Raw genomic sequence first — 69,491 nt, forward strand, 5'->3', positions numbered from 1 at the left:
AGCTACGCAGGGGTCTACCTCTCTCCCTGGACTTGCAGTATAGGCCCCAAGGTGCCCCTTGGCCCTCCACCTAAGGGCTTCTGACCCCTGCAAGCCACCCAGGGGTCCACCTCTCTCCCTGCACTTGCAGTAGAGGCCCCTGGGTGCGCCCTGGCCTTCTATCTAGGGGCATCTGACCCCAGCAAGCTACCCAGGGGTCTACCTCTTTCCCTGGACATAAAGTATAGGCCTTAGGGTGTCCCCTTGCCCTCCACCTAGTGGCCTCTGACCCCAGCATGCTACCCAGGGGTCCACCTCTCTCCCTGGACTTGCAGCACAGGCCCCAGGGTGAGCCCTTGCCCTCCACATAGGGGCCCCTGACCCCAGCAAGCTACCCAGGGGTCCACCTGTCTCCCTGGACTTGCAGTAGAGAGCCCAGCGTGTCCCCTGGAGCTCCACCTAGGGGCTTAAGACCCCTGCAAGCTACCCAGGTGTCCACCTCTCTCCCTGGACTTGCAATGGAGGCCCCAGGGTGCTCCCTTGCCCTCCACCTAGGAGCCTCTGACCCCAGCAAGCTACCCAGGGGTCCACCTCTCTCCCTGGACTTGCAGTATAGGCCCCAGGGTGCCCCTGGCCCTACACATAGGGGCCTCTGACCCCAGCAAGCTACCCATGGGTCCACCTCTCTCCCTGGACTTGCAGTATAGGCCCCAGCGTGCCCCGAGGCCCTCCACCTAAGGGCCTCTGACCCCTGCAAGCTACCCAGGGGTCCACCTCTCTCCCTGGACTTGCAGTAGAGGCCCCAGGGTGCCCCCTTGCCCTCCACCTAGCGGCCTCCGACCCCAGCAAGCCACCCAGTGGTCCACCTCTCTCCCTGGACTTGCAGTATAGGCCCCAGGATGCCCCCTGGCCTTCTACCTATGTGCCTCTGACCTCAGCAAGCTACCCAGGGGTCTACCTCTCTCCCTGGACTTGCAGTATAGGCCCCAGGGTGCCCCATGGCCCTCCACCTAAGGGCCTCTGACCCCTGCAAGCTACCCAGGGGTCAACCTCTCTCCCTGGACTTGCAGTAGAGGCCCCAGGGTGCCCCATGGCCCTCCACCTAGGGGCCTCTGGCCCCAGCAAGCCACCCAGGGGTCCAACTCTCTACCTGGACTTGCAGTAGAGGCCCCAGGGTACCCCCTGGCCTTCTTCCTTGGGTCCTCTGACCCCAGCAAGCTACCCAGGGGTCTACCTCTTTCTCTGGACATAAAGTATAGGCCTTAGGGTGCCCCCTGGCCCTCCACCTAGTGGCCTCTGACCCCAGCATGCTACCGAGGGGTCCACCTCTCTCTCTGAACTGGCCCTCCACCTAGGGGCCTCTAACCCCTGCAAGCTACCTAGGGGTCCACCTCTCTCCCTGGACTTGCAGTATAGGCCCCAGGGTGCCCCATGGCCCTCCACCTAAGGGCCTCCGACCCCTGCAAGCTACCCAGGGGTCAACCTCTCTCCCTGGACTTGCAGTATAGGCCCCAGGGTGCCCCATGGCCCTCCACCTAAGGGCTTCTGACCCCTGCAAACTACCCAGGGGTCCACCTCTCTCCCTGGACTTGCAGTAGAGGCCCCAGGGTGCCCCCTGGCCTTCTACCTAGGGGCCTCTGACCCCAGTGAGCTACGCAGGGGTCTACCTCTCTCCCTAGACTTGCAGTATAGGCCCCAAGGTGCCCCATGGCCCTCCACCTAAGGGCTTCTGACCCCTGCAAGCCACCCAGGGGTCCACCTCTCTCCCTGCACTTGCAGTAGAGTTCCCAGGGTGCACCCTGGCCTTCTACCTAGGGGCATCTGACCCCAGCAAGCTACCCAGGGGTCTACCTCTTTCCCTGGACATAAAGTATAGGCCTTAGGGTGCCCCCTTGCCCTCCACCTAGTGGCCTCTGACCCCAGCATGCTACCCAGGGGTCCACCTCTCTCCCTGGACTTGCAGCAAAGGCCCCAGGGTGAGCCCTTGCCCTCCACATAGGGGCCCCTGACCCCAGCAAGCTACCCAGGGGTACACCTGTCTCCCTGGACTTGCAGTAGAAAGCCCAGGGTGCCCCCTGGAGCTCCACCTAGGGGCCTAAGACCCCTGCAAGCTACCCAGGTGTTCACCTCTCTCCCTGGACTTGCAGTGGAGGCCCCAGGGTGCTCCCTTGCCCTCCACCTAGGGGTCTCTGACCCCAGCAAGCTACCCAGGGGTCCACCTCTCTCCCTGGACATAAAGTATAAGCCTTAGGGTGTCCCCTTGCCCTCCACCTAGTGGCCTCTGACCCCAGCATGCTACCCAGGGGTCCACCTCTCTCCCTGGACTTGCAGCACAGGCCCCAGGGTGAGCCCTTGCCCTCCACATAGGGGCCCCTGACCCCAGCAAGCTACCCAGGGGTCCACCTGTCTCCCTGGACTTGCAGTAGAGAGCCCAGGGTGCCCCCTGGAGCTCCACCTAGGGGCTTAAGACCCCTGCAAGCTACCCAGGTGTCCACCTCTCTCCCTGGACTTGCAGTAGAGGCCCCAGGGTGCCCCCTTGCCCTCCACCTAGGGGCCTCTGACCCCAGCAAGCCAACAAGGGGTCCACCTCTCTCCCTGGACTTGCAGTAGAGGCCCCAGGGTGCCCCCTGGCCTTCTACCTAGGGGCCTCTGACCCCAGCAAGCTACCCAGGGGTCTACCTCTCTCCCTGGACTTGCAGTAGAGGCCCCAGGGTGCCCCCTGGCCTTCTACCTAGGAGCCTCTGACCCCAGCAAGCTACCCAGGGGTCTACCTCTTTCCCTGGACATAAAGTAGAGGCCTTAGGGTGCCCCCTGGCCCTCCACCTAGTGGCCTCTGACCCCAGCATGCTACCCAGGGGTCCACCTCTCTCCCTGGACTTGCAGCACAAGCCCCAGGGTGCCCCCTGGCCCTCCACATAGGGGCCTCTGACCCCTGCAAGCTACCCAGGGGTCTACCTCTCTCCCTGGACTTGCAGTAGAGGCCCCAGGGTGCCCCCTGGCCTTTTACCTAGGGACCTCTGACCCCAGCAAGCTACCCAGGGGTCTACCTCTTTCCCTGGACATAAAGTATAGGCCTTAGGGTGCCCCCTGGCCCTCCACCTAGTGGCCTCTGACCCCAGCATGCTACCCAGGGGTCCACCTCTCTCCCTGGACTGGCAGCACAATCCCCAGGGTGAGCCCTGGCCCTCCACGTAGGGGCCCCTGACCCCAGCAAGCTACCCAGGGGTCCACCTGTCTCCCTGGACTTGCAGTAGAGAGCCCATGGTGCCCCCTGTCCCTCCACCTAGGGGCCTCTGACCCCAGCAAGTTACCCAGGGGTCCACCTCTCTCCATGGACTTCCAGGATAGGCCCCAGTGTGCCCCCTGGCCCTACACCTAGGGGCCTCTGACCCCAGCAAGCTACCCAGTGGTCCACCTCTCACCCTGGACTTGCAGTATAGGCCCTAGGGTGCCCCCTGGAGCTGCACCTAGGGGCCTAAGACTCCTGCAAACTACCCAGGTGTCCACCTCTCTCCCTGGACTTGCAATGGAGGCCCCAGGGTGCTCCCTTGCCCTCCACCTAGGGGCCTCTGACCCCAGCAAGCTACTCAGGGGTCCACCTCTCTCCCTGGACTTGCAGTATAGGCACTAGGGTGCCCCCTGGAGCTTCACCTAGGGGCCTAAGACCCCTGCAAGCTACCCAAGTGTCCACCTCTCTCCCTGGACTTGCAATGGAGGGCCCAGGGTGCTCCCTTGCCCTCCACCTAGGGGCCTCTGAACCCAGCAAGCTACCCAGGGGTCCACCTCTCTCCCTGGACTTGCAGTATAGGCCCCAAAGTGCCCCTTGGCCTTCCACCTAGGGGCCTCTGACCCCAGCAAGCTACCCAGGGGTCCACCTGTCTCCCTGGACTTGCAGTAGAGAGCCCAGGGTGCCCCCTGTCCCTCCACCTAGGGGCCTCTGACCCCAGCAAGCCACCCAGGTGTCAACCTATCTCCTTGGACTTACAGTAGAGGCCCCAGGGTGCCCCCTGGTCTTCTACCTAAGGGCCTTTGATCCCAGCAAGCTACCCAGGGTTCTATCTCTCACCCTGGACTTGCAGTATAGGCCCTAGGGTGCCCCCTGGAGCTCCACATAGGGGCCTAAGACCCCAGCAAGCTACCCAGGGGTCAACCTCTCTCCCTGGACTTGCAGTAGAGGCCCCAGGGTGCCCCCTTGCCCTCCACATAGGGGCCTCTGACCCCAGCATGCTACCCAGGGGTCCACCTCTGTCCTTGGACTTGCAGTAGAGGCCCCAGGGTGCCCCCTTGCCCTCCACCTAGGGTCCTCTGACGCCAGCAAGCAAACAAGGGGTCAACCTTTCTCCCTGGACTTGCAGTAGAGGCCCCAGGGTGCCCCCTGGCCTTCTACCTAGGGCCCTCTGACCCCAGCAAGCTACCCACGGGTCCACCTCTCTCCCTGGACTTGCAGGATAGCCCCCAGGGTACCCCCTGGAGCTCCACCTAGGGGCCTAAGACCCCAGCAAGCTACCCAGGGGTCCATCTCTCTCCCTGGTCATGCACTATAGGTCCCAGGGTGCCCCCTTGCCCTCCACCCAGGGGCATCTGACCCCAGCAAGCTACCCAGGGGTCCATCTCTCTCCCTGGACTTGCAGTATAGGCTCCAGGGTGCCTTTTGCCCCTCCACCTAGGGGCCTAAGACCCCAGAAAGCTACCCAGGGGTCCGCATCTCTCCCTGGACTTGCAGTAGAGGCCCCAAGGTGCCCACAGGCCCTCCACCTAGGGGCCTCTGACGCCTGCAAGTTACCCAGGGCTCCACAACTCTCCCTGGACTTGCAGTAGAGGCCCTAAGGTGCCCCCTGGCCCTCCACCTAGGGGCCTCTGACCCCTGCAAGCTACCCAGGGGTCCACCTCTCTCCCTGGACTTGCAGTATAGGTCCCAGGGTGCCCCCTTGCTCTCCACCCAGGGGCCTCTGACCCCAGCAAGCTACCCAGGGGTCCACCGCTCTCCCCGGACTTGCAGTATAGGCCCAAAGGTGCCCCCTGGCCCTCCAACTAGGGGCCTCTGACCCCTGCAAGCTACCCAGGGGTCCACCTTTCTACCTGGACTTGCAGTATAGGCTCCAGGGTGGCTTCTGCCCCTCCACCTAGGGGCCTAAGACCCCAGCAAGCTACCCAGGGGTCCACATCTCTCCCTGGACTTGCAGTAGAGGCCCCAGGGTGCCCACAGGCCCTCCACCTAGGGGCCTATGACCCCTGCAAGCTACCCAGGGGGCCACCTCTCTCCTTGGACTTGCAGTAGAGGCCCCAGGGTGCCCCCTGGCCCTCCACCTAGGGGCCTCTGACCCCTGCAAGTTACCCAGGGCTACACAACTCTCCCTGGACTTGCATTAGAGGCCCCAGGGTGCCCCCTGGCCCTCCACCTAGGGGCATCTGACCCCAACAAGTTACTCAGGGGTCCACAACTCTCCCTGGACTTGCAGTAGAGGCCCTAAGGTGCCCCCTGGCCCTCCACCTAGGGGCCTCTGACCCCTGCAAGCTACCCAGGGGTCCACCTCTCTCCCTGGACTTGCAGTATAGGCTCCAGGGTGCCTTTTGCCCCTCCACCTAGGGGCCTAAGACCCCAGAAAGCTACCCAGGGGTCCGCATCTCTCCCTGGACTTGCAGTAGAGGCCCCAAGGTGCCCACAGGCCCTCCACCTAGGGGCCTCTGACGCCTGCAAGTTACCCAGGGCTCCACAACTCTCCCTGGACTTGCAGTAGAGGCCCTAAGGTGCCCCCTGGCCCTCCACCTAGGGGCCTCTGACCCCTGCAAGCTACCCAGGGGTCCACCTCTCTCCCTGGACTTGCAGTATAGGTCCCAGGGTGCCCCCTTGCTCTCCACCCAGGGGCCTCTGACCCCAGCAAGCTACCCAGGGGTCCACCGCTCTCCCCGGACTTGCAGTATACGCCCAAAGGTGCCCCCTGGCCCTCCAACTAGGGGCCTCTGACCCCTGCAAGCTACCCAGGGGTCCACCTTTCTACCTGGACTTGCAGTATAGGCTCCAGGGTGGCTTCTGCCCCTCCACCTAGGGGCCTAAGACCCCAGCAAGCTACCCAGGGGTCCACATCTCTCCCTGGACTTGCAGTAGAGGCCCCAGGGTGCCCACAGGCCCTCCACCTAGGGGCCTATGACCCCTGCAAGCTACCCAGGGGGCCACCTCTCTCCTTGGACTTGCAGTAGAGGCCCCAGGGTGCCCCCTGGCCCTCCACCTAGGGGCCTCTGACCCCTGCAAGTTACCCAGGGCTACACAACTCTCCCTGGACTTGCATTAGAGGCCCCAGGGTGCCCCCTGGCCCTCCACCTAGGGGCATCTGACCCCAACAAGTTACTCAGGGGTCCACCTTTCTCTCTGGACTTGCAGTATTGGCCCTAGGGTTCACCCTGGCCCTCCACCTAGGGGCCTCTGACCTCAGCAGGCTACCCACGGGTCCACCTCTCTCCCTGGACTTGCAGGATAGGCCCCAGGGTGCCCCCTGGCCCTACACCTAGGGGCCTCTGACCCCAGCAAGCTACCCAGGGGTCCACCTCTCTCCCTGGACTTGCAGTATAGGCCCCAGGGTGCCCCCTGGCCCTCGACCTAGGGGCCGCTGACCCCATCAAGCTACCAAGGGGTCCAACTCTCTCCCTGGACTTGCAGTATAGGCCCCAGGGTGCCCCATGGCCCTCCATCTAAGGGCCTCTGACCCCAGCAAGCTACCCAGGGGTCCACCTCTGTCCCTGGACTTACAGTAGAGGCCCCAGGGTGCCCCCTTGCCCTCCACCTAGAGGCCTCTGACCCCAGCAAGCCACCCAGGGGTCCACCTCTCTCCCTGGACTTGCAGTAGAGGCCCCAGGGTGCCCCCTGGCCCTCTACCTAGGGGCCTCTGACCCTAGCAAGCTACCCAGGGGTCTACCTCTCTCCCTGGACTTTCAGTAGAGGCCCCATGGTGCCCCCTTGCCCTCCACCTAGGGGCCTCTGACCCCAGCAAGACACCCAGGGGTCCACCTCTCTTCCTGGACTTGCAGTAGAGGCCCCAGGGTAGCCCCTGGCCTTCTACCTAGGGGCCTCTGACCCCAGCAAGCTGCCCAGGGGTCTACCTCTTTCCCTGGACATAAAGTATAGGCCTTAGGGTGCCCCCTGGCCCTCCACATAGTGGCCTCTGACCCCAGCATGCTACCCAGGGGTCCACCTCTCTCCCTGGACTTGCAGTAGAGGCCACAGGGTGCCCCCTGGCCCTACACCTAGGGGCCTCTGACCCCAGCAAGCTACCCAGGGGTCCACTTGTATCCCTGGACTTGCAGTATAGGCCTCAGGGTGCCCCATGGCCCTCCACCTAGGGGCCTAAGACCCCTGCAAGCTACCCAGGTGTCCACCTCTCTCCCTGGACTTGCAGTGGAGGCCCCAGGGTGCTCCCTTGCCCTCCACCTAGGGGCCTCTGACCCCAGCAAGCTACCCAGGGGTCCACCTCTCTCCCTGGACTTGCAGTATAGGCCCCAGGGTGCCCCTGGCCCTACACATAGGGGCCTCTGACCCCAGCAAGCTACCCATGGGTCCACCTCTCTCCCTGGACTTGCAGTATAGGCCCCAGTATGCCCCCTGGCCTTCTACCTATGGGCCTCTGACCTCAGCAAGCTACCCAGGGGTCTACCTCTCTCCCTGGACTTGCAGGATAGCCCCCAGGGTACCCCCTGGAGCTCCACCTAGGGGCCTAAGACCCCAGCAAGCTACCCAGGGGTCCATCTCTCTCCCTGGTCATGCACTATAGGTCCCAGGGTGCCCCCTTGCCCTCCACCCAGGGGCATCTGACCCCAGCAAGCTACCCAGGGGTCCATCTCTCTCCCTGGACTTGCAGTATAGGCTCCAGGGTGCCTTTTGCCCCTCCACCTAGGGGCCTAAGACCCCAGCAAGCTACCCAGGGGTCCGCATCTCTCCCTGGACTTGCAGTAGAGGCCCCAAGGTGCCCACAGGCCCTCCACCTAGGGGCCTCTGACGCCTGCAAGTTACCCAAGGCTCCACAACTCTCCCTGGACTTGCAGTAGAGGCCCTAGGGTGCCCCCTGGCCCTCCACCTAGGGGCCTCTGACCCCTGCAAGCTACCCAGGGGTCCACCTTTCTTCCTGGACTTGCAGTATAGGTCCCAGGGTGCCCCCTTGCCCTCCACCCAGGGGCCTCTGAACCCAGCAAGCTACCCAGGGGTCCACCGCTCTCCCCGGACTTGCAGTATAGGCCCAAAGGTGCCCCCTGGCCCTCCAACTAGGGGCCTCTGACCCCTGCAAGCTACCCAGGGGTCCACCTTTCTACCTGGACTTGCAGTATAGGCTCCAGGGTGGCTTCTGCCCCTCCACCTAGGGGCCTAAGACCCCAGCAAGCTACCCAGGGGTCCACATCTCTCCCTGGACTTGCAGTAGAGGCCCCAGGGTGCCCACAGGCCCTCCACCTAGAGGCCTATGACCCCTGCAAGCTACCCAGGGGACCACCTCTCTCCTTGGACTTGCAGTAAAGGCCCCAGGGTGCCCCCTGGCCCTCCACCTAGGGGCCTCTGACCCCTGCAAGTTACCCAGGGCTCCACAACTCTCCCCTTACTTGCAGTAGAGGCCCCAGGGTGCCCCCTGGCCCTCCACCTAGGGGCATCTGACCCCAACAAGTTACTCAGGGGTCCACCTTTCTCTCTGGACTTGCAGTATTGGCCCTAGGGTGCACCCTGGCCCTCCACCTAGGGGCCTCTGACCCCAGCAGGCTACCCACGGGTCCACCTCTCTCCCTGGACTTGCAGGATAGGCCCCAGGGTGCCCCCTGGCCCTACACCTAAGGGCCTCTGACCCCAGCAAGCTACTCAGGGGTCCACCTCTCTCCCTGGACTTGCAGTATAGGCCCCAGGGTGCCCCCTGGCCCTCGACCTAGGGGCCGCTGACCCCATCAAGCTACCTAGGGGTCCACCTCTCTCCCTGGACTTGCAGTATAGGCCCCAGGGTGCCCCATGGCCCTCCATCTAAGGGCCTCTGACCCCAGCAAGCCACCCAGGGGTCCACCTCTCTCCCTGGACTTGCAGTAGAGGCCCCAGCGTGCCCCCTGGCCCTCTACCTAGGGGCCTCTGACCCTAGCAAGCTACCCAGGGGTCTACCTCTCTCCCTGGACTTTCAGTAGAGGCCCCATGGTGCCCCCTTGCCCTCCACCTAGGGGCCTCTGACCCCAGCAAGACACCCAGGGGTCCACCTCTCTTCCTGGACTTGCAGTAGAGGCCCCAGGGTAGCCCCTGGCCTTCTACCTAGGGGCCTCTGACCCCAGCAAGCTACCCATGGGTCTACCTCTTTCCCTGGACATAAAGTATAGGCCTTAGGGTGCCCCCTGGCCCTCCACCTAGTGGCCTCTGACCCCAGCATGCTACCCAGGGGTCCACCTCTCTCCCTGGACTTGCAGTAGAGGCCACAGGGTGCCCCCTGGCCCTCCACCCAGGGGCCTCTGACCCCTGCAAGTTACCCAGGGCTTCACAACCTTCCCCGGACTTGCAGTAGAGGCCCCAGGGTGCCCCCTGGCCCTCCACCTAGGGGCCTCTGACCTCAGCAAGTTACTCAGGGGTCCACCTCTCTCCCTGGACTTTCAGTATAGGCCCTAGGGTGCCCCCTAGCCCTCCACCTAGGGGCCTCTGACCCCAGCAGGCTACCGACGGGTCCACTTCTCTCCCTGGACTTGCAGGATAGGCCCCAGGGTGCCCCCTGGCCCTACACCTAGGGGCCTCTGACCCCAGCAAGCTACCCAGGGGTCCACTTGTATCCCTGGACTTGCAGTATAGGCCCCAGGGTGCCCCCTGGCCTTCTACCTAGGGGCCTCTGATCCCAGCAAGCTACGCAGGGGTCTACCTCTCTCCCTGGACTTGCAGTATAGGCCCCAAGGTGCCCCTTGGCCCTCCACCTAAGGGCTTCTGACCCCTGCAAGCCACCCAGGGGTCCACCTCTCTCCCTGCACTTGCAGTAGAGGCCCCAGGGTGCACCCTGGCCTTCTACCTAGGGGCATCTGACCCCAGCAAGCTACCCAGGGGTCTACCTCTTTCCCTGGACATAAAGTATAGGCCTTAGGGTGTCCCCTTGCCCTCCACCTAGTGGCCTCTGACCCCAGCATGCTACCCAGGGGTCCACCTCTCTCCCTGGACTTGCAGCACAGGCCCCAGGGTGAGCCCTTGCCCTCCACATAGGGGCCCCTGACCCCAGCAAGCTACCCAGGGGTCCACCTGTCTCCCTGGACTTGCAGTAGAGAGCCCAGGGTGTCCCCTGGAGCTCCACCTAGGGGCTTAAGACCCCTGCAAGCTACCCAGGTGTCCACCTCTCTCCCTGGACTTGCAGTGGAGGCCCCAGGGTGCTCCCTTGCCCTCCACCTAGGAGCCTCTGACCCCAGCAAGCTACCCAGGGGTCCACCTCTCTCCCTGGACTTGCAGTATAGGCCCCAGGGTGCCCCTGGCCCTACACATAGGGGCCTCTGACCCCAGCAAGCTACCCATGGGTCCACCTCTCTCCCTGGACTTGCAGTATAGGCCCCAGCGTGCCCCATGGCCCTCCACCTAAGGGCCTCTGACCCCTGCAAGCTACCCAGGGGTCCACCTCTCTCCCTGGACTTGCAGTAGAGGCCCCAGGGTGCCCCCTTGCCCTCCACCTAGCGGCCTCCGACCCCAGCAAGCCACCCAGTGGTCCACCTCTCTCCCTGGACTTGCAGTATAGGCCCCAGGATGCCCCCTGGCCTTCTACCTATGGGCCTCTGACCTCAGCAAGCTACCCAGGGGTCTACCTCTCTCCCTGGACTTGCAGTATAGGCCCCAGGGTGCCCCATGGCCCTCCACCTAAGGGCCTCTGACCCCTGCAAGCTACCCAGGGGTCAACCTCTCTCCCTGGACTTGCAGTAGAGGCCCCAGGGTGCCCCCTTGCCCTCCACCTAGGGGCCTCTGGCCCCAGCAAGCCACCCAGGGGTCCACCTCTCTACCTGGACTTGCAGTAGAGGCCCCAGGGTACCCCCTGGCCTTCTTCCTTGGGTCCTCTGACCCCAGCAAGCTACCCAGGGGTCTACCTCTTTCTCTGGACATAAAGTATAGGCCTTAGGGTGCCCCCTGGCCCTCCACCTAGTGGCCTCTGACCCCAGCATGCTACCGAGGGGTCCACCTCTCTCTCTGAACTGGCCCTCCACCTAGGGGCCTCTAACCCCTGCAAGCTACCTAGGGGTCCACCTCTCTCCCTGGACTTGCAGTATAGGCCCCAGGGTGCCCCATGGCCCTCCACCTAAGGGCCTCCGACCCCTGCAAGCTACCCAGGGGTCAACCTCTCTCCCTGGACTTGCAGTATAGGCCCCAGGGTGCCCCATGGCCCTCCACCTAAGGGCTTCTGACCCCAGCAAACTACCCAGGGGTCAACCTCTCTCCCTGGACTTGCAGTAGAGGCCCCAGGGTGCTCCCTGGCCTTCTACCTAGGGGCCTCTGACCCCAGTGAGCTACGCAGGGGTCTACCTCTCTCCCTAGACTTGCAGTATAGGCCCCAAGGTGCCCCATGGCCCTCCACCTAAGGGCTTCTGACCCCTGCAAGCCACCCAGGGGTCCACCTCTCTCCCTGCACTTGCAGTAGAGTTCCCAGGGTGCACCCTGGCCTTCTACCTAGGGGCATCTGACCCCAGCAAGCTACCCAGGGGTCTACCTCTTTCCCTGGACATAAAGTATAGGCCTTAGGGTGCCCCCTTGCCCTCCACCTAGTGGCCTCTGACCCCAGCATGCTACCCAGGGGTCCACCTCTCTCCCTGGACTTGCAGCAAAGGCCCCAGGGTGAGCCCTTGCCCTCCACATAGGGGCCCCTGACCCCAGCAAGCTACCCAGGGGTACACCTGTCTCCCTGGACTTGCAGTAGAAAGCCCAGGGTGCCCCCTGGAGCTCCACCTAGGGGCCTAAGACCCCTGCAAGCTACCCAGGTGTCCACCTCTCTCCCTGGACTTGCAGTGGAGGCCCCAGGGTGCTCCCTTGCCCTCCACCTAGGGGTCTCTGACCCCAGCAAGCTACCCAGGGGTCCACCTCTCTCCCTGGACATAAAGAATAGGCCTTAGGGTGTCCCCTTCCCCTCCACCTAGTGGCCTCTGACCCCAGCATGCTACCCAGGGGTCCACCTCTCTCCCTGGACTTGCAGCACAGGCCCCAGGGTGAGCCCTTGCCCTCCACATAGGGGCCCCTGACCCCAGCAAGCTACCCAGGGGTCCACCTGTCTCCCTGGACTTGCAGTAGAGAGCCCAGGGTGCCCCCTGGAGCTCCACCTAGGGGCCTAAGACCCCTGCAAGCTACCCAGGTGTCCACCTCTCTCCCTGGACTTGCAGTGGAGGCCCCAGGGTGCTCCCTTGCCCTCCACCTAGGGGCCTCTGACCCCAGCAAGCTACCCAGGGGTCCACCTCTCTCCCTGGACTTGCAGTATAGGCCCCAGGGTGGCCCAGGCCCTACACATAGGGGCCTCTGACCCCAGCAAGCTACCCATGGGTCCACCTCTCTCCCTGGACTTGCAGTATAGGCCCCAGCGTGCCCCATGGCCCTCCACCTAAGGGCCTCTGACCCCTGCAAGCTACCCAGGGGTCCACCTCTCTCCCTGGACTTGCAGTAGAGGCCCCAGGTTGCCCCCTTGCCCTCCACCTAGCGGCCTCCGACCCCAGCAAGCCACCCAGTGGTCCACCTCTCTCCCTGGACTTGCAGTATAGGCCCCAGGATGCCCCCTGGCCTTCTACCTATGGGCCTCTGACCTCAGCAAGCTACCCAGGGGTCTACCTCTCTCCCTGGACTTGCAGTATAGGCCCCAGGGTGCCCCATGGCCCTCCACCTAAGGGCCTCTGACCCCTGCAAGCTACCCAGGGGTCAACCTCTCTCCCTGGACTTGCAGTAGAGGCGCCAGGGTGCCCCCTTGCCCTCCACCTAGGGGCCTCTGATCCCAGCAAGCCACCCAGGGGTCCACCTCTCTACCTGGACTTGCAGTAGAGGCCCCAGGGTACCCCCTGGCCTTCTTCCTTGGGTCCTCTGACCCCAGCAAGCTACCCAGGGGTCTACCTCTTTCTCTGGACATAAAGTATAGGCCTTAGGGTGCCCCCTGGCCCTCCACCTAGTGGCCTCTGACCCCAGCATGCTACCCAGGGGTCCACCTCTCTCTCTGGACTGGCCCTCCACCTAGGGGCCTCTAACCCCTGCAAGCTACCAAGGGGTCCACCTCTCTCCCTGGACTTGCAGTATAGGCCCCAGGGTGCCCCATGGCCCTCCACCTAAGGGCCTCTGACCCCTGCAAGCTACCCAGGGGTCAACCTCTCTCCCTGGACTTGCAGTATAGGCCCCAGGGTGCCCCATGGCCCTCCATCTAAGGGCCTCTGACCCCTGCAAACTACCCAGGGGTCCACCTCTCTCCCTGGACTTGCAGTAGAGGCCCCAGGGTGCCCCCTGGCCTTCTACCTAGGGGCGTCTGACCCCAGCAAGCTACGCAGGGGTCTACCTCTCTCCCTGGACTTGCAGTATAGGCCCCAAGGTGCCCCATGGCCCTCCACCTAAGGGCTTCTGACCCCTGCAAGCCACCCAGGGGTCCACCTCTCTCCCTGCACTTGCAGTAGAGTTCCCAGGGTGCACCCTGGCCTTCTACCTAGGGGCATCTGACCCCAGCAAGCTATCCAGGGGTCTACCTCTTTCCCTGGACATAAAGTATAGGCCTTAGGGTGCCCCCTTGCCCTCCACCTAGTGGCCTCTGACCCCAGCATGCTACCCATGGGTCCACCTCTCTCCCTGGACTTGCAGCACAGGCCCCAGGGTGAGCCCTTGCCCTCCACATAGGGGCCCCTGACCCCAGCAAGCTACCCAGGGGTCCACCTGTCTCCCTGGACTTGCAGTAGAGAGCCCAGGGTGTCCCCTGGAGCTCCACCTAGGGGCCTAAGACCCCTGCAAGCTACCCAGGGGTCCACCTCTCTCCCTGGACTTGCAATATCTGCCCCAGGGTGCCCCTGGCCCTACACATAGGGGCCTCTGACCCCAGCAAGCTACCCATGGGTCCACCTCTCTCCCTGGACTTGCAGTATAGGCCCCAGCGTGCCCCATGGCCCTCCACCTAAGGGCCTCTGACCCCTGCAAGCTACCCAGGGGTCCACCTCTCTCCCTGGACTTGCAGTAGAGGCCCCAGGGTCCCCCTTGCCCTCCACCTAGCGGCCTCCGACCCCAGCAAGCCACCCAGGGGTCCACCTCTCTCCCTGGACTTGCAGTATAGGCCCCAGGATGCCCCCTGGCCTTCTACCTATGGGCCTCTGACCCCAGCAAGCTACCCAGGGGTCTACCTCTCTCCCTGGACTTGCAGTATAGGCCCCAGGGTGACCCATGGCCCTCCACCTAAGGGCCTCTGACCCCTGCAAGCTACCCAGGGGTCAACCTCTCTCCCTGGACTTGCAGTAGAGGCCCCAGGGTGCCCCCTTGCCCTCCACCTAGGGGCCTCTGACCCCAGCAAGCCACCCAGGGGTCCACCTCTCTACCTGGACTTGCAGTAGAGGCCCCAGGGTACCCCCTGGCCTTCTTCCTTGGGTCCTCTGACCCCAGCAAGCTACCCAGGGGTCTACCTCTTTCTCTGGACATAAAGTATAGGCCTTAGGGTGCCCCCTGGCCCTACACCTAGTGGCCTCTGACCCCAGCATGCTACCCAGGGGTCCACCTCTCTCTCTGGACTGGCCCTCCACCTAGGGGCCTCTAACCCCTGCAAGCTACCAAGGGGTCCACCTCTCTCCCTGGACTTGCAGTATAGGCCCTAGGGTGCCCCCTGGAGCTCCACCTAGGGGCCTCTGACCCCAGCAAGGCACCCAGGGGTCCACCTCTCTCCCTGGATTTGCAGTAATGGCCCCAGGGTGCTCCCTTGCCCTACACCTAGGGGCCTCTGACCCCAGCAAGCTACCCAGGGGTCCACCTCTCTCCCTGGACATGCAGGATAGGCCCCAGGGTGCCCCCTGGCCCTACACCTAGGGGCCTCTGACCCCAGCAAGCTACCCAGGGGTCCACTTGTATCCCTGGACTTGCAGTAGAGGCCCCAGGGTGCCCCCTGGCCCTCTACCTAGGGGCCTCTGACCCTATCAAGCTACCAAGGGGTCCACCTCTCTCCCTGGACTTGCAGTATAGGCCTCAGGGTGCCCCATGGCCCTCAACCTAAGGGCCTCTGACCCCTGCAAGCTACCCAGGGGTCCACCTCTCTCCCTGGACTTGCAGCACAGGCCCCAGGGTGAGCCCTGGCCCTCCATATATGGGCCCCTGACCCCAGCAAGCTACCCAGGGGTCCTCCTGTCTCCCTGGACTTGCAGTAGAGAGCCCAGGGTGCCCCCTGGAGCTCCACCTAGGGGCCTAAGACCCCTGCAAGCTACCCAGGTGTCCACCTCTCTCCCTGGACTTGCAATGGAGGGCCACAGGGTGCTCCCTTGCCCTCCACCTAGGTGCCTCTGACCCCAGCAAGCTACCCAGGGGTCCACATCTCTCCCTGGACTTGCAGTATAGGCCCCAGGGTGCCCCTTGGCCCTCCACCCAGGGGCCTCTGACCCCAGCAAGCTACCCACAGGTCCACCTCTCTCCCTGGACTTGCAGGATAGCCCCCAGGGTGCCCCCTGGAGCTTCACCTAGGGGCCTAGGTTACCCAGCAAGCTACCCAGGGGTCCACCCCTCTCTCTGGTCATGCAGTATAGGTCCCAGGGTGCCCCCTTGCCCTCCACCCAGGGGCCTCTGACCCCAGCAAGCTACCCAGGGGTCCATCTCTCTCCCTGGACTTGCAGTATAGGCTCCAGGGTGCCTTTTGCCCCTCCACCTAGGGGCCTAAGACCCCAGCAAGCTACACAGGGGTCCGCATCTCTCCCTGGACTTGCAGTAGAGGCCCCAAGGTGCCCCCTGGCCCTCCACCTAGGGGCCTCTGACGCCTGCAAGTTACCCAGGGCTCCACAACTCTCCCTGGACTTGCAGTAGAGGCCCCAGGGTGCCCCCTGGCCCTCCACCTAGGAGCCTCTGACCCCTGCAAGCTACCCAGGGGTCCACCGCTCTCCCCGGACTTGCAGTATAGGCCCAAAGGTGCCCCCTGGCCCTCCAACTAGGGGCCTCTGACCCCTGCAAGCTACCCAGGGGTCCACCTTTCTATCTGGACTTGCAGTATAGGCTCCAGGGTGACTTCTGCCCCTCCACCTAGGGGCCTAAGACCCCAGCAAGCTACCCAAAGGTCCACATCTCTCCCTGGACTTGCAGTAGAGGCCCCAGGGTGCCCACAGGCCCTCCACCTAGGGGCCTCTGACCCCTGCAAGTTACCCAGGGCTCCACCTCTCACCTTGGACTTGCGGTAGAGGCCCCAGGGTGCCCCCTGGCCCTCCACCTATTGGCGTCTGACCCCAACAAGTTACTCAGGGGTCCACCTTTCTCCCTGGACTTGCAGTATTGGCCCTAGGGTGCACCCTGGCCCTACACCTAGGGGCCTCTGACCCCAGCAAGCTACCCAGGGGTCCACCTCTCTCCCTGGACTTTCAGTATAGGCCCCAGGGTGCCCCCTGGCCCTCTACCTAGGGGCCTTTGACCTCATCAAGCTACCAAGGGGTCCACCTCTCTCCCTGGACTTGCAATATAGGCCCCAGGGTGCCCCATGGCCCTCCAACTAAGGGCCTCTGACCACTGCAAGCTACCCAGGGGTCCACCTCTCTCCCTGGACTTGCAGTAGAGGCCCCAGGGTGCCCCCTTGCCCTCCACCTAGAGGCCTCTGACCCCAGCAAGCCACCCAGGGGTCCACCTCTCTCCCTGGACTTGCAGTAGAGGCCCCAGGGTGCCCCCTGGCCCTCTACCTAGGGGCTTCTGACCCCAGCAAGCTACCCAGGGGTTTACCTCTCTCCCTGGACTTGCAGTATAGGCCCCAGGGTGCCCCATGGCCCTCCACCTAAGGGCCTCTGACCCCTGCAAGCTACCCAGGGGTCCACCTCTCTCCCTGGACTTGCAGTAGAGGCCCCAGGGTACCCCCTGGCCTTCTACCTAGGGGCCTCTGACCCCAGCAAGCTACCCAGGGGTCTACCTCTTTCCCTAGACATAAAGTATAGGCCTTAGGGTGCCCCCTGGCCCTCCACCTAGTGGCCTATTACCCCAGCATGCTACCCAGGGGTCCACCTCTCTCCCTGGACTTGCAGTAGAGGCCCCAGGGTGCCCCCTGGCCCTCCACCTAAGGGCCTCTGACCCCTGCAAGTTACCCATGGCTCCACAACTCTCCCTGGAATTGCAGTAGAGGCCCCAGATTGCCCCCTGGCCCTCCACCTAGGGGCCTCTGACCTCAGCAAGTTACTCAGGGGTCCACCTCTCTCCCTGGACTTGCAGTATAGGCCCTAGGGTGCCCCCTGGCCCTCCACCTAGGGGCCTCTGACCCCAGCAAGCTACCCAGGGGTCTACCTCTTTCCGTGGATATAAAGTATAGGCCTTAGGGTGCCCCCTGGCCCTCCACCTAGTGGCCTCTGACCCGAGCATGCTACCCAGGGTTCCACCTCTCTCCCTGCACTTGCAATAGAGGCCCCAGGGTGCCCCTTGTCCCTCCACCTAGGGGCCTCTGACCCCTGCAAGCTACCCTGGGGTCCAACTTTCTCCCTGGACTTGCAGTATAGGCCCCAGGGTGCCCCTTGCCCCTCCACCTAGGGGCCTAAGACCCCAGCAAGCTACCCAGGGGTCAACCTCTCTCCCTGGACTTGCAGTAGAGGCCCCAGGGTGCCCACAGGCCCTCCACCTAGGGGCCTCTGACCCCTGCAAGCTACCCAGGGGACCACCTCTCTCCCTGGACTTGCAGTAGAGGCCCCAAGGTGCCCACTGGCCTTCTACCTAGGGGCCTCTGACCCCAGCAAGCTACCCAGGGGTCTACCTCTTTCCCTGGACATAAAGTATAGGCCTTAGGGTGCCCCCTGTCCCTCCACCTAGTGGCCTCTGACACCAGCATGCTACCGAGGGGTCCACCTCTCTCCCTGGACTTTCAGCAAAAGCCCCAGGGTGAGCCCTGGCCCTCCACATAGGGGCCCCTGACCCCAGCAAGCTACCCAGGGGTCCACCTGTCTCCCTGGACTTGCAATATAGGCCCTAGGGCGCCCCCTGGAGCTATATCTAAGGGCCTAAGACCCCAGCAAGCTACCCAGGGGTCCACCCCTCTCCCTGGACATGCAGTTGAGGCCCAAGGGTGCCCCTTGGTCCTCCACCTAGGGGCCTCTGACCCCAGCATGCTACCCAGGGGTCCACCTCTCTCCTTGGACTAGATGTAGAGGCCCCAGGGTGCCCCTTTCCCTCCCCCTAGGGGCATCTGACCCCAGCAATCCACCCAGGGGTCCACCTCTCTCCCTGGACTTGCAGTAGAGGCCCCAGGGTGCCCCCTGGCCTTCTACCTAGGGGCCACTGACCCCAGCAGGCTACCCATGGGTCCACCTCTCTCCCTGGACTTGCAGGATAGGCCCCAGGGTGCCCCCTGGCCCTACACCTAGGGGCCTTTGACCCCAGCAAGCCACCCAGGGGTCAACCTCTCTCCCTGGACTTGCAGTAGAGGCCCCAGGTTGCCCCCTGGCCTTCTACCTAGGGGCCTCTGACCCCAGCAAGCTACCCAGGGGTCTACCTCTCTCCCTGGACTTGGAGTATAGGCCCCAGAGTGCCCCATGGCCCTCCACCTAAGGGCCATTGACCCCTGCAAGCTACCCAGTGGTCCACCTCTCTCCCTGGACTTGCAGTAGAGGCCCCAGGGTGCCCCCTTGCCCTCCACCTAGGGGCCTCCGACCCCTGCAAGCTACCCAGGGGACCACCTCTCTCCCTGGACTTGCAGTAGAGGCCCCAGGGTGCCCACTGGCCTTCTACCTAGGGGCCTCTGACCCCAGCAAGCTTCCTAGGGGTCTACCTCTTTCCCTGGACATAAAGTATAGGCCTTAGGGTGCCCCCTGTCCCTCCACCTAGTGGCCTCTGACCCCAGCATGCTACCCAGGGGTCCACCTCTCTCCCTGGACTTTCAGCACAAGCCCCAGGGTGGGCTCTGGCCCTCCACATAGGGGCCCCTGACCCCAGCAAGCTACCCAGGGGTCCACCTGTCTCCCTGGACTTGCAGTAGAGAGCCCAGGGTGCCCCTTGTCCCTCCACCTAGGGGCCTCCGACCCCAGCAAGTTACCCAGGGGTCCACCTCTCTCCCTGGACTTGCAGTATAGTCCCTAGGGTGCCCCCTGGAGCTCCACCTAGGGGCCTAAGACCCCTGCAAGCTACCCAGGTGTCCACCTCTCTCCCTGGACTTGCAATGGAGGCCCCAGGCTGCTCCCTTGCCCTCCACCTAGGGGCCTCTGACCCCAACAAGCTACCCAGGGGTCCTTCTCTCTCCCTGGACTTGCAGTATAGGAACCAGGGTGCCCCTTGGCCCTCCACCTAGGGGCCTCTGACCCCAGCAAGCTACCCAAGGGTCTACCTGTCTCCCTGGACTTGCAGTAGAGAGCCCAGGGTGCCCCCTGTCCCTCCACCTAGGGGCCTCTGACCCCAGCAAGCTACCCAGGGGTCCACCTCTTTCCCTGGACTTGCAGTAGAGGCCCCAAGGTGCCCCCTTGCCCTCCACCTAGGGGCCTCTGACCCCCCCAAGCCACCCAGGGGTTCACCTCTCTCCTTGGACTTGCAGTAGAGGCCCCAGGGTGCCCCCTGGCCTTCTACCTAGGGGCCTCTGACCCCAGCAAGCTACCCAGGGGTCTACCTCTTTAACTGGACATAAAGTATAGGCCTTAGGGTGCCCCTGGCCCTCCACCTAGTGGCCTCTGACCCCAGCATGCTATCCAGGGGTCCAACTCTCTCCCTGGACTTGCAGCACAAGCCCCAGGGTGCCCCCTTGCCCTACACCTAGGGGCCTCTGACCCCAACAAGCCACCCAGGGGTCCACCTCTCTCCCTGGACTTGCAGTAGAGGCCACAGGGTGCCCCCTGGCCTTCTACATAGGGGCCTCTGACCCCAGCAAGCTACCCAGGGGTCTACCTCTCTCCCTGTACTTGCAGTGTAGGCCCCAGCGTGCCCCATGGCCCTCCACCTAAGGGCCTCTGACCCCTGCAAGCTACCCAGGGGTCCACCTCTCTCCCTGAACTTGCAGTAGAGGCCCCAGGGTGCCCCCTTGCCCTAAACCTAGGGGCCTCTGACCCCTGCAAGCTACCCAGGGGTCCACCTCTCTCCCTGGACTTGCAGTAGAGGCCCCAGGGTGCCCCCTGGCCTTCTACCTAGGGGCCTCTGACCCCAGCAAGCTACCCAGGGGTCTACCTCTTTTCCTGGACATAAAGTATAGGCCTTAGGGTGCCCCCTGTCCCTCGACCTAGTGGCCTCTGACCCCAGCATGCTACCCAGGGGTCCACCTCTCTCCCTGGACTTTCAGCACAAGCCCCTGGGTGAGCCCCGGCCCTCCACATAGGGGCCCCTGTCCCCAGCAAGCTACCCAGGGGTCCACCTGTCTCCCTGGACTTGCAGTAGAAAGCCCAAGGTGCCCCCTCTCCCTCCACCTAGGGGCCTCTGACCCCAGCAAGTTACCCAAGGGTCCACCTCTCTCCCTTGACTTGCAGTATAGTCCCTAGGGTGCCCCCTGGAGCTCCACCTAGGGGCCTACGACCCCTGCAAGCTACCCAGGTGTCCAGCTCTCTCCCTGGACTTGCAATGGAGGCCCCAGGGTGCTCCCTTGCCCTCCACCTAGGGGCCTCTAACCCCAGCAAGGCTACCCAGGGGTCCACCTCTCTCCCTGGACTTGCAGTATAGGCACCAGGGTGCCCCCTGTCCCTCCACCTAGGGGCCTCTGACCCCAGCAAGCTACCCAGGGGTCTACCTCTTTCCCTGGACATAAAGTATAGGTCTTAGGGTGCCCCCTGGCCCTCCACCTAGTGGCCTCTGACCCCAGCATGCTACCCAGGGGTCCACCTCTCTCCCTGGACTTGCAGCACAAGCCCCAGGGTGAGCCCTGGCCCTCCACATAGGGGCCCCTGACCCCAGCAAGCTACCCAGGGGTCCACCTGTCTCCCTGGACTTGCAGTAGAGAGCCCATGGTGCCCCCTCTCCCTCCACCTAGGGCCCTCTGACCCCAGCAAGTTACCCAGGGGTCCACCTCTCTCCCTGGACTTGAAGGATAGGCCCCAGGGTGCCCCCTGGCCCTACACCTAGGGGCCTCTGAACCCAGCAAGCTACCCAGTGGTCCACCTCTCACCCCGGACTTGCAGTATAGGCCCTAGGGTGCCCCCTGGAGCTCCACCTAGGGGCCTAAGACTCCTGCAAGCTACCCAGGTGTCCACCTCTCTCCCTGGACTTGCAATGGAGGCCCCAGGGTGCTCCCTTGCCCTCCACCTAGGGGCCTCTGTCCCCAGCAAGCTACTCAGGGGTCCACCTCTCACCCTGGACTTGCAGTATAGGCCCTAGGGTGCCCCCAGGAGCTCCACCTAGGGGCCTAAGACCCCAGCAAGCTACCCAGGTGTCCACTTCTCTCCCTGGACTTGCAGTATAGGCCCCAAGGTGCCCCCTGGCCCTCCACCTAGGGGCCTCTGACCCCAGCAAGCTACCCAGGGGTCCTTCTCTCTCCCTGGACTTGCAGTATAGGCCCCAGGGTGCCCCTTGGCCCTCCACCTAGGGGCCTCTGACCCCAGCAAGCTACCCAAGGGTCTACCTGTCTCCCTGGACTTGCAGTAGAGAGCCCAGGGTGCCCCCTGTCCCTCCACCTAGGGGCCTCTGACCCCAGCAAGCTACCCAGGGGTCCACCTCTTTCCCTGGACTTGCAGTAGAGGCCCCAAGGTGCCCCCTTGCCCTCCAACTATGGGCTTCTGACCCCCCCAAGCCACACAGGGGTTCACCTCTCTCCCTGGACTTGCAGTAGAGGCCCCAGGGTGCCCCCTGGCCTTCTACCTAGGGGCCTCTGACCCCAGCAAGCTACCCAGGGGTCTACCTCTGTAACTGGACATAAAGTATAGGCCTTAGGGTGCCCCTGGCCCTCCACCTAGTGGCCTCTGACCCCAGCATGCTACCCAGGGGTCCAACTCTCTCCCTGGACTTGCAGCACAAGCCCCAGGGTGAGCTCTGGCCCTCCACATAGGGGCATTTGACCCCTACAAGCTACCCAGGGGTCCACCTCTCTCCCTGGACTTGCAATAGAGGACCCAGGGTGCCCCCTGGTCCTCCACCTAGGTGCCTCTGACCCCAGCATGCTACCCAGGGGTCCACCTCTCTCCTTGGACTAGCAGTAGAGGCCCCAGGGTGCCCCCTTGCCCTCCACCTAGGGGCCTCTGACCCCAGCAATCCATCCAGGGGTCCACCTCTCTCCCTGTACTTGCAGTAGAGGCCCCAGGGTGCCCCCTGGCCTTCTACCTAGGGGCCTCTGACCCCAGCAGGTTACCCATGGGTACACCTCTCTCCCTGGACTTGCAGGATAGGCCCCAGGGTGCCCCCTTGCCCTACACCTAGGGGCCTCTGACCCCAGCAAGCCACCCAGGGGTCCACCTCTCTCCCTGGACTTGCAATGGAGGCCCCAGGGTGCTCCCTTGCCCTCCACCTAGGGGCCTCTAACCCCAGCAAGGCTACCCAGGGGTCCACCTCTCTCCCTGGACTTGCAGTATAGGCACCAGGGTGCCCCCTGTCCCTCCACCTAGGGGCCTCTGACCCCAGCAAGCTACCCAGGGGTCCACCTCTCTCCCTGGACTTGCAGGATAGAGCCCAGGGTGCACCCTGGCCCTCCACCTAGATGCCTCTGACCCCAGCAAGCTACCCAGGGGTCCACCTCTCTCCTTGGACTAGCAGTAGAGGCCCCAGGGTGCCCCCTTGCCCTCCACCTAGGGGCCTCTGACCCCAGCAATCCATCCAGGTGTCCACCTCTCTCCCTGTACTTGCAGTAGAGGCCCCAGGGTGCCCCCTGGCCTTCTACCTAGGGGCCTCTGACCCCAGCAGGTTACCCATGGGTACACCTTTCTCCCTGGACTTGCAGGATAGGCCCCAGGGTGCCCCCTTGCCCTACACCTAGGGGCCTCTGACCCCAGCAAGCCACCCAGGGGTCCACCTCTCTCCCTGGACTTGCAGTAGAGGCCACAGGGTGCCCCCTGGCCTTCTACCTAGGGGCCTCTGACCCCAGCAAGCTACCCAGGGGTCTACCTCTCTCCCTGTACTTGCAGTGTAGGCCCCAGCGTGCCCCATGGCCCTCCACCTAAGGGCCTCTGACCCCTGCAAGCTACCCAGGGGTCCACCTCTCTCCCTGAACTTGCAGTAGAGGCCCCAGGGTGCCCCCTTACCCTCCACCTAGGGGCCTCTGACCCCTGCAAGCTACCCAGGGGTCCACCTCTCTCCCTGGACTTGCAGTAGAGGCCCCAGGGTGCCCCCTGGCCTTCTACCTAGGGGCCTCTGACCCCAGCAAGCTACCCAGGGGTCTACCTCTTTTCCTGGACATAAAGTATAGGCCTTAGGGTGCCCCCTGTCCCTCCACCTAGTGGCCTCTGACCCCAGCATGCTACCCAGGGGTCCACCTCTCTCCCTGGACTTTCAGCACAAGCCCCTGGGTGAGCCCCGGCCCTCCACATAGGGGCCCCTGACCCCAGCAAGCTACCCAGGGGTCCACCTGTCTCCCTGGACTTGCAGTAGAGAGCCCAGGGTGCCCCCTGTCCCTCCACCTAGGGGCCTCTGACCCCAGCAAGTTACCCAAGGGTCCACCTCTCTCCCTGGACTTGCAGTATAGTCCCTTGGGTGCCCCCTGGAGCTCCACCTAGGGGCCTAAGACCCCTGCAAGCTACCCAGGTGTCCACCTCTCTCACTGGACTTGCAATGGAGGCCCCAGGGTGCTCCCTTGCCCTACACCTAGGGGCCCCTGACCCCAGCAAGCTACCCAGGGGTCCACCTGTCTCCCTGGACTTGCAGTAGAGAGCCCAGGGTGCCCCCTGTCCCTCCACCTAGGGGCCTCTGACCCCAGCAAGCCACCCAAGGGTCCACCTCTCTCCCTGGACTTGCAGTATAGTCCCTAGGGTGCCCCCTGGAGCTCCACCTAGGGGCCTAAGACCCCTGCAAGCTACCCAGGTGTCCACCTCTTTCCCTGGACATAAAGTGTAGGTCTTAGGGTGCCCCCTGGCCCTCCACCTAGTGGCCTCTGACCCCAGCATGCTACCCAGGGGTCCACCTCTCTCCCTGGACTTGCAGCACAAGCCCCAGGGTGAGCCCTGGCCCTCCACATAGGGGCCCCTGACCCCAGCAAGCTACCCAGGGGTCCACCTGTCTCCCTGGACTTGCAGTAGAGAGCTCATGGTGCCCCCTCTCCCTCCACCTAGGGGCCTCTGACCCCAGCAAGTTACCCAGGGGTCCACCTCTCTCCCTGGACTTGCAGGATAGGCCCCAGGGTGCCCCCTGGCCCTACACCTAGGGGCCTCTGAACCCAGCAAGCTACCCAGTGGTCCACCTCTCACCTTGGACTTGCAGTATAGGCCCTAGGGTGCCCCCTGGAGCTCCACCTAGGGGCCTAAGACTCCTGCAAGCTACCCAGGTGTCCACCTCTCTCCCTGGACTTGCAATGGAGGCCCCAGGGTGCTCCCTTGCCCTCCACCTAGGGGCCTCTGTCCCCAGCAAGCTACTCAGGGGTCCACCTCTCACCCTGGACTTGCAGTATAGGCCCTAGGGTGCCCCCAGGAGCTCCACCTAGGGGCCTAAGACCCCAGCAAGCTACCCAGGTGTCCACTTCTCTTCCTGGACTTGCAGTATAGGCCCCGGGGTGCCCCCTGGCCCTCCACCTAGGGGCCTCTGACCCCAGCAAGTTACTCAGGAGTCCACCTCTCTCCCTGGACTTGCAGTAGAGGCCCCAGGGTGCCCCCTGGCCCTACAACTTGGGGCCTAAGACGCCAGCAAGCTACCTAGGGGTCGACCTCTCTCCCAGGACATGTAGTAGATGCCCCAGGGTGCCCCCTGGCCTTCTAACTAGGGGCCTCTGACCCCAGCAAGACACCCAGGGGTCCACCTCTCTCCCTGGACTTGCAGTAGAGGCCCCAGGGTGCGCCAAGGCCTTCTATCTTGGGGCCTCTTACCCCAGCAAGCTACCCAGGGGTCTACCTCTCAATTTGGACTTGCAGTATAGGCCCCAGGGTGCCCCTTGGCCCTCCACCTAGGGGCCTCTGACCCCAGCAGGCTACCCAGGGGTCCACCTCTCTCCCTGTACTTGCAGGATAGGCCCCAGGGTGCCCCCTGGCCCTACACCTAGGGGCCTATGACCCCAGCTAGCTACCCAGTGGTCTACCTCTCTCCCTGGCCTTGCAGTATAGGCCCTAGGGTGCCCCTGGAGCTCCTCCTAGGGGCCTTAGACCCCAGCAAGCTACCCAGGTGTCCACCTCTCTCCCTGGACTTGCAGTAGAGGCCCAAGGGTGCCCTCTTGCCCTCCAACTAGGGGCTTCTGACCCCAGCAAGGCTACCCAGGGGTCCACCTCTCTCCCTGGACTTGCAGTATAGGCTCCAGGGTGCCTTCTGCCCCTCCACCTAAGGGCCTAAGACCCCAGCAAGCTACCCAGGGGTCCACCTCTCTCCCTGGACATGCAGTATAGGTCCCAGGGTGCCCCTTGGCCCTCCACCTAGGGGCCTCTGACCCCTGTAAGCTACCCAGTGGTCCACTTCTCTCCCTGGACTTGCAATATAGGTCCCAGGGTGCCCCCTGCCCCTCCACCTAGGGGCCTAAGACCCAAGCAAGCTACCCAGGGGTCTACTTCTCTCCCTGGACTTGCAGTAGAGGCCCCAGGGTGCCCCCTGGCCCTCCACCTAGGGGCATCTGACCCCTGCAAGTTACCCAGGGGTCCACCTCTCTCCCTATACTTGCAGGATAGGCCCCAGGGTACCCCTGGCCCTACACCTAGGGGCCTCTGACCCCTGCCAGCTACCCATTGGTCCACCTCTCACCCTGGACTTGCAGTATAGGCCCTAGGGTGCCCCCTGGAGCTCCATCTAGGGGCCTCTAACCCCTGCAAGCTACCCAGGGGTCCAACTCTCTTCCTGGGACTTGCAGTAGAGGCCCCAGGGTGCCCCCTTGCCCTCTACCTAGCGGCCTCCGACCCCATTAAGCCACCCAGGGGTCCACCTCTTTCCCTGGGCTTGCAGTAGAGGCCCCAGGGTGCCCCCTGGCCTTTTACCTAGGGGCCTCTGACCCCAGCAAGCTACCCAGGGGTCTACCTCTCTCCCTGGACTTGCAGTATAGGCCCCAGGGTGCCCCATGGCCCTCCACCTAAGGGCCTCTGACCCCTGCAAGCTAACCCAGGGGTCCACCTCTCTCCCTGGACTTGCAGTAGAGGCCCCAGGGTGCCCCCTTGCCCTCCACCTAGGGGCCTCTGACCCCAGCAAGCCACCCAGGGGTTCACCTCTCTCCCTGGACTTGCAGTAGAGGCCCCAGGGTACCCCCTGGCCTTCTACCTAGGGGCCTCTGACCCCAGCAAGCTACCCAGGGGTCTACCTCTCTCCCTGGACATAAAGTATAGGCCTTTGGGTGCCCCCTGGCCCTCCACCTAGTTGCCTCTGACCCCAGCATGCTACCCAGGGGTCCACATCTCTCCCTGGTACTTGCAGTAGAGGCCCCAGGGTGCCCCCTGGCCATCCACCTAGGGGCCTCTGACCCCTGCAAGTTACCCAGGGCTCCACAACTCTCCCTGGACTTGCAGTAGAGGCCCCAGGGTGCCCCCTGGCCCTCCACCTAAGGGCCTCTGACCCCTGCAAGCTACCAAGGGGTCCACCTCTCTCCCTGGACTTGCAGTGTAGGCCCCAGGGTGCCCCCTGGCCCTCCACCTACAGGCCTCTGACACCTGCAAGCTACCCAGGGGTCCAGCTCTCTCCCTGGACTTGCAGTAGAGGCCCCAGGGTGCCCCCTTGCCCTCCACCTAGGGGCCTCTGACCCCAGCAAGTTACTCAGTGCTCCACCTCTCTCCCTGTACTTGCAGTATAGGCCCCAGGGTGCCCCCTGGTCTTCTACCTAGGAGCCTCTGACCCCAGTAAGCTACCCAGGGGTCCACCTTTCTCCCTGGACTTGTAGTATAGGCCCCAGGGTGCCCCTTGGCCCTCCAAATAGGGGCCTCTGACCCCAGCAAGCTACCCAGAGGTCCACCTGTCTCCCTGGACTTGCATTAAAGAGCCCAGGGTGCCCCCTGTACCTCCACCTAGGGTCCTCTGACCCCAGCAAGTTACTCCGGGGTCCACCTCCCACCCTGGACTTGCAGTGTAGGCCCTAGGGTGCCCCCTGGAGCTCCACATAGGGGCCTAAGACCCCAGCAAGCTACCCAGGGGTCCACCTCTCTCCCTGGACATGCAGTATAGGTCCCAGGGTGTCCCCTTGTTCTCCACCCAGGGGCCTCTGACCCCAGCAAGCTACCCAGGGGTCCATTTCTCTCCCTGGACTTGCAGTAGAGGTCCCAGGGTGCCCCATTGCCCTCCACCCAGGGGCCTCTGACCCCAGCAAGCTACCCAGGGGTCCACCTCTCTCCCTGGACTTGCAGTAGAGGCCCCAGGGTGCCCCCTGGCCTTCTACCTAGGGGCCTCTGACCCCAGCAAGCTACAAAGGGGTCTACCTCTTTCCCTGGACATAAAGTATAGGCCTTAGGGTGCCCCCTGGCCCTCCACCTAGTGGCCTCTGACCCCAGCATGCTACCCAAGGGTCCACCTCTCTCCCTGGACTAGTAGCATAGGCCTCTTGGTGAGTCCTGGCACTCCACCTAGGGGCCTCTAACCCCTGCAAGCTACCAAGGGGTCCACCTCTCTCCCTGGACTTGCAGTAGAGGCCCCTGGGTGCCACCTGTCCCTCCACCTAGGGGCCTCTGACCCCAGCAATCCACCCATGGGTCCAACTCTCTACCTGGACTTGCAGTAGAGGCCCCAGGGTGCCCCCTGGCCTTCTACCTAGGGGCCTCTGACCCCAGCAGGCTACCCATGGGTCTACCTCTCTCCCTGGACTTGCAGGATAGGCCCCAGGGTGCCCCTTTTTACCCTACACCTAGGGGCCTCTGACCCCAGCAAGCCACCCAGAGGTCCACCTCTCTCCCTGGACTTGCAGTAGAGGCCACAGGGTGCCCCCTGGCCTTCTACCTAGGGGCCTCTGACCCCGGCAAGCTACCCAGGGGTCTACCTCTCTCCCTGGACTTGCAGTGTAGGCCCCAGAGTGCCCCATGGCCCTCCACCTAAGGGCCTCTGACCCCTGCAAGCTACCCAGGGGTCCACCTATCTCCCTGGACTTGCAGTAGAGGCCCCAGGCTAACCTCTTGTCCTCCACCTAGGGGCCTCTGACCCCAGCAAGTTACCCAGGGGTCCACCTCTCTCCCTGGACTTGCAGTAGAGGCCCCAGGGTGCCCCCTTGCCCTCCACCTAGGGGCCTCTGACCCCAGCAAGCCAACCAGGGGTCAACCTCTCTCCCTGGACTTGCAGTAGAGGCCCCTGGGTGCCCCCTGTCCCTCCACCTAAGGGCCTCTGACCCCAGCAAGTAACCCAGGGGTCCAACTGTCTCACTGACTTGCAGTAGAGAGCCCAGGGTGCCCCCTGTCCATCCATCTAGGGGCCTCTGACCCCAGCAAGTTACCCAGGGTTCACCTCTCACCCTGGACTTGCAGTATAGGCCCTAGGGTGCCCCCTGGAGCTCCATCTAAGGGCCTAAGACCACAGCAAGCTACCCAGGCGTCCACATCTCTCCATGGACATGCAGTAGAGGCCCCAGGGTGCCTCCTTTCCTCCACCTAGGGGCCTTTGACCCCTAGGAGCTACCCAGGGGTCCACCTCTCTCCCTGGACTTGCAGTAGAGAGCCCAGGGTGCCCCCTGGTTCTCCACCTAGGGGCCTCTGACCCCAGCATGCTACCCAGGGGTCCACCTCTCTCCTTGGACTTGCAGGATAGGCCCCAGGGTGCCCCCTTGCCTTACACCTAGGGGCCTCTGACCCCAGCAAGCCACCCAGGGGTCCACGTCTCTCCTTGGACTTGCAGTAGAGGCCCCAGGGTGACCCTGGCCTTCTACCTAGGGGCCTCTGACCCCGGCAAGCTACCCAGGGGTCTACCTCTCTCCCTGGACTTGCAGTGTAGGCCCCAGCGTGCCCCATGGTCCTCCACCTAAGGGACTCTGACCCCAGCAAGCTACCCAGGTGTCCACCTCTCTCCCTGGACTTGCAGTAGAGGCCCAAGGGTGCCCCCTTGCCCTCCACCTAGGGGCCTCTGACCCCAGCAAGCTACCCAGGGGTCCACCTCTCTCCCTGGACTTGCAGTATAGGCTCCAGGGTGCCTTCTGCCCCTCCACCTAAGGGCCTAAGACCCAGGCAAGCTACCCAGGGCTCCACATCTCTCCCTGGACTTGCAGTAGAGGCCCAAGGGTGCCCACAGGCCCTCCACCTAGGGGCCTCTGACCCCTACAAGCTACCCAGGGGTCCACCTCTCTCCCTGGACTTGCAGTATAGGTCCCAGGGAGCCTCCTTGCCCTCCACCCAGGGGCCTCTGACCCCAGCAAGCTACCCAGGGGTCCACCTCTCTCCCTGGACTTGCAGTATAGGCTCCAGGGTGCCCCTGGCCCTCCACCTAGGGGCCTCTGACCTCTGCAAGCTACCCTGGGGTCCACCTCTCTCCCTGGACTTGCAGTATAGGCCCCAGGGTGCCCCTTGACCCTCCACCTAGGGGCCTAAGACCCCAGCAAGCTACCCAGGGGTCAACCTCTCTCCCTGTACTTGCAGTAGAGGCCCCAGGGTGCCCACAGGGTCTCCACCTAGGGGCCTCTGACCCCTGCAAGTTACCCAGGGGTCCGCAATTCTCCCTGGACTTGCAGAAGAGGCCCCAGGGTGCCCCCTGGCCCCCCACCTAGGGGCCTCTGACCCCAGCAAGCTACCCAGGGGTCCACCTCTCTCCCTGGACTTGCAGTAGAGGCCCCAGCGTGCCCACAGGCCCTCCATCTAGGGGCCTCTGACCCCTGCAAGTTACTCAGAGGTCCACCTCTCTCCCTGGACTTGCAGTTTAGGCCCTAGGGTGCCCCCTGGCCCTCCACCTAGGGGCCTCTGACCCCTACAAGCTACCCAGGGGTCCACCTCTCTCCCTGGACTTGCAGCATAGGCCCCAGGGTAAGCCCTGGCCCTCCACCTAGGGGCCTCTGACATCAGCATGCTACCTAGGGGTCCACCTGTCTCCCTGGACTTGCAGTAGAGAGCCCAGGGTGCCCCCTGTCCCTCCACCTAGGGGCCTCTGACCCCAGCAAGTTACCCAGGGGTCCACCTCTCCCCCTGGACTTGCAATATTGGCCTATGGTGCCCTCTGGAGCTCCACCTAGGGGCCTTTGACCCCAGCAAGCTACCCAGGGGTCCACCTGTCTCCCTGGACTTGCAGTAGAGAGCCCAGGGTGCCCCCTGTCCCTCCACCTAGGGGCCTCTTACCCCAGCAAGCTACCCAGGGGTCCACTTTTCTCCCTGGACTTGCAGTATAGACTCCAGGGTGCCTTCTGCCCCTCCACCTAGGGGCCTAAGACCCCAGCAAGCATCCCAGGGGTCCACATCTCTCCCTGGACTTGCAGTAGAGGCCCCAGGGTGCCCAGAGGCCCTCCACCTAGGGGCCTCTGACCCCTGCAAGCTAACCAGGGGTCCACATCTCTCCCTGGACTTGCAGTAGAGGTCCCAGGGTGCAGCCTTGCCCTCCACCCAGGGGACTCTGACCCAAGCAAGCTACCCAGGGGTCCACCTCTCTCCCTGGACTTGCAGTATAGGCCCCAAGGTTTCCCCTTGCCCTCCACCTAGGGGCCTAAGACCCTAGCAAGCTACCCAGGGGTCCACCTCTCTCCCTGGACTTGCAGTATAGGCCCCAAAGTGCCCCTTGGCCTTCCACCTAGGGGCCTCTGACCCCAGCAAGCTACCCAGGCCTCCACCTGTCTCCCTGGACTTGCAGTAGAGAGCCCAGGGTGCCCCCTGTCCCTCCACCTAGGGGCCTCTGACCCCAGCAAGCCACCCAGGGGTCAACCTCTCTCCCTGGACTTACAGTAGAGGCCCCAGGGTGCCCCCTGGTCTTCTACCTAAGGGCCTCTGATCCCAGCAAGCTACCCAGGGTTCTATCTCTCACCCTGGACTTGCAGTATAGGCCCTAGGGTGCCCCCTGGAGCTCCACCTAGGGGCCTAAGACCCCAGCAAGCTACCCAGAGGTCAACCTCTCTCCCTGGACTTGCAGGAGAGGCCCCAGGGTGCCCCCTTGCCCTCCACCTAGGGTCCTCTGACCCCAGCAAGCCAACAAGGGGTCAACCTTTCTCCCTGGACTTGCAGTAGAGGCCCCAGGGTGCCCCCTGGCCTTCTACCTAGGGGCCTCTGACCCCAGCAAGCTACCCACGGGTCCACCTCTCTCCCTGGACTTGCAGGATAGCCCCCAGGGTACCCCCTGGAGCTCCACCTAGGGGCCTAAGACCCCAGCAAGCTACCCAGGGGTCCATCTCTCTCCCTGGTCATGCACTATAGGTCTCAGGGTGCCCCCTTGCCCTCCACCCAGGGGCATCTGACCCCAGCAAGCTACCCAGGGGTCCATCTCTCTCTCTGGACTTGCAGTATAGGCTCAAGGGTGCCTTTTGCCCCTCCACCTAGGGGCCTAAGACCCCAGCAAGCTACCCATTGGTCCGCATCTCTCCCTGGACTTGCAGTAGAGGCCCCAAGGTGCCCACAGGCCCTCCACCTAGGGGCCTCTGACGCCTGCAAGTTACCCAGGGCTCCACAACTCTCCCTGGACTTGCAGTAGAGGCCCCAGGGTGCCCCCTGGCCCTCCACCTAGGGGCCTCTGACCCCTGCAAGCTACCCAGGGGTCCACCTCTCTCCCTGGACTTGCAGTATAGGTCCCAGGGTGCCCCCTTGCCCTCCACCCAGGGGCTTCTGACCCCAGCAAGCTACCCAGGGGTCCACCGCTCTCCCCGGACTTGCAGTATAGGCCCAAAGGTGTCCCCTGGCCCTCCAACTAGGGGCCTCTGACCCCTGCAAGCTACCCAGGGGTCCACCTTTCTACTTGGACTTGCAGTATAGGCTCCAGGGTGGCTTCTGCCCCTCCACCTAGGGGCCTAAGACCCCAGCAAGCTACCCAGGGGTCCACATCTCTCCCTGGACTTGCAGTAGAGGCCCCAGGGTGCCCACAGGCCCTCCACCTAGGGGCCTATGACCCCTGCAAGCTACCCAGGGGGCCACCTCGCTCCTTGGACTTGCAGTAGAGGCCCCAGGGTGCCCCCTGGCCCTCCACCTAGGGGCATCTGACCCCAACAAGTTACTCAGGGGTCCACCTTTCTCTCTGGACTTGCAGTATTGGCCCTAGGGTGCACCCTGGCCCTCCACCTAGGGGCCTCTGACCCCAGCAGGCTACCCACGGGTCCACCTCTCTCCCTGGACTTGCAGGATAGGCCCCAGGGTGCCCCCTGGCCCTACACCTAGGAGCCTCTGACACCAGCAAGCTACCCAGGGGTCCACCTCTCTCCCTGGACTTGCAGTATAGGCCCCAGGGTGCCCCCTGGCCCTCGACCTAGGGGCCGCTGACCCCATCAAGCTACCAAGGGGTCCAACTCTCTCCCTGGACTTGCAGTATAGGACCCAGGGTGTCCCATGGCCCTCCATCTAAGGGCCTCTGACCCCTGCAAGCTACCCAGGGGTCCACCTCTGTCCCTGGACTTACAGTAGAGGCCCCAGGGTGCCCCCTTGCCCTCCACCTAGAGGCCTCTGACCCCAGCAAGCCACCCAGGGGTCTACCTCTCTCCCTGGACTTTCAGTAGAGGCCCCATGGTGCCCCCTTGCCCTCCACCTAGGGGCCTCTGACCCCAGCAAGACACCCAGGGGTCCACCTCTCTTCCTGGACTTGCAGTAGAGGCCCCAGGGTAGCCCCTGGCCTTCTACCTAGGGGCCTCTGACCCCAGCAAGCTACCCAGGGGTCTACCTCTTTCCCTGGACATAAAGTATAGGCCTTAGGGTGCCCCCTGGCCCTCCACCTAGTGGCCTCTGACCCCAGCATGCTACCCAGGGGTCCACCTCTCTCCCTGGACTTGCAGTAGAGGCCACAGGGTGCCCCCTGGCCCTCCACCCAGGGGCCTCTGAACCCTGCAAGTTACCCAGGGCTCCACAACCTTCCCCGGACTATCAGTAGAGGCCCCAGGATGCCCCCTGGCCCTCCACCTAGGGGCCTCTGACCTCAGCAAGTTACTCAGGGGTCCACCTCTCTCCCTGGACTTGCAGAATAGGCCCCAGGGTGCCCCCTGGCCCTCTACCTAGGGGCCTCTGAACCCATCAAGCTACCAAGGGGTCCACCTCTCTCCCTGGACTTGCAGTATAGGCCCCAGGGTGCCCCATGGCCCTCCACCTAAGGGTCTCTGACCCCTGCAAACTACCCAGGGGTCCACCTCTCTCCCTTGACTTGCAGTAGAGGCCCCAGGGTGCCTCCTGGCCTTCTACCTAGGGGCCTCTGATCCCAGCAAGCTACGCAGGGGTCTACCTCTCTCCCTGGACTTGCAGTATAGGCCCCAAGGTGCCCCATGGCCCTCCACCTAAGGGCTTCTGACCCCTGCAAGCCACCCAGGGGTCCACCTCTCTCCCTGCACTTGCAGTAGAGGCCCCAGGGTGCACCCTGGCCTTCTACCTAGGGGCATCTGACCCCAGCAAGCTACCCAGGGGTCTACCTCTTTCCCTGGACATAAAGTATAGGCCTTAGGGTGTCCCCTTGCCCTCCACCTAGTGGCCTCTGACCCCAGCATGCTACCCAGGGGTCCACCTCTCTCCCTGGACTTGCAGCACAGGCCCCAGGGTGAGCCCTTGCCCTCCACATAGGGGCCCCTGACCCCAGCAAGCTACCCAGGGGTCCACCTGTCTCCCTGGACTTGCAGTAGAGAGCCCAGGGTGCCCCCTGGAGCTCCACCTAGGGGCCTAAGACCCCTGCAAGCTACCCAGGTGTCCACCTCTCTCCCTGGACTTGCAGTGGAGGCCCCAGGGTGCTCCCTTGCCCTCCACCTAGGGGCCTCTGACCCCAGCAAGCTACCCAGGGGTCCATCTCTCTCCCTGGACTTGCAGTATAGGCCCCAGGGTGCCCCTGGCCCTACACATAGGGGCCTCTGACCCCAGCAAGCTACCCATGGGTCCACCTCTCTCCCTGGACTTGCAGTATAGGCCCCAGCGTGCCCCATGGCCCTCCACCTAAGGGCCTCTGACCCCTGCAAGCTACCCAGGGGTCCACCTCTCTCCCTGGACTTGCAGTAGAGGCCCCAGGGTGCCCCCTTGCCCTCCACCTAGCGGCCTCCGACCCCAGCAAGCCACCCAGGGGTCCACATCTCTCCCTGGACTTGCAGTATAGGCCCCAGGATGCCCCCTGGCCTTCTACCTATGGGCCTCTGACCTCAGCAAGCTACCCAGGGGTCTACCTCTCTCCCTGGACTTGCAGTATAGGCCCCAGGGTGCCCCATGGCCCTCCACCTAAGGGCCTCTGACCCCTGCAAGCTACCCAGGGGTCAACCTCTCTCCCTGGACTTGCAGTAGAGGCCCCAGGGTGCCCCCTTGCCCTCCACCTAGGGGCCTCTGACCCCAGCAAGCCACCCAGGGGTCCACCTCTCTACCTGGACTTGCAGTAGAGGCCCCAGGGTACCCCCTGGCCTTCTTCCTTGGGTCCTCTGACCCCAGCAAGCTACCCAGGGGTCTACCTCTTTCTCTGGACATAAAGTATAGGCCTTAGGGTGCCCCCTGGCCCTCCACCTAGTGGCCTCTGACCCCAGCATGCTACCCAGGGGTCCACCTCTCTCTCTGGACTGGCCCTCCACCTAGGGGCCTCTAACCCCTGCAAGCTACCAAGGGGTCCACCTCTCTCCCTGGACTTGCAGTATAGGCCCCAGGGTGCCCCATGGCCCTCCACCTAAGGGCCTCTGACCCCTGCAAGCTACCCAGGGGTCAACCTCTCTCCCTGGACTTGCAGTATAGGCCCCAGGGTGCCCCATGGCCCTCCACCTAAGGGCCTCTGACCCCTGCAAACTACCCAGGGGTCCACCTCTCTCCCTGGACTTGCAGTAGAGGCCCCAGGGTGCCCCCTGGCCTTCTACCTAGGGGCCTCTGACCCCAGCAAGCTACGCAGGGGTCTACCTCTCTCCATGGACTTGCAGTATAGGCCCCAAGGTGCCCCATGGCCCTCCACCTAAGGGCTTCTGACCCCTGCAAGCCACCCAGCGGTCCACCTCTCTCCCTGCACTTGCAGTAGAGTTCCCAGGGTGCACCCTGGCCTTCTACCTAGGGGCATCTGACCCCAGCAAGCTACCCAGGGGTCTACCTCTTTCCCTGGACATAAAGTATAGGCCTTAGGGTGCCCCCTTGCCCTCCACCTAGTGGCCTCTGACCCCAGTATGCTACCCAGGGGTCCACCTCTCTCCCTGGACTTGAAGCACAGGCCCCAGGGTGAGCCCTTGCCCTCCACATAGGGGCCCCTGACCCCAGCAAGCTACCCAGGGGTCCACCTGTCTCCCTGGACTTGCAGTAGAGAGCCCAGGGTGCCCCCTGGAGCTCCACCTAGGGGCCTAAGACCCCTGCAAGCTACCCAGGTGTCCACCTCTCTCCCTGGACTTGCAGTGGAGGCCCCAGGGTGCTCCCTTGCCCTCCACCTAGGGGCCTCTGACCCCAGCAAGCTACCCAGGGGTCCACCTCTCTCCCTGGACTTGCAATATAGGCCCCAGGGTGCCCCTGGCCCTACACATAGGGGCCTCTGACCCCAGCAAGCTACCCATGGGTCCACCTCTCTCCCTGGACTTGCAGTATAGGCCCCAGCGTGCCCCATGGCCCTCCACCTAAGGGCCTCTGACCCCTGCAAGCTACCCAGGGGTCCACCTCTCTCCCTGGACTTGCAGTAGAGGCCCCAGGGTGCCCCCTTGCCCTCCACCTAGCGGCCTCCGACCCCAGCAAGCCACCCAGGGGACCACCTCTCTTCCTGGACTTGCAGTATAGGCCCCAGGATGCCCCCTGGCCTTCTACCCATGGGCCTCTGACCCCAGCAAGCTACCCATGGGTCTACCTCTCTCCCTGGACATGCAGTATAGGCCCCAGGGTGCCCCATGGCCCTCCACCTAAGGGCCTCTGACCCCTGCAAGCTACCCAGGGGTCAACCTCTCTCCCTGGACTTGCAGTAGAGGCCCCAGGGTGCCCCCTTGCCCTCCACCTAGGGGCCTCTGACCCCAGCAAGCCACCCAGGGGTCCACCTCTCTACCTGGACTTGCAGTAGAGGCCCCAGGGTGCCCCCTTGCCCTCCACCTAGGGGCCTCTGACCCCAGCAAGCTACCCAGGGGTCTACCTCTTTCTCTGGACATAAAGTATAGGCCTTAGGGTGCCCCCTGGCCCTCCACCTAGTGGCCTCTGACCCCAGCATGCTACCCAGGGGTCCACCTCTCTCTCTGGACTGGCCCTCCACCTAGGGGCCTCTAACCCCTGCAAGCTACCAAGGGGTCCACCTCTCTCCCTGGACTTGCAGTATAGGCCCTAGGGTGCCCCCTGGAGCTCCACCTAGGGGCCTCTGACCCCTGCAAGCTACCCAGGTGTCCACCTCCCTCCCTGGACTTGCAGTGGAGGCCCCAGGGTGCTCCCTTGCCCTACACCTAGGGGCCTCTGACCCCAGCAAGCTACCCAGGGGTCCACCTCTCTCCCTGGACATGCAGGATAGGCCCCAGGGTGCCCCCTGGCCCTACACCTAGGGGCCTCTGACCCCAGCAAGCTACCCAGGGGTCCACTTGTATCCCTGGACTTGCAGTAGAGGCCCCAGGGTGCCCCCTGGCCCTCTACCTAGGGGCCTCTGACACCATCAAGCTACCAAGGGGTCCACCTCTCTCCCTGGACTTGCAGTATAGGCCTCAGGGTGCCCCATGGCCCTCCACCTAAGGGCCTCTGACCCCTGCAAGCTACCCAGGGGTCCACCTCTCTCCCTGGACTTGCAGCACAGGCCCCAGGGTGAGCCCTGGCCCTCCATATATGGGCCCCTGAACCCAGCAAGCTACCCAGGGGTCCACCTGTCTCCCTGGACTTGCAGTAGAGAGCCCAGGGTGCCCACTATAGCTCAACCTAGGGGCCTAAGACCCCTGCAAGCTACCCAGGTGTCCACCTCTCTCCCTGGACTTGCAATGGAGGGCCACATTGTGCTCCCTTGCCCTCCACCTAGGGGCCTCTGACCCCAGCAAGCTACCCAGGGGTCCACATCTCTCCCTGGACTTGCAGTATAGGCCCCAGGGTGACCCCTGGCCCTCCACCCAGGGGCCTCTGACCCCAGCAAGCTACCCACAGGTCCCCCTCTCTCCCTGGACTTGCAGGATAGCCCCCAGGGTGCCCCCTGGAGCTTCACCTAGGGGCCTAGGTCCCCAGCAAGCTACCCAGGGGTCCACCCCTCTCTCTGGTCATGCAGTATAGGTCCCAGGGTGCCCCCTTGCCCTCCACCCAGGGGCCTCTGACCCCAGCAAGCTACCCAGGGGTCCATCTCTCTCCCTGGACTTGCAGTATAGGCTCCAGGGTGCCTTTTGCCCCTCCACCTAGGGGCCTAAGACCCCAGCAAGCTACCCAGGGGTCCGCATCTCTCCCTGGACTTGCAGTAGAGGCCCCAAGGTGCCCCCTGGCCCTCCACCTAGGGGCCTCTGACGCCTGCAAGTTACCCAGGGCTCCACAACTCTCCCTGGACTTGCAGTAGAGGCCCCAGGGTGCCCCCTGGCCCTCCACCTAGGAGCCTCTGACCCCTGCAAGCTACCCAGGGGTCCACCGCTCTCCCCGGACTTGCAGTATAGGCCCAAAGGTGCCCCCTGGCCCTCCAACTAGTGGCCTCTGACCCCTGCAAGCTACCCAGGGGTCCACCTTTCTACCTGGACTTGCAGTATAGGCTCCAGGGTGGCTTCTGCCCCTCCACCTAGGGGCCTAAGACCCCAGCAAGCTACCCAGAGGTCCACATCTCTCCCTGGACTTGCAGTAGAGGCCCCAGGGTGCCCACAGGCCCTCCACCTAGGGGCCTCTGACCCCTGCAAGTTACCCAGGGCTCCACCTCTCACCTTGGACTTGCGGTAGAGGCCCCAGGGTGCCCCCTGGCCCTCCACCTATTGGCGTCTGACCCCAACAAGTTACTCAGGGGTCCACCTTTCTCCCTGGACTTGCAGTATTGGGCCTAATGTGCACCCTGGCCCTACATCTAGGGGCCTCTGACCCCAGCAAGCAACCCAGGGGTCCACCTCTCTCCCTGGACTTGCAGTATAGGCCCCAGTTTGCCCCCTGGCCCTCTACCTAGGGGCCTCTGACCCCATCAAGCTACCAAGGGGTCCACCTCTCTCCCTGGACTTGCAATATAGGCCCCAGGGTGCCCCATGGCCCTCCAACTAAGGGCCTCTGACCACTGCAAGCTACCCAGGGGTCCACCTCTCTCCCTGGACTTGCAGTAGAGGCCCCAGGGTGCCCGCTTGCCCTCCACCTAGAGGCCTCTGACCCCAGCAAGCCACGAAGGGGTCCACCTCTCTCCCTGGACTTGCAGTAGAGGCCCCAGGGTGCCCCATGGCCCTCTACCTAGGGGCCTCTGACCCCAGCAAGCTACCCAGGGGTCTACCTCTCTCCCTGGACTTGCAGTATAGGCCCCAGGGTGCCCCATGGCCCTCCACCTAAGGGCCTCTGACCCCTGCAAGCTACCCAGGGGTCCACCTCTCTCCCTGGACTTGCAGTAGAGGCCCCAGGGTACCCCCTGGCCTTCTACCTAGGGGCCTCTGCCCCAGCAAGCTACCCAGGGATCTACCTCTTTCCCTAGACATAAAGTATAGGCCTTAGGGTGCCCCCTGGCCCTCCACCTAGTGGATCTTACCCCAGCATGCTACCCAGGGGTCCACCTCTCTCCCTGGACTTGCAGGATAGGCCCCAGGGTGCCCCCTTGCCCTACACCTAGGGGCCTCTGACCCCAGCAAGCCACCCAGGGGTCCACCTCTCTCCCTGGACTTGCAGTAGAGGCCACAGGGTGCCCCCTGGCCTTCTACCTAGGGGCCTCTGACCCCAGCAAGCTACCCAGGGGTCTACCTCTCTCCCTGTACTTGCAGTGTAGGCCCCAGCGTGCCCCATGGCCCTCCACCTAAGGGCCTCTGACCCCTGCAAGCTACCCAGGGGTCCACCTCTCTCCCTGAACTTGCAGTAGAGGCCCCAGGGTGCCCCCTTGCCCTCCACCTAGGGGCCTCTGACCCCTGCAAGCTACCCAGGGGTCCACCTCTCTCCCTGGACTTGCAGTAGAGGCCCCAGGGTGCCCCCTGGCCTTCTACCTAGGGGCCTCTGACCCCAGCAAGCTACCCAGGGGTCTACCTCTTTTCCTGGACATAAAGTATAGGCCTTAGGGTGCCCCCTGCCCCTCCACCTAGTGGCCTCTGACCCCAGCATGCTACCCAGGGGTCCACCTCTCTCCCTGGACTTTCAGCACAAGCCCCAGGGTGCCCCCTGGCCTTCTACCTAGGGGCCCCTGACCCCAGCAAGCTACCCAGGGGTCCACCTGTCTCCCTGGACTTGCAGTATAGGCCCCAGGGTGCCCCCTGTCCCTCCACCTAGGGGCCTCTGACCCCAGCAAGTTACCCAAGGGTCCACCTCTCTCCCTGGACTTGCAGTATAGTCCCTAGGGTGCCCCCTGGAGCTCCACCTAGGGGCCTAAGACCCCTGCAAGCTACCCAGGTGTCCACCTCTCTCCCTGGACTTGCAATGGAGGCCCCAGGGTGCTCCCTTGCCCTCCACCTAGGGGCCTCTAACCCCAGCAAGGCTACCCAGGGGTCCACCTCTCTCCCTGGACTTGCAGTATAGGCACCAGGGTGCCCCCTGTCCCTCCACCTAGGGGCCTCTGACCCCAGCAAGCTACCCAGGGGTCTACCTCTTTCCCTGGACTTGCAGTAGACGCCCCAGGGTGCCCCCTTGCCCTCCACCTAGGGGCCTCTGACCCCAGCAAGCCACCCAAAGGTCCACCTCTCTCCCTTGACTTGCAGTATAGTCCCTAGGGTGCCCCCTGGAGCTCCACCTAGGGGCCTAAGACCCCTGCAAGCTACCCAGGTGTCCACCTCTCTCCCTGGACTTGCAATGGAGGCCCCAGGGTGCTCCCTTGCCCTCCACCTAGGGGCCTCTAACCCCAGCAAGGCTACCCAGGGGTCCACCTCTCTCCCTGGACTTGCAGTATAGGCACCAGAGTGTCCCCTGTCCCTCCACCTAGGGGCCTCTGACCCCAGCAAGCTACCCAGGGGTCCACCTCTCTCCCTGGACTTGCAGGATAGAGCCCAGGGTGCACCCTGGCCCTCCACCTAGATGCCTCTGACCCCAGCAAGCTACCCAGGGGTCCACCTCTCTCCTTGGACTAGCAGTAGAGGCCCCAGGGTGCCCCCTTGCCCTCCACCTAGGGGCCTCTGACCCCAGCAATCCATCCAGGTGTCCACCTCTCTCCCTGTACTTGCAGTAGAGGCCCCAGGGTGCCCCCTGGCCTTCTACCTAGGGGCCTCTGACCCCAGCAGGTTACCCATGGGTACACCTCTCTCCCTGGACTTGCAGGATAGGCCCCAGGGTGCCCCCTTGCCCTACACCTAGGGGCCTCTGACCCCAGCAAGCCACCCAGGGGTCCACCTCTCTCCCTGGACTTGCAGCAGAGGCCACAGGGTGCCCCCTGGCCTTCTACCTAGGGGCCTCTGACCCCAGCAAGCTACCCAGGGGTCTACCTCTCTCCCTGGACTTGCAGTATAGGCCCCAGGGTGCCCCATGGCCCTCCACCTAAGGGCCTCTGACCCCTGCAAGCTACCCAGGGGTCCACCTCTCTCCCTGGACTTGCAGTAGAGGCCCCAGGGTACCCCCTGGCCTTCTACCTAGGGGCCTCTGCCCCAGCAAGCTACCCAGGGATCTACCTCTTTCCCTAGACATAAAGTATAGGCCTTAGGGTGCCCCCTGGCCCTCCACCTAGTGGATCTTACCCCAGCATGCTACCCAGGGGTCCACCTCTCTCCCTGGACTTGCAGGATAGGCCCCAGGGTGCCCCCTTGCCCTACACCTAGGGGCCTCTGACCCCAGCAAGCCACCCAGGGGTCCACCTCTCTCCCTGGACTTGCAGTAGAGGCCACAGGGTGCCCCCTGGCCTTCTACCTAGGGGCCTCTGACCCCAGCAAGCTACCCAGGGGTCTACCTCTCTCCCTGTACTTGCAGTGTAGGCCCCAGCGTGCCCCATGGCCCTCCACCTAAGGGCCTCTGACCCAACCAAGCTACCCAGGGGTCCACCTCTCTCCCTGAACTTGCAGTAGAGGCCCCAGGGTGCCCCCTTGCCCTCCACCTAGGGGCCTCTGACCCCTGCAAGCTACCCAGGGGTCCAACTCTCTCCCTGGACTTGCAGTAGAGGCCCCAGGGTGCCCCCTGGCCTTCTACCTAGGGGCCTCTGACCCCAGCAAGCTACCCAGGGGTCTACCTCTTTTCCTGGACATAAAGTATAGGCCTTAGGGTGCCCCCTGCCCCTCCACCTAGTGGCCTCTGACCCCAGCATGCTACCCAGGGGTCCACCTCTCTCCCTGGACTTTCAGCACAAGCCCCAGGGTGCCCCCTGGCCTTCTACCTAGGGGCCCCTGACCCCAGCAAGCTACCCAGGGGTCCACCTGTCTCCCTGGACTTGCAGTAGAGAGCCCAGGGTGCCCCCTGTCCCTCCACCTAGGGGCCTCTGACCCCAGCAAGTTACCCAAGGGTCCACCTCTCTCCCTGGACTTGCAGTATAGTCCCTAGGGTGCCCCCTGGAGCTCCACCTAGGGGCCTAAGACCCCTGCAAGCTACCCAGGTGTCCACCTCTCTCCCTGGACTTGCAATGGAGGCCCCAGGGTGCTCCCTTGCCCTCCACCTAGGGGCCTCTAACCCCAGCAAGGCTACCCAGGGGTCCACCTCTCTCCCTGGACTTGCAGTATAGGCACCAGGGTGCCCCCTGTCCCTCCACCTAGGGGCCTCTGACCCCAGCAAGCTACCCAGGGGTCTACCTCTTTCCCTGGACTTGCAGTAGACGCCCCAGGGTGCCCCCTTGCCCTCCACCTAGGGGCCTCTGACCCCAGCAAGCCACCCAAGGGTCCACCTCTCTCCCTTGACTTGCAGTATAGTCCCTAGGGTGCCCCCTGGAGCTCCACCTAGGGGCCTAAGACCCCTGCAAGCTACCCAGGTGTCCACCTCTCTCCCTGGACTTGCAATGGAGGCCCCAGGGTGCTCCCTTGCCCTCCACCTAGGGGCCTCTAACCCCAGCAAGGCTACCCAGGGGTCCACCTCTCTCCCTGGACTTGCAGTATAGGCACCAGAGTGTCCCCTGTCCCTCCACCTAGGGGCCTCTGACCCCAGCAAGCTACCCAGGGGTCCACCTCTCTCCCTGGACTTGCAGGATAGAGCCCAGGGTGCACCCTGGCCCTCCACCTAGATGCCTCTGACCCCAGCAAGCTACCCAGGGGTCCACCTCTCTCCTTGGACTAGCAGTAGAGGCCCCAGGGTGCCCCCTTGCCCTCCACCTAGGGGCCTCTGACCCCAGCAATCCATCCAGGTGTCCACCTCTCTCCCTGTACTTGCAGTAGAGGCCCCAGGGTGCCCCCTGGCCTTCTACCTAGGGGCCTCTGACCCCAGCAGGTTACCCATGGGTACACCTCTCTCCCTGGACTTGCAGGATAGGCCCCAGGGTGCCCCCTTGCCCTACACCTAGGGGCCTCTGACCCCAGCAAGCCACCCAGGGGTCCACCTCTCTCCCTGGACTTGCAGTAGAGGCCACAGGGTGCCCCCTGGCCTTCTACCTAGGGGCCTCTGACCCCAGCAAGCTACCCAGGGGTCTTTCTCTCTCCCTGTACTTGCAGTGTAGGCCCCAGCGTGCCCCATGGCCCTCCACCTAAGGGCCTCTGACCCCTGCAAGCTACCCAGGGGTCTACCTCTCTCCCTGTACTTGCAGTGTAGGCCCCAGCGTGCCCCATGGCCCTCCACCTAAGGGCCTCTGACCCCTGCAAGCTACCCAGGGGTCCACCTCTCTCCCTGAACTTGCAGTAGAGGCCCCAGGGTGCCCCCTTGCCCTCCACCTAGGGGCCTCTGACCCCTGCAAGCTACCCAGGGGTCCACCTCTCTCCCTGGACTTGCAGTAGAGGCCCCAGGGTGCCCCCTGGCCTTCTACCTAGGGGCCTCTGACCCCAGCAAGCTACCCAGGGGTCTACCTCTTTTCCTGGACATAAAGTATAGGCCTTAGGGTGCCCCCTGTCCCTCCACCTAGTGGCCTCTGACCCCAGCATGCTACCCAGGGGTCCACCTCTCTCCCTGGACTTTCAGCACAAGCCCCTGGGTGAGCCCCGGCCCTCCACATAGGGGCCCCTGACCCCAGCAAGCTACCCAGGGGTCCACCTGTCTCCCTGGACTTGCAGTAGAGAGCCCAGGGTGCCCCCTGTCCCTCCACCTAGGGGCCTCTGACCCCAGCAAGTTACCCAAGGGTCCACCTCTCTCCCTGGACTTGCAGTATAGTCCCTAGGGTGCCCCCTGGAGCTCCACCTAGGGGCCTAAGACCCCTGCAAGCTACCCAGGTGTCCACCTCTCTCCCTGGACTTGCAATGGAGGCCCCAGGGTGCTCCCTTGCCCTCCACCTAGGGGCCTCTAACCCCAGCAAGGCTACCCAGGGGTCCACCTCTCTCCCTGGACTTGCAGTATAGGCACCAGGGTGCCCCCTGTCCCTCCACCTAGGGGCCTCTGACCCCAGCAAGCTACCCAGGGGTCTACCTCTTTCCCTGGACTTGCAGTAGACGCCCCAGGGTGCCCCCTTGCCCTCCACCTAGGGGCCTCTGACCCCAGCAAGCCACCCAAGGGTCCACCTCTCTCCCTTGACTTGCAGTATAGTCCCTAGGGTGCCCCCTGGAGCTCCACCTAGGGGCCTAAGACCCCTGCAAGCTACCCAGGTGTCCACCTCTCTCCCTGGACTTGCAATGGAGGCCCCAGGGTGCTCCCTTGCCCTCCACCTAGGGGCCTCTAACCCCAGCAAGGCTACCCAGGGGTCCACCTCTCTCCCTGGACTTGCAGGATAGAGCCCAGGGTGCACCCTGGCCCTACAACTTGGGGCCTAAGACGCCAGCAAGCTACCTAGGGGTCGACCTCTCTCCCAGGACATGTAGTAGATGCCCCAGGGTGCCCCCTGGCCTTCTAACTAGGGGCCTCTGACCCCAGCAAGACACCCAGGGGTCCACCTCTCTCCCTGGACTTGCAGTAGAGGCCCCAGGGTGCCCCATGGCCTTCTATCTTGGGGCCTCTTACCCCAGCAAGCTACCCAGGGGTCTACCTCTCAATTTGGACTTGCAGTATAGGCCCCAGGGTGCCCCTTGGCCCTCCACCTAGGGGCCTCTGACCCCAGCAGGCTACCCAGGGGTCCACCTCTCTCCCTGGACTTGCAGGATAGGCCCCAGGGTGCCCCCTGGCCCTACACCTAGGGGCCTATGACCCCAGCTAGCTACCCAGTGGTCTACCTCTCTCCCTGGCCTTGCAGTATAGGCCCTAGGGTGCCCCTGGAGCTCCTCCTAGGGGCCTTAGACCCCAGCAAGCTACCCAGGTGTCCACCTCTCTCCCTGGACTTGCAGTAGAGGCCCAAGGGTGCCCTCTTGCCCTCCAACTAGGGGTTTCTGACCCCAGCAAGGCTACCCAGGGGTCCACCTCTCTCCCTGCACTTGCAGTATAGGCTCCAGGGTGCCTTCTGCCCCTCCACCTAAGGGCCTAAGACCCCAGCAAGCTACCCAGGGGTCCACCTCTCTCCCTGGACATGCAGTATAGGTCCCAGGGTGCCCCTTGGCCCTCCACCTAGGGGCCTCTGACCCCTGTAAGCTACCCAGTGGTCCACTTTTCTCCCTGGACTTGCAATATAGGCCCCAGGGTGCCCCCTGCCCCTCCACCTAGGGGCCTAAGACCCAAGCAAGCTACCCAGGGGTCTACTTCTCTCCCTGGACTTGCAGTAGAGGCCCCAGGGTGCCCCCTGGCCCTCCACCTAGGGGCATCTGACCCCTGCAAGTTACCCAGGGGTCCACCTCTCTCCCTATACTTGCAGGATAGGCCCCAGGGTACCCCTGGCCCTACACCTAGGGGCCTCTGACCCCAGCCAGCTACCCAGTGGTCCACCTCTCACCCTGGACTTGCAGTATAGGCCCTAGGGTGCCCCCTGGAGCTCCATCTAGGGGCCTCTAACCCCTGCAAGCTACCCAGGGGTCCAACTCTCTTCCTGGGACTTGCAGTAGAGGCCCCAGGGTGCCCCCTTGCCCTCCACCTAGCGGCCTCCGACCCCATTAAGCCACCCAGGGGTCCACCTCTTTCCCTGGGCTTGCAGTAGAGGCCCCAGGGTGCCCCTTGGCCTTTTACCTAGGGGCCTCTGACCCCAGCAAGCTACCCAGGGGTCTACCTCTCTCCCTGGACTTGCAGTATAGGCCCCAGGGTGCCCCATGGCCCTCCACCTAAGGGCCTCTGACCCCTGCAAGCTAACCCAGGGGTCCACCTCTCTCCCTGGACTTGCAGTAGAGGCCCCAGGGTGCCCCCTTGCCCTCCACCTAGGGGCCTCTGACCCCAGCAAGCCACCCAGGGGTCCACCTCTCTCCCTGGACATAAAGTATAGGCCTTTGGGTGCCCCCTGGCCCTCCACCTAGTTGCCTCTGACCCCAGCATGCTACCCAGGGGTCCACATCTCTCCCTGGTACTTGCAGTAGAGGCCCCAGGGTGCCCCCTGGCCATCCACCTAGGGGCCTCTGACCCCTGCAAGTTACCCAGGGCTCCACAACTCTCCCTGGACTTGCAGTAGAGGCCCCAGGGTGCCCCCTGGCCCTCCACCTAAGGGCCTCTGACCCCTGCAAGCTACCAAGGGGTCCACCTCTCTCCCTGGACTTGCAGTGTAGGCCCCAGGGTGCCCCCTTGCCCTCCACCTACAGGCCTCTGACACCTGCAAGCTACCCAGGGGTCCAGCTCTCTCCCTGGACTTGCAGTAGAGGCCCCAGGGTGCCCCCTTGCCCTCCACCTAGGGGCCTCTGACCCCAGCAAGTTACTCAGTGCTCCACCTCTCTCCCTGTACTTGCAGTATAGGCCCCAGGGTGCCCCCTGGTCTTCTACCTAGGAGCCTCTGACCCCAGTAAGCTACCCAGGGGTCCACCTTTCTCCCTGGACTTGTAGTATAGGCCCCAGGGTGCCCCTTGGCCCTCCAAATAGGGGCCTCTGACCCCAGCAAGCTACCCAGGGGTCCACCTGTCTCCCTGGACTTGCATTAAAGAGCCCAGGGTGCCCCCTGTACCTCCACCTAGGGTCCTCTGACCCCAGCAAGTTACTCCGGGGTCCACCTCTCACCCTGGACTTGCAGTGTAGGCCCTAGGGTGCCCCCTGGAGCTCCACATAGGGGCCTAAGACCCCAGCAAGCTACCCAGGGGTCCACCTCTCTCCCTGGACATGCAGTATAGGTCCCAGGGTGTCCCCTTGTTCTCCACCCAGGGGCCTCTGACCCCAGCAAGCTACCCAGGGGTCCATTTCTCTCCCTGGACTTGCAGTAGAGGTCCCAGGGTGCCCCATTGCCCTCCACCCAGGGGCCTCTGACCCCAGCAAGCTACCCAGGGGTCCACCTCTCTCCCTGGACTTGCAGTAGAGGCCCCAGGGTGCCCCCTGGCCTTCTACCTAGGGGCCTCTGACCCCAGCAAGCTACAAAGGGGTCTACCTCTTTCCCTGGACATAAAGTATAGGCCTTAGGGTGCCCCCTGGCCCTCCACCTAGTGGCCTCTGACCCCAGCATGCTACCCAAGGGTCCACCTCTCTCCCTGGACTAGTAGCATAGGCCTCTTGGTGAGCCCTGGCACTCCACCTAGGGGCCTCTAACCCCTGCAAGCTACCAAGGGGTCCACCTCTCTCCCTGGACTTGCAGTAGAGGCCCCTGGGTGCCACCTGTCCCTCCACCTAGGGGCCTCTGACCCCAGCAATCCACCCATGGGTCTACCTCTCTCCCTGGACTTGCAGGATAGGCCCCAGGGTGCCCCTTTTTACCCTACACCTAGGGGCCTCTGACCCCAGCAAGCCACCCAGAGGTCCACCTCTCTCCCTGGACTTGCAGTAGAGGCCACAGGGTGCCCCCTGGCCTTCTACCTAGGGGCCTCTGACCCCGGCAAGCTACCCAGGGGTCTACCTCTCTCCCTGGACTTGCAGTGTAGGCCCCAGAGTGCCCCATGGCCCTCCACCTAAGGGCCTCTGACCCCTGCAAGCTACCCAGGGGTCCACCTATCTCCCTGGACTTGCAGTAGAGGCCCCAGGCTGCCCTCTTGCCCTCCACCTAGGGGCCTCTGACCCCAGCAAGCTACCCAGGGGTCCACCTCTCTCCCTGGACTTGCAGTAGAGGCCCCAGGGTGCCCCCTTGCCCTCCACCTAGGGGCCTCTGACCCCAGCAAGCCAACCAGGGGTCAACCTCTCTCCCTGGACTTGCAGTAGAGGCCCCTGGGTGCCCCCTGTCCCTCCACCTAAGGGCCTCTGACCCCAGCAAGTAACCCAGGGGTCCAACTGTCTCCCTGGACTTGCAGTAGAGAGCCCAGGGTGCCCCCTGTCCATCCATCTAGGGGCCTCTGACCCCAGCAAGTTACCCAGGGTTCACCTCTCACCCTGGACTTGCAGTATAGGCCTTAGGGTGCCCCCTGGAGCTCCATCTAAGGGCCTAAGACCCCAGCAAGCTACCCAGGCGTCCACATCTCTCCATGGACATGCAGTAGAGGCCCCAGGGTGCCTCCTTTCCTCCACCTAGGGGCCTTTGACCCCTACAAGCTACCCAGGGGTCCACCTCTCTCCCTGGACTTGCAGTAGAGAGCCCAGGGTGCCCCCTGGTTCTCCACCTAGGGGCCTCTGACCCCTGCAAGCTACCCAGGGGTCCACCTCTCTCCCTGGACTTGCAGTAGAGGCCCCAGGGTGCCCCCTGGCCTTCTACCTAGGGGCCTCTGACCCCAGCAAGCTACCCAGGGGTCTACCTCTTTTCCTGGACATAAAGTATAGGCCTTAGGGTGCCCCCTGTCCCTCCACCTAGTGGCCTCTGACCCCAGCATGCTACCCAGGGGTCCACCTCTCTCCCTGGACTTTCAGCACAAGCCCCTGGGTGAGCCCCGGCCCTCCACATAGGGGCCCCTGACCCCAGCAAGCTACCCAGGGGTCCACCTGTCTCCCTGGACTTGCAGTAGAGAGCCCAGGGTGCCCCCTGTCCCTCCACCTAGGGGCCTCTGACCCCAGCAAGTTACCCAAGGGTCCACCTCTCTCCCTGGACTTGCAGTATAGTCCCTAGGGTGCCCCCTGGAGCTCCACCTAGGGGCCTAAGACCCCTGCAAGCTACCCAGGTGTCCACCTCTCTCCCTGGACTTGCAATGGAGGCCCCAGGGTGCTCCCTTGCCCTCCACCTAGGGGCCTCTAACCCCAGCAAGGCTACCCAGGGGTCCACCTCTCTCCCTGGACTTGCAGTATAGGCACCAGGGTGCCCCCTGTCCCTCCACCTAGGGGCCTCTGACCCCAGCAAGCTACCCAGGGGTCTACCTCTTTCCCTGGACTTGCAGTAGACGCCCCAGGGTGCCCCCTTGCCCTCCACCTAGGGGCCTCTGACCCCAGCAAGCCACCCAAGGGTCCACCTCTCTCCCTTGACTTGCAGTATAGTCCCTAGGGTGCCCCCTGGAGCTCCACCTAGGGGCCTAAGACCCCTGCAAGCTACCCAGGTGTCCACCTCTCTCCCTGGACTTGCAATGGAGGCCCCAGGGTGCTCCCTTGCCCTCCACCTAGGGGCCTCTAACCCCAGCAAGGCTACCCAGGGGTCCACCTCTCTCCCTGGACTTGCAGTATAGGCACCAGGGTGCCCCCTGTCCCTCCACCTAGGGGCCTCTGACCCCAGCAAGCTACCCAGGGGTCTACCTCTCTCCCTGGACTTGCAGGATAGAGCCCAGGGTGCACCCTGGCCCTACAACTTGGGGCCTAAGACGCCAGCAAGCTACCTAGGGGTCGACCTCTCTCCCAGGACATGTAGTAGATGCCCCAGGGTGCCCCCTGGCCTTCTAACTAGGGGCCTCTGACCCCAGCAAGACACCCAGGGGTCCACCTCTCTCCCTGGACTTGCAGTAGAGGCCCCAGGGTGCCCCATGGCCTTCTATCTTGGGGCCTCTTACCCCAGCAAGCTACCCAGGGGTCTACCTCTCAATTTGGACTTGCAGTATAGGCCCCAGGGTGCCCCTTGGCCCTCCACCTAGGGGCCTCTGACCCCAGCAGGCTACCCAGGGGTCCACCTCTCTCCCTGGACTTGCAGGATAGGCCCCAGGGTGCCCCCTGGCCCTACACCTAGGGGCCTATGACCCCAGCTAGCTACCCAGTGGTCTACCTCTCTCCCTGGCCTTGCAGTATAGGCCCTAGGGTGCCCCCTGGAGCTCCTCCTAGGGGCCTTAGACCCCAGCAAGCTACCCAGGTGTCCACCTCTCTCCCTGGACTTGCAGTAGAGGCCCAAGGGTGCCCTCTTGCCCTCCAACTAGGGGCTTCTGACCCCAGCAAGGCTACCCAGGGGTCCACCTCTCTCCCTGGACTTGCAGTATAGGCTCCAGGGTGCCTTCTGCCCCTCCACCTAAGGGCCTAAGACCCCAGCAAGCTACCCAGGGGTCCACCTCTCTCCCTGGACATGCAGTATAGGTCCCAGGGTGCCCCTTGGCCCTCCACCTAGGGGCCTCTGACCCCTGTAAGCTACCCAGTGGTCCACTTTTCTCCCTGGACTTGCAATATAGGCCCCAGGGTGCCCCCTGCCCCTCCACCTAGGGGCCTAAGACCCAAGCAAGCTACCCAGGGGTCTACTTCTCTCCCTGGACTTGCAGTAGAGGCCCCAGGGTGCCCCCTGGCCCTCCACCTAGGGGCATCTGACCCCTGCAAGTTACCCAGGGGTCCACCTCTCTCCCTATACTTGCAGGATAGGCCCCAGGGTACCCCTGGCCCTACACCTAGGGGCCTCTGACCCCAGCCAGCTACCCAGTGGTCCACCTCTCACCCTGGACTTGCAGTATAGGCCCTAGGGTGCCCCCTGGAGCTCCATCTAGGGGCCTCTAACCCCTGCAAGCTACCCAGGGGTCCAACTCTCTTCCTGGGACTTGCAGTAGAGGCCCCAGGGTGCCCCCTTGCCCTCCACCTAGCGGCCTCCGACCCCATTAAGCCACCCAGGGGTCCACCTCTTTCCCTGGGCTTGCAGTAGAGGCCCCAGGGTGGCCCTTGGCCTTTTACCTAGGGGCCTCTGACCCCAGCAAGCTACCCAGGGGTCTACCTCTCTCCCTGGACTTGCAGTATAGGCCCCAGGGTGCCCCATGGCCCTCCACCTAAGGGCCTCTGACCCCTGCAAGCTAACCCAGGGGTCCACCTCTCTCCCTGGACTTGCAGTAGAGGCCCCAGGGTGCCCCCTTGCCCTCCACCTAGGGGCCTCTGACCCCAGCAAGCCACCCAGGGGTCCACCTCTCTCCCTGGACATAAAGTATAGGCCTTTGGGTGCCCCCTGGCCCTCCACCTAGTTGCCTCTGACCCCAGCATGCTACCCAGGGGTCCACATCTCTCCCTGGTACTTGCAGTAGAGGCCCCAGGGTGCCCCCTGGCCATCCACCTAGGGGCCTCTGACTCCTGCAAGTTACCCAGGGCTCCACAACTCTCCCTGGACTTGCAGTAGAGGCCCCAGGGTGCCCCCTGGCCCTCCACCTAAGGGCCTCTGACCCCTGCAAGCTACCAAGGGGTCCACCTCTCTCCCTGGACTTGCAGTGTAGGCCCCAGGGTGCCCCCTGGCCCTCCACCTACAGGCCTCTGACACCTGCAAGCTACCCAGGGGTCCAGCTCTCTCCCTGGACTTGCAGTAGAGGCCCCAGGGTGCCCCCTTGCCCTCCACCTAGGGGCCTCTGACCCCAGCAAGTTACTCAGTGCTCCACCTCTCTCCCTGTACTTGCAGTATAGGCCCCAGGGTGCCCCCTGGTCTTCTACCTAGGAGCCTCTGACCCCAGTAAGCTACCCAGGGGTCCACCTTTCTCCCTGGACTTGTAGTATAGGCCCCAGGGTGCCCCTTGGCCCTCCAAATAGGGGCCTCTGACCCCAGCAAGCTACCCAGGGGTCCACCTGTCTCCCTGGACTTGCATTAAAGAGCCCAGGGTGCCCCCTGTACCTCCACCTAGGGTCCTCTGACCCCAGCAAGTTACTCCGGGGTCCACCTCTCACCCTGGACTTGCAGTGTAGGCCCTAGGGTGCCCCCTGGAGCTCCACATAGGGGCCTAAGACCCCAGCAAGCTACCCAGGGGTCCACCTCTCTCCCTGGACATGCAGTATAGGTCCCAGGGTGTCCCCTTGTTCTCCACCCAGGGGCCTCTGACCCCAGCAAGCTACCCAGGGGTCCATTTCTCTCCCTGGACTTGCAGTAGAGGTCCCAGGGTGCCCCATTGCCCTCCACCCAGGGGCCTCTGACCCCAGCAAGCTACCCAGGGGTCCACCTCTCTCCCTGGACTTGCAGTAGAGGCCCCAGGGTGCCCCCTGGCCTTCTACCTAGGGGCCTCTGACCCCAGCAAGCTACAAAGGGGTCTACCTCTTTCCCTGGACATAAAGTATAGGCCTTAGGGTGCCCCCTGGCCCTCCACCTAGTGGCCTCTGACCCCAGCATGCTACCCAAGGGTCCACCTCTCTCCCTGGACTAGTAGCATAGGCCTCTTGGTGAGCCCTGGCACTCCACCTAGGGGCCTCTAACCCCTGCAAGCTACCAAGGGGTCCACCTCTCTCCTTGGACTTGCAGGATAGGCCCCAGGGTGCCCCCTTGCCCTACACCTAGGGGCCTCTGACCCCAGCAAGCCACCCAGGGGTCCACCTCTCTCCATGGACTTGCAGTAGAGGCCCCAGGGTGACCCTGGCCTTCTACCTAGGGGCCTCTGACCCCGGCAAGCTACCCAGGGGTCTACCTCTCTCCCTGGACTTGCAGTGTAGGCCCCAGCGTGCCCCATGGTCCTCCACCTAAGGGACTCTGACCCCAGCAAGCTACCCAGGTGTCCACCTCTCTCCCTGGACTTGCAGTAGAGGCCCAAGGGTGCCCCCTTGCCCTCCACCTAGGGGCCTCTGACCCCAGCAAGCTACCCAGGGGTCCACCTCTCTCCCTGGACTTGCAGTATAGGCTCCAGGGTGCCTTCTGCCCCTCCACCTAAGGGCCTAAGACCCAGGCAAGCTACCCAGGGCTCCACATCTCTCCCTGGACTTGCAGTAGAGGCCCAAGGGTGCCCACAGGCCCTCCACCTAGGGGCCTCTGACCCCTACAAGCTACCCAGGGGTCCACCTCTCTCCCTGGACTTGCAGTATAGGTCCCAGGGTGCCTCCTTGCCCTCCACCCACGGGCCTCTGACCCCAGCAAGCTACCCAGGGGTCCACCTCTCTCCCTTGACTTGCAGTATAGGCTCCAGGGTGCCCCTGGCCCTCCACCTAGGGGCCTCTGACCTCTGCAAGCTACCCTGGGGTCCACCTCTCTCCCTGGACTTGCAGTATAGGCTCCAGGGTGCCCCTTGACCCTCCACCTAGGGGCCTAAGACCCCAGCAAGCTACCCAGGGGTCAACCTCTCTCCCTGTACTTGCAGTAGAGGCCCCAGGGTGCCCACAGGGTCTCCACCTAGGGGCCTCTGACCCCTGCAAGCTACCCAGGGGTCCACAATTCTCCCTGGACTTGCAGAAGAGGCCCCAGGGTGCCCCCTGGCCCCCCACCTAGGGGCCTCTGACCCCAGCAAGCTACCCAGGGGTCCACCTCTCTCCCTGGACTTGCAGTAGAGGCCCCAGCGTGCCCACAGGCCCTCCATCTAGGGGCCTCTGACCCCTGCAAGTTACTCAGAGGTCCACCTCTCTCCCTGGACTTGCAGTTTAGGCCCTAGGGTGCCCCCTGGCCCTCCACCTAGGGGCTTCTGACCCCTACAAGCTACCCAGGGGTCCACCTCTCTCCCTGGACTTGCAGCATAGGCCCCAGGGTAAGCCCTGGCCCTCCACCTAGGGGCCTCTGACATCAGCATGCTACCTAGGGGTCCACCTGTCTCCCTGGACTTGCAGTAGAGAGCCCAGGGTGCCCCCTGTCCCTCCACCTAGGGGCCTCTGACCCCAGCAAGTTACCCAGGGGTCCACCTCTCACCCTGGACTTGCAATATTGGCCTATGGTGCCCTCTGGAGCTCCACCTAGGGGCCTCTGACCCCAGCAAGCTACCCAGGGGTCCACCTGTCTCCCTGGACTTGCAGTAGAGAGCCCAGGGTGCCCCCTGTCCCTTCACCTAGGGGCCTCTTACCCCAGCAAGCTACCCAGGGGTCCACTTTTCTCCCTGGACTTGCAGTATAGACTCCAGGGTGCCTTCTGCCCCTCCACCTAGGGGCCTAAGACCCCAGCAAGCATCCCAGGGGTCCACATCTCTCCCTGGACTTGCAGTAGAGGCCCCAGGGTGCCCAGAGGCCCTCCACCTAGGGGCCTCTGACCCCTGCAAGCTAACCAGGGGTCCACATCTCTCCCTGGACTTGCAGTAGAGGTCCCAGGGTGCAGCCTTGCCCTCCACCCAGGGCACTCTGACCCAAGCAAGCTACCCAGAGGTCCACCTCTCTCCCTGGACTTGCAGTATAGGCACCAAGGTTTCCCCTGGCCCTCCACCTAGGGGCCTAAGACCCTAGCAAGCTACCCAGGGGTCCACCTCTCTCCCTGGACTTGCAGTATAGGCCCCAAAGTGCCCCTTGGCCTTCCACCTAGGGGCCTCTGACCCCAGCAAGCTACCCAGGCCTCCACCTGTCTCCCTGGACTTGCAGTAGAGAGCCCAGGGTGCCCCCTGTCCCTCCACCTAGGGGCCTCTGACCCCAGCAAGCCACCCAGGGGTCAACCTCTCTCCCTGGACTTACAGTAGAGGCCCCAGGGTGCCCCCTGGTCTTCTACCTAAGGGCCTCTGATCCCAGCAAGCTACCCAGGGTTCTATCTCTCAACCCTGGACTTGCAGTATAGGCCCTAGGGTGCCCCCTGGAGCTCCACCTAGGGGCCTAAGACCCCAGCAAGCTACCCAGAGGTCAACCTCTCTCCCTGGACTTGCAGGAGAGGCCCCAGGGTGCCCCCTTGCCCTCCACCTAGGGTCCTCTGACCCCAGCAAGCCAACAAGGGGTCAACCTTTCTCCCTGGACTTGCAGTAGAGGCCCCAGGGTGCCCCCTGGCCTTCTACATAGGTGCCTCTGACCCCAGCAAGCTACCCACGGGTCCACCTCTCTCCCTGGACTTGCAGGATAGCCCCCAGGGTACCCCCTGGAGCTCCACCTAGGGGCCTAAGACCCCAGCAAGCTACCCAGGGGTCCATCTCTCTCCCTGGTCATGCACTATAGGTCCCAGGGTGCCCCCTTGCCCTCCACCCAGGGGCATCTGACCCCAGCAAGCTACCCAGGGGTCCATCTCTCTCTCTGGACTTGCAGTATAGGCTCCAGGGTGCCTTTTGCCCCTCCACCTAGGGGCCTAAGACCCCAGCAAGCTACCCATTGGTCCGCATCTCTCCCTGGACTTGCAGTAGAGGCCCCAAGGTGCCCACAGGCCCTCCACCTAGGGGCCTCTGACGCCTGCAAGTTACCCAGGGCTCCACAACTCTCCCTGGACTTGCAGTAGAGGCCCCAGGGTGCCCCCTTTCCCTCCACCTAGGGGCCTCTGACCCCTGCAAGCTACCCAGGGGTCCACCTCTCTCCCTAGACTTGCAGTATAGGTCCCAGGGTGCCCCCTTGCCCTCCACCCAGGGGCTTCTGACCCCAGCAAGCTACCCAGGGGTCCACCGCTCTCCCCGGACTTGCAGTATAGGCCCAAAGGTGCCCCCTGGCCCTCCAACTAGGGGCCTCTGACCCCTGCAAGCTACCCAGGGGTCCACCTTTCTACTTGGACTTGCAGTATAGGCTCCAGGGTGGCTTCTGCCCCTCCACCTAGGGGCCTAAGACCCCAGCAAGCTACCCAGGGGTCCACATCTCTCCCTGGACTTGCAGTAGAGGCCCCAGGGTGCCCACAGGCCCTCCACCTAGGGGCCTATGACCCCTGCAAGCTACCCAGGGGGCCACCTCGCTCCTTGGACTTGCAGAAGAGGCCCCAGGGTGCCCCCTGGCCCTCCACCTAGGGGCATCTGACCCCAACAAGTTATTCAGGGGTCCACCTTTCTCTCTGGACTTGCAGTATTGGCCCTAGGGTGCACCCTGGCCCTCCACCTAGGGGCCTCTGACCCCAGCAGGCTACCCACGGTTCCACCTCTCTCCCTGGACTTGCAGGATAGGCCCCAGGGTGCCCCCTGGCCCTACACCTAGGAGCCTCTGACACCAGCAAGCTACCCAGGGGTCCACCTCTCTCCCTGGACTTGCAGTATAGGCCCCAGGGTGCCCCCTGGCCCTCGACCTAGGGGCCGCTGACCCCATCAAGCTACCAAGGGGTCCAACTCTCTCCCTGGACTTGCAGTATAGGACCCAGGGTGTCCCATGGCCCTCCATCTAAGGGCCTCTGACCCCTGCAAGCTACCCAGGGGTCCACCTCTGTCCCTGGACTTACAGTAGAGGCCCCAGGGTGCCCCCTTGCCCTCCACCTAGAGGCCTCTGACCCCAGCAAGCCACCCAGGGGTCTACCTCTCTCCCTGGACTTTCAGTAGAGGCCCCATGGTGCCCCCTTGCCCTCCACCTAGGGGCCTCTGACCCCAGCAAGACACCCAGGGGTCCACCTCTCTTCCTTGACTTGCAGTAGAGGCCCCAGGGTAGCCCCTGGCCTTCTACCTAGGGGCCTCTGACCCCAGCAAGCTACCCAGGGGTCTACCTCTTTCCCTGGACATAAAGTATAGGCCTTAGGGTGCCCCCTGGCCCTCCACCTAGTGGCCTCTGACCCCAGCATGCTACCCAGGGGTCCACCTCTCTCCCTGGACTTGCAGTAGAGGCCACAGGGTGCCCCCTGGCCCTCCACCCAGGGGCCTCTGAACCCTGCAAGTTACCCAGGGCTCCACAACCTTCCCCGGACTTGCAGTAGAGGCCCCAGGGTGCCCCCTGGCCCTCCACCTAGGGGCCTCTGACCTCAGCAAGTTACTCAGGGGTCCACCTCTCTCCCTGGACTTTCAGTATAGGCCCTAGGGTGCCCCTGGCCCTCCACCTAGGGGCCTCTGACGCCAGCAGGCTACCGACGGGTCCACCTCTCTCCCTGGACTTGCAGGATAGGCCCCAGGGTGACCCCTGGCCCTACACCTAGGGGCCTCTGACCCCAGCAAGCTACCCAGGGGTCCACTTGTATCCCTGGACTTGCAGAATAGGCCCCAGGGTGCCCCCTGGCCCTCTACCTAGGGGCCTCTGAACCCATCAAGCTACCAAGGGGTCCACCTCTCTCCCTGGACTTGCAGTATAGGCCCCAGGGTGCCCCATGGCCCTCCACCTAAGGGCCTCTGACCCCTGCAAACTACCCAGGGGTCCACCTCTCTCCCTTGACTTGCAGTAGAGGCCCCAGGGTGCCCCCTGGCCTTCTACCTAGGGGCCTCTGATCCCAGCAAGCTACGCAGGGGTCTACCTCTCTCCCTGGACTTGCAGTATAGGCCCCAAGGTGCCCCATGGCCCTCCACCTAAGGGCTTCTGACCCCTGCAAGCCACCCAGGGGTCCACCTCTCTCCCTGCACTTGCAGTAGAGGCCCCAGGGTGCACCCTGGCCTTCTACCTAGGGGCATCTGACCCCAGCAAGCTACCCAGGGGTCTACCTCTTTCCCTGGACATAAAGTATAGGCCTTAGGGTGTCCCCTTGCCCTCCACCTAGTGGCCTCTGACCCCAGCATGCTACCCAGTGGTCCACCTCTCTCCCTGGACTTGCAGCACAGGCCCCAGGGTGAGCCCTTGCCCTCCACATAGGGGCCCCTGACCCCAGCAAGCTACCCAGGGGTCCACCTGTCTCCCTGGACTTGCAGTAGAGAGCCCAGGGTGCCCCCTGGAGCTCCACCTAGGGGCCTAAGACCCCTGCAAGCTACCCAGGTGTCCACCTCTCTCCCTGGACTTGCAGTGGAGGCCCCAGGGTGCTCCCTTGCCCTCCACCTAGGGGCCTCTGACCCCAGCAAGCTACCCAGGGGTCCATCTCTCTCCCTGGACTTGCAGTATAGGCCCCAGGGTGCCCCTGGCCCTACACATAGGGGCCTCTGACCCCAGCAAGCTACCCATGGGTCCACCTCTCTCCCTGGACTTGCAGTATAGGCCCCAGCGTGCCCCATGGCCCTCCACCTAAGGGCCTCTGACCCCTGCAAGCTACCCAGGGGTCCACCTCTCTCCCTGGACTTGCAGTAGAGGCCCCAGGGTGCCCCCTTGCCCTCCACCTAGCGGCCTCCGACCCCAGCAAGCCACCCAGGGGTCCACCTCTCTCCCTGGACTTGCAATATAGGCCCCAGGATGCCCCCTGGCCTTCTACCTATGGGCCTCTGACCTCAGCAAGCTACCCAGGGGTCTACCTCTCTCCCTGGACTTGCAGTATAGGCCCCAGGGTGCCCCATGGCCCTCCACCTAAGGGCCTCTGACCCCTGCAAGCTACCCAGGGGTCAACCTCTCTCCCTGGACTTGCAGTAGAGGCCCCAGGGTGCCCCCTTGCCCTCCACCTAGGGGCCTCTGACCCCAGCAAGCCACCCAGGGGTCCACCTCTCTACCTGGACTTGCAGTAGAGGCCCCAGGGTACCCCCTGGCCTTCTTCCTTGGGTCCTCTGACCCCAGCAAGCTACCCAGGGGTCTACCTCTTTCTCTGGACATAAAGTATAGGCCTTAGGGTGCCCCCTGGCCCTCCACCTAGTGGCCTCTGACCCCAGCATGCTACCCAGGGGTCCACCTCTCTCTCTGGACTGGCCCTCCACCTAGGGGCCTCTAACCCCTGCAAGCTACCAAGGGGTCCACCTCTCTCCCTGGACTTGCAGTATAGGCCCCAGGGTGCCCCATGGCCCTCCACCTAAGGGCCTCTGACCCCTGCAAGCTACCCAGGGGTCAACCTCTCTCCCTGGACTTGCAGTATAGGCCCCAGGGTGCCCCATGGCCCTCCACCTAAGGGCCTCTTACCCCTGCAAACTACCCAGGGGTCCATCTCTCTCCCTGGACTTGCAGTAGAGGCCCCAGGGTGCCCCCTGGCCTTCTACCTAGGGGCCTCTGACCCCAGCAAGCTACGCAGGGGTCTACCTCTCTCCATGGACTTGCAGTATAGGCCCCAAGGTGCCCCATGGCCCTCCACCTAAGGGCTTCTGACCCCTGCAAGCCACCCAGCGGTCCACCTCTCTCCCTGCACTTGCAGTAGAGTTCCCAGGGTGCACCCTGGCCTTCTACCTAGGGGCATCTGACCCCAGCAAGCTACCCAGGGGTCTACCTCTTTCCCTGGACATAAAGTATAGGCCTTAGGGTGCCCCCTTGCCCTCCACCTAGTGGCCTCTGACCCCAGTATGCTACCCAGGGGTCCACCTCTCTCCCTGGACTTGAAGCACAGGCCCCAGGGTGAGCCCTTGCCCTCCACATAGGGGCCCCTGACCCCAGCAAGCTACCCAGGGGTCCACCTGTCTCCCTGGACTTGCAGTAGAGAGCCCAGGGTGCCCCCTGGAGCTCCACCTAGGGGCCTAAGACCCCTGCAAGCTACCCAGGTGTCCACCTCTCTCCCTGGACTTGCAGTGGAGGCCCCAGGGTGCTCCCTTGCCCTCCACCTAGGGGCCTCTGACCCCAGCAAGCTACCCAGGGGTCCACCTCTCTCCCTGGACTTGCAATATATTCCCCAGGGTGCCCCTGGCCCTACACATAGGGGCCTCTGACCCCAGCAAGCTACCCATGGGTCCACCTCTCTCCCTGGACTTGCAGTATAGGCCCCAGCGTGCCCCATGGCCCTCCACCTAAGGGCCTCTGACCCCTGCAAGCTACCCAGGGGTCCACCTCTCTCCCTGGACTTGCAGTAGAGGCCCCAGGGTGCCCCCTTGCCCTCCACCTAGCGGCCTCCGACCCCAGCAAGCCACCCAGGGGTCCACCTCTCTCCCTGGACTTGCAGTATAGGCCCCAGGATGCCCCCTGGCCTTCTACCCATGGGCCTCTGACCCCAGCAAGCTACCCATGGGTCTACCTCTCTCCCTGGACTTGCAGTATAGGCCCCAGGGTGCCCCATGGCCCTCCACCTAAGGGCCTCTGACCCCTGCAAGCTACCCAGGGGTCAACCTCTCTCCCTGGACTTGCAGTAGAGGCCCCAGGGTGCCCCCTTGCCCTCCACCTAGGGGCCTCTGACCCCAGCAAGCTACCCAGGGGTCTACCTCTTTCTCTGGACATAAAGTATAGGCCTTAGGGTGCCCCCTGGCCCTCCACCTAGTGGCCTCTGACCCCAGCATGCTACCCAGGGGTCCACCTCTCTCTCTGGACTGGCCCTCCACCTAGGGGCCTCTAACCCCTGCAAGCTACCAAGGGGTCCACCTCTCTCCCTGGACTTGCAGTATAGGCCCTAGGGTGCCCCCTGGAGCTCCACCTAGGGGCCTCTGACCCCTGCAAGCTACCCAGGTGTCCACCTCCCTCCCTGGACTTGCAGTGGAGGCCCCAGGGTGCTCCCTTGCCCTACAACAAGGGGCCTCTGACCCCAGCAAGCTACCCAGGGGTCCACCTCTCTCCCTGGACATGCAGGATAGGCCCCAGGGTGCCCCCTGGCCCTACACCTAGGGGCCTCTGACCCCAGCAAGCTACCCAGGGGTCCACTTGTATCCCTGGACTTGCAGTAGAGGCCCCAGGGTGCCCCCTGGCCCTCTACCTAGGGGCCTCTGACACCATCAAGCTACCAAGGGGTCCACCTCTCTCCCTGGAATTGCAGTATAGGCCTCAGGGTGCCCCATGGCCCTCCACCTAAGGGCCTCTGACCCCTGCAAGCTACCCAGGGGTCCACCTCTCTCCCTGGACTTGCAGCACAGGCCCCAGGGTGAGCCCTGGCCCTCCATATATGGGCCCCTGAACCCAGCAAGCTACCCAGGGGTCCACCTGTCTCCCTGGACTTGCAGTAGAGAGCCCAGGGTGCCCCCTATAGCTCAACCTAGGGGCCTAAAACCCCTGCAAGCTACCCAGGTGTCCACCTCTCTCCCTGGACTTGCAATGGAGGGCCACATTGTGCTCCCTTGCCCTCCACCTAGGGGCCTCTGACCCCAGCAAGCTACCCAGGGATCCACATCTCTCCCTGGACTTGCAGTATAGGCCCCAGGGTGCCCCTTGGCCCTCCACCCAGGGGCCTCTGACCCCAGCAAGCTACCCACAGGTCCCCCTCTCTCCCTGGACTTGCAGGATAGCCCCCAGGGTGCCCCCTGGAGCTTCACCTAGGGGCCTAGGTCCCCAGCAAGCTACCCAGGGGTCCACCCCTCTCTCTGGTCATGCAGTATAGGTCCCAGGGTGCCCCCTTGCCCTCCACCCAGGGGCCTCTGACCCCAGCAAGCTACCCAGGGGTCCATCTCTCTCCCTGGACTTGCAGTATAGGCTCCAGGGTGCCTTTTGCCCCTCCACCTAGGGGCCTAAGACCCCAGCAAGCTACCCAGGGGTCCGCATCTCTCCCTGGACTTGCAGTAGAGGCCCCAAGGTGCCCCCTGGCCCTCCACCTAGAGGCCTCTGACGCCTGCAAGTTACCCAGGGCTCCACAACTCTCCCTGGACTTGCAGTAGAGGCCCCAGGGTGCCCCCTGGCCCTCCACCTAGGAGCCTCTGACCCCTGCAAGCTACCCAGGGGTCCACCGCTCTCCCCGGACTTGCAGTATAGGCCCAAAGGTGCCCCCTGGCCCTCCAACTAGTGGCCTCTGACCCCTGCAAGCTACCCAGGGGTCCACCTTTCTCCCTGGACTTGCAGTATTGGGCCTAATGTGCACCCTGGCCCTACATCTAGGGGCCTCTGACCCCAGCAAGCAACCCAGGGGTCCACCTCTCTCCCTGGACTTGCAGTATAGGCCCCAGGGTGCCCCCTGGCCCTCTACCTAGGGGCCTCTGACCCCATCAAGCTACCAAGGGGTCCACCTCTCTCCCTGGACTTGCAATATAGGCCCCAGGGTGCCCCATGGCCCTCCAACTAAGGGCCTCTGACCACTGCAAGCTACCCAGGGGTCCACCTCTCTCCCTGGACTTGCAGTAGAGGCCCCAGGGTGCCCGCTTGCCCTCCACCTAGAGGCCTCTGACCCCAGCAAGCCACGAAGGGGTCCACCTCTCTCCCTGGACTTGCAGTAGAGGCCCCAGGGTGCCCCATGGCCCTCTACCTAGGGGCCTCTGACCCCAGCAAGCTACCCAGGGGTCTACCTCTCTCCCTGGACTTGCAGTATAGGCCCCAGGGTGTCCCATGGCCCTCCATCTAAGGGCCTCTGACCCCTGCAAGCTACCCAGGGGTCCACCTCTGTCCCTGGACTTACAGTAGAGGCCCCAGGGTGCCCCCTTGCCCTCCACCTAGAGGCCTCTGACCCCAGCAAGCCACCCAGGGGTCTACCTCTCTCCCTGGACTTTCAGTAGAGGCCCCATGGTGCCCCCTTGCCCTCCACCTAGGGGCCTCTGACCCCAGCAAGACACCCAGGGGTCCACCTCTCTTCCTTGACTTGCAGTAGAGGCCCCAGGGTAGCCCCTGGCCTTCTACCTAGGGGCCTCTGACCCCAGCAAGCTACCCAGGGGTCTACCTCTTTCCCTGGACATAAAGTATAGGCCTTAGGGTGCCCCCTGGCCCTCCACCTAGTGGCCTCTGACCCCAGCATGCTACCCAGGGGTCCACCTCTCTCCCTGGACTTGCAGTAGAGGCCACAGGGTGCCCCCTGGCCCTCCACCCAGGGGCCTCTGAACCCTGCAAGTTACCCAGGGCTCCACAACCTTCCCCGGACTTGCAGTAGAGGCCCCAGGGTGCCCCCTGGCCCTCCACCTAGGGGCCTCTGACCTCAGCAAGTTACTCAGGGGTCCACCTCTCTCCCTGGACTTTCAGTATAGGCCCTAGGGTGCCCCTGGCCCTCCACCTAGGGGCCTCTGACGCCAGCAGGCTACCGACGGGTCCACCTCTCTCCCTGGACTTGCAGGATAGGCCCCAGGGTGACCCCTGGCCCTACACCTAGGGGCCTCTGACCCCAGCAAGCTACCCAGGGGTCCACTTGTATCCCTGGACTTGCAGAATAGGCCCCAGGGTGCCCCCTGGCCCTCTACCTAGGGGCCTCTGAACCCATCAAGCTACCAAGGGGTCCACCTCTCTCCCTGGACTTGCAGTATAGGCCCCAGGGTGCCCCATGGCCCTCCACCTAAGGGCCTCTGACCCCTGCAAACTACCCAGGGGTCCACCTCTCTCCCTTGACTTGCAGTAGAGGCCCCAGGGTGCCCCCTGGCCTTCTACCTAGGGGCCTCTGATCCCAGCAAGCTACGCAGGGGTCTACCTCTCTCCCTGGACTTGCAGTATAGGCCCCAAGGTGCCCCATGGCCCTCCACCTAAGGGCTTCTGACCCCTGCAAGCCACCCAGGGGTCCACCTCTCTCCCTGCACTTGCAGTAGAGGCCCCAGGGTGCACCCTGGCCTTCTACCTAGGGGCATCTGACCCCAGCAAGCTACCCAGGGGTCTACCTCTTTCCCTGGACATAAAGTATAGGCCTTAGGGTGTCCCCTTGCCCTCCACCTAGTGGCCTCTGACCCCAGCATGCTACCCAGTGGTCCACCTCTCTCCCTGGACTTGCAGCACAGGCCCCAGGGTGAGCCCTTGCCCTCCACATAGGGGCCCCTGACCCCAGCAAGCTACCCAGGGGTCCACCTGTCTCCCTGGACTTGCAGTAGAGAGCCCAGGGTGCCCCCTGGAGCTCCACCTAGGGGCCTAAGACCCCTGCAAGCTACCCAGGTGTCCACCTCTCTCCCTGGACTTGCAGTGGAGGCCCCAGGGTGCTCCCTTGCCCTCCACCTAGGGGCCTCTGACCCCAGCAAGCTACCCAGGGGTCCATCTCTCTCCCTGGACTTGCAGTATAGGCCCCAGGGTGCCCCTGGCCCTACACATAGGGGCCTCTGACCCCAGCAAGCTACCCATGGGTCCACCTCTCTCCCTGGACTTGCAGTATAGGCCCCAGCGTGCCCCATGGCCCTCCACCTAAGGGCCTCTGACCCCTGCAAGCTACCCAGGGGTCCACCTCTCTCCCTGGACTTGCAGTAGAGGCCCCAGGGTGCCCCCTTGCCCTCCACCTAGCGGCCTCCGACCCCAGCAAGCCACCCAGGGGTCCACCTCTCTCCCTGGACTTGCAATATAGGCCCCAGGATGCCCCCTGGCCTTCTACCTATGGGCCTCTGACCTCAGCAAGCTACCCAGGGGTCTACCTCTCTCCCTGGACTTGCAGTATAGGCCCCAGGGTGCCCCATGGCCCTCCACCTAAGGGCCTCTGACCCCTGCAAGCTACCCAGGGGTCAACCTCTCTCCCTGGACTTGCAGTAGAGGCCCCAGGGTGCCCCCTTGCCCTCCACCTAGGGGCCTCTGACCCCAGCAAGCCACCCAGGGGTCCACCTCTCTACCTGGACTTGCAGTAGAGGCCCCAGGGTACCCCCTGGCCTTCTTCCTTGGGTCCTCTGACCCCAGCAAGCTACCCAGGGGTCTACCTCTTTCTCTGGACATAAAGTATAGGCCTTAGGGTGCCCCCTGGCCCTCCACCTAGTGGCCTCTGACCCCAGCATGCTACCCAGGGGTCCACCTCTCTCTCTGGACTGGCCCTCCACCTAGGGGCCTCTAACCCCTGCAAGCTACCAAGGGGTCCACCTCTCTCCCTGGACTTGCAGTATAGGCCCCAGGGTGCCCCATGGCCCTCCACCTAAGGGCCTCTGACCCCTGCAAGCTACCCAGGGGTCAACCTCTCTCCCTGGACTTGCAGTATAGGCCCCAGGGTGCCCCATGGCCCTCCACCTAAGGGCCTCTTACCCCTGCAAACTACCCAGGGGTCCATCTCTCTCCCTGGACTTGCAGTAGAGGCCCCAGGGTGCCCCCTGGCCTTCTACCTAGGGGCCTCTGACCCCAGCAAGCTACGCAGGGGTCTACCTCTCTCCATGGACTTGCAGTATAGGCCCCAAGGTGCCCCATGGCCCTCCACCTAAGGGCTTCTGACCCCTGCAAGCCACCCAGCGGTCCACCTCTCTCCCTGCACTTGCAGTAGAGTTCCCAGGGTGCACCCTGGCCTTCTACCTAGGGGCATCTGACCCCAGCAAGCTACCCAGGGGTCTACCTCTTTCCCTGGACATAAAGTATAGGCCTTAGGGTGCCCCCTTGCCCTCCACCTAGTGGCCTCTGACCCCAGTATGCTACCCAGGGGTCCACCTCTCTCCCTGGACTTGAAGCACAGGCCCCAGGGTGAGCCCTTGCCCTCCACATAGGGGCCCCTGACCCCAGCAAGCTACCCAGGGGTCCACCTGTCTCCCTGGACTTGCAGTAGAGAGCCCAGGGTGCCCCCTGGAGCTCCACCTAGGGGCCTAAGACCCCTGCAAGCTACCCAGGTGTCCACCTCTCTCCCTGGACTTGCAGTGGAGGCCCCAGGGTGCTCCCTTGCCCTCCACCTAGGGGCCTCTGACCCCAGCAAGCTACCCAGGGGTCCACCTCTCTCCCTGGACTTGCAATATATTCCCCAGGGTGCCCCTGGCCCTACACATAGGGGCCTCTGACCCCAGCAAGCTACCCATGGGTCCACCTCTCTCCCTGGACTTGCAGTATAGGCCCCAGCGTGCCCCATGGCCCTCCACCTAAGGGCCTCTGACCCCTGCAAGCTACCCAGGGGTCCACCTCTCTCCCTGGACTTGCAGTAGAGGCCCCAGGGTGCCCCCTTGCCCTCCACCTAGCGGCCTCCGACCCCAGCAAGCCACCCAGGGGTCCACCTCTCTCCCTGGACTTGCAGTATAGGCCCCAGGATGCCCCCTGGCCTTCTACCCATGGGCCTCTGACCCCAGCAAGCTACCCATGGGTCTACCTCTCTCCCTGGACTTGCAGTATAGGCCCCAGGGTGCCCCATGGCCCTCCACCTAAGGGCCTCTGACCCCTGCAAGCTACCCAGGGGTCAACCTCTCTCCCTGGACTTGCAGTAGAGGCCCCAGGGTGCCCCCTTGCCCTCCACCTAGGGGCCTCTGACCCCAGCAAGCTACCCAGGGGTCTACCTCTTTCTCTGGACATAAAGTATAGGCCTTAGGGTGCCCCCTGGCCCTCCACCTAGTGGCCTCTGACCCCAGCATGCTACCCAGGGGTCCACCTCTCTCTCTGGACTGGCCCTCCACCTAGGGGCCTCTAACCCCTGCAAGCTACCAAGGGGTCCACCTCTCTCCCTGGACTTGCAGTATAGGCCCTAGGGTGCCCCCTGGAGCTCCACCTAGGGGCCTCTGACCCCTGCAAGCTACCCAGGTGTCCACCTCCCTCCCTGGACTTGCAGTGGAGGCCCCAGGGTGCTCCCTTGCCCTACAACAAGGGGCCTCTGACCCCAGCAAGCTACCCAGGGGTCCACCTCTCTCCCTGGACATGCAGGATAGGCCCCAGGGTGCCCCCTGGCCCTACACCTAGGGGCCTCTGACCCCAGCAAGCTACCCAGGGGTCCACTTGTATCCCTGGACTTGCAGTAGAGGCCCCAGGGTGCCCCCTGGCCCTCTACCTAGGGGCCTCTGACACCATCAAGCTACCAAGGGGTCCACCTCTCTCCCTGGAATTGCAGTATAGGCCTCAGGGTGCCCCATGGCCCTCCACCTAAGGGCCTCTGACCCCTGCAAGCTACCCAGGGGTCCACCTCTCTCCCTGGACTTGCAGCACAGGCCCCAGGGTGAGCCCTGGCCCTCCATATATGGGCCCCTGAACCCAGCAAGCTACCCAGGGGTCCACCTGTCTCCCTGGACTTGCAGTAGAGAGCCCAGGGTGCCCCCTATAGCTCAACCTAGGGGCCTAAAACCCCTGCAAGCTACCCAGGTGTCCACCTCTCTCCCTGGACTTGCAATGGAGGGCCACATTGTGCTCCCTTGCCCTCCACCTAGGGGCCTCTGACCCCAGCAAGCTACCCAGGGATCCACATCTCTCCCTGGACTTGCAGTATAGGCCCCAGGGTGCCCCTTGGCCCTCCACCCAGGGGCCTCTGACCCCAGCAAGCTACCCACAGGTCCCCCTCTCTCCCTGGACTTGCAGGATAGCCCCCAGGGTGCCCCCTGGAGCTTCACCTAGGGGCCTAGGTCCCCAGCAAGCTACCCAGGGGTCCACCCCTCTCTCTGGTCATGCAGTATAGGTCCCAGGGTGCCCCCTTGCCCTCCACCCAGGGGCCTCTGACCCCAGCAAGCTACCCAGGGGTCCATCTCTCTCCCTGGACTTGCAGTATAGGCTCCAGGGTGCCTTTTGCCCCTCCACCTAGGGGCCTAAGACCCCAGCAAGCTACCCAGGGGTCCGCATCTCTCCCTGGACTTGCAGTAGAGGCCCCAAGGTGCCCCCTGGCCCTCCACCTAGAGGCCTCTGACGCCTGCAAGTTACCCAGGGCTCCACAACTCTCCCTGGACTTGCAGTAGAGGCCCCAGGGTGCCCCCTGGCCCTCCACCTAGGAGCCTCTGACCCCTGCAAGCTACCCAGGGGTCCACCGCTCTCCCCGGACTTGCAGTATAGGCCCAAAGGTGCCCCCTGGCCCTCCAACTAGTGGCCTCTGACCCCTGCAAGCTACCCAGGGGTCCACCTTTCTCCCTGGACTTGCAGTATTGGGCCTAATGTGCACCCTGGCCCTACATCTAGGGGCCTCTGACCCCAGCAAGCAACCCAGGGGTCCACCTCTCTCCCTGGACTTGCAGTATAGGCCCCAGGGTGCCCCCTGGCCCTCTACCTAGGGGCCTCTGACCCCATCAAGCTACCAAGGGGTCCACCTCTCTCCCTGGACTTGCAATATAGGCCCCAGGGTGCCCCATGGCCCTCCAACTAAGGGCCTCTGACCACTGCAAGCTACCCAGGGGTCCACCTCTCTCCCTGGACTTGCAGTAGAGGCCCCAGGGTGCCCGCTTGCCCTCCACCTAGAGGCCTCTGACCCCAGCAAGCCACGAAGGGGTCCACCTCTCTCCCTGGACTTGCAGTAGAGGCCCCAGGGTGCCCCATGGCCCTCTACCTAGGGGCCTCTGACCCCAGCAAGCTACCCAGGGGTCTACCTCTCTCCCTGGACTTGCAGTATAGGCCCCAGGGTGCCCCATGGCCCTCCACCTAAGGGCCTCTGACCCCTGCAAGCTACCCAGGGGTCCACCTCTCTCCCTGGACTTGCAGTAGAGGCCCCAGGGTACCCCCTGGCCTTCTACCTAGGGGCCTCTGCCCCAGCAAGCTACCCAGGGGTCTACCTCTTTCCCTAGACATAAAGTATAGGCCTTAGGGTGCCCCCTGGCCCTCCACCTAGTGGATCTTACCCCAGCATGCTACCCAGGGGTCCACCTCTCTCCCTGGACTTGCAGTAGAGGCCCCAGGGTGCCCCCTGGCCCTCCACCTAAGGGCCTCTGACCCCTGCAAGTTACCCATGGCTCCACAACTCTCCCTGGAATTGAGGTAGAGGCCCCAGATTGCCCCCTGGCCCTCCACCTAGGGGCCTCTGACCTCAGCAAGTTACTCAGGGGTCCACCTCTCTCCCTGGACTTGCAGTATAGGCCCTAGGGTGCCCCCTGGCCCTCCACCTAGGGGCCACTGACCCCAGCAGGCTACCCACGGGTCCACCTCTCTCCCTAGACTTGCAAGATAGGCCCCAGGGTGCCCCCTGGCCCTACACCCAGGGGCCTCTGACCCCAGCAAGCTACCCAGGGGTTCACTTGTATCCCTGGACTTGCAGTATAGGCCCCAGGGTGCCCCCTGGCCCTCTACCTAGGGGCCTCTGACCCCATCAAGCTACCAAGGGGTCCACCTCTCTCCCTGGACTTGCAGTAGAGGCCCCAGGGTGCCCCTGGCCTTCTACCTAGGGGCCTGTGACCCCAGCAAGCTACCCAGGGGTCTACCTGTCTCCCTGGACTTGCAGTATAGGCCCCAGGGTGCCCCATGGCCCTCCACCTAAGGGCCTCTGACCCCTGCAAGCCACCCAGGGGTCCACCTCTCTCCCTGGACTTGCAGTAGAGGCCCCAGGGTACTCCCTGGCCTTCTACCTAGGGGCATCTGACCCCAGCAAGCCACCTAGAGGTCCACCTCTCTCCCTGGACTTGCAGTATAGGCCCCAGGGTGCCCCATGGCCCTCCACCTAAGGGCCTCTGACCCCTGCAAGCTACCCAGGGGTCCACCTCTCTCCCTGGACTTGCAGTAGAGGCCCCAGGGTGCCCCCTTGCCCTCCAACTAGTGGCCACTGACCCCAGCAAGCCACCCAGGGGTCCACCTCTCTCCCTGGACTTGCAGTAGAGGCCCCAGGGTACCCCCTGGCCTTCAACCTAGGGGCCTCTGACCCCAGCAAGCTACCCAGGGGTCAAACTCTTTCCCTGGACATAAAGTATAGGCCTTAGGGTGCCCCCTGGCCCTCCACCTAGGGGCCTCTGAACCGTGCAAGCTACCAAGGGGTCCACCTCTCTCATTGGACTTGCAGTATAGGCCCCAAGGTGCCCACAGGCCCTCCACCTGTGGGCCTCTGACCCCTGCAAGTTACCCAGGGCTCCATAACTCTCCCTGGACTTGCAGTGGAGGCCCCAGGGTGCCCCTTTGCCCTCCACCTAGGGGCCTCTGACCCCAGCAAGCCACCCAGGGGTCCACCTCTCTCCCTGGACTTGCAGTAGAGGCCCCAGGGTACCCCCTGGCCTTCTACCTAGGGGCCTCTGACCCCAGCAAGCTACCCAGGGGTCTACCTCTTTCCGTGGATATAAAGTATAGGCCTTAGGGTGCCCCCTGGCCCTCCACCTAGTGGCCTCTGACCCCAGCATGCTACCCAGGGTTCCACCTCTCTCCCTGGACTTGCAGTAGAGGCCCCAGGGTGCCCCTTGGCCCTCCACCTAGGGGCCTCTGACCCCTGCAAGCTACCCTGGGGTCCAACTTTCTCCCTGGACTTGCAGTATAGGCCCCAGGCTGCCCCTTGCCCCTCCACCTAGGGGCCTAAGACCCCAGCAAGCTACCCAGGGGTCAACCTCTCTCCCTGGACTTGCAGTAGAGGCCCCAGGGTGCCCACAGGCCCTCCACCTAGGGGCCTCTGACCCCTGCAAGCTACCCAGGGGACCACCTCTCTCCCTGGACTTGCAGTAGAATCCCCAGGGTGCCCACTGGCCTTCTACATAGGGGCCTCTGACCCCAGCAAGCTACCCAGGGGTCTACCTCTTTCCCTGGACATAAAGTATAGGCCTTAGGGTGCCCCCTGTCCCTCCACGTAGTGGCCTCTGACCCCAGCATGCTACCGAGGGGTCCACCTCTCTCCCTGGACTTTCAGCAAAAGCCCCAGGGTGAGCCCTGGCCCTCCACATAGGGGCCCCTGACCCCAGCAAGCTACCCAGGGGTCCACCTGTCTCCCTGGACTTGCAATATAGGCCCTAGGGTGCCCCCTGGAGCTATATCTAAGGGCCTAAAACCCCAGCAAGCTACCCAGGGGTCCACCCCTCTCCCTGGACATGCAGTTGAGGCCCAAGGGTGCCCCCTTTCCTCCACATAGGGGCCTCTGACCTCTACAACCTACCCAGGGGTCCACCTCTCTCCCTGGACTT

The sequence above is a fragment of the Danio rerio genome, chromosome 8 (assembly GCF_052040795.2).
Source record: "Danio rerio strain M-AB ecotype USA chromosome 8, GRCz13ab, whole genome shotgun sequence".
Classification (NCBI taxonomy): Eukaryota; Metazoa; Chordata; class Actinopteri; order Cypriniformes; family Danionidae; genus Danio; species Danio rerio.